The sequence below is a fragment of the Grampus griseus genome (genome assembly GCF_964374135.1).
Source record: "Grampus griseus genome assembly, chromosome: 11".
Lineage (NCBI taxonomy): Eukaryota > Metazoa > Chordata > Mammalia > Artiodactyla > Delphinidae > Grampus > Grampus griseus.
In genome coordinates this window covers 37,981,827-38,053,915 of record NC_139005.1, presented here as the reverse complement: position 1 = coordinate 38,053,915, position 72,089 = coordinate 37,981,827, and the positions used below count along the sequence as shown (strand labels likewise).

Sequence of the window (72,089 nt, the reverse complement as noted above, 5' to 3'; positions counted from 1 at the left end):
GAAAAATATTTTTTCTATTTCATTAATTTTGCATCTGTACAAGATGATGGATATTCACTGACTTATCATAATCATTTCATGATGTGTGTAAATCAAATCATCATGCTGGGGCTTCCCTGGTGGAGCAGTGGTTAAGAGTCCGCCTGCCGATGCAGGGGACACGGGTTCGTGCCCCGGTCCGGGAAGATCCCACATGCCACGGAGCGGCTGGGCCCGTGAGCCATGGCCGCTGAGCCTGAGTGTCCAGAGCCTCTGCTCTGCGATGGGAGAGGCCACAACAGTGAGAGGCCCGCATACCGAAAAAAAAAAAAAATCATCATGCTGTACACCTTAAACTTATACGGCACTGTATGTCAATTATATCTCAATAAAACTGGAAGAAAAATATATACATAGTGCCCCAAAACCCAAACCAAAAACCAAAACCATAACCACAATATAACTATCACACTAAAAAGAAAAAAAATAATATTTTAATGACATAAGATATCTAGTCAATGTTTAAGTCTCTCCAAATTTAATTTTTATAGGTATTTGATCAAATCATGATCCAAATATGATGCATTACATTGCAATTAGTTTATACAAATCTTTTAATCTATAGGTTCCATCTCTCTTTTTCTTTCTCTCTCTCTCTCTCCTTTCTCTTAACTTACATGTGAAAGAAATGGTCTTGTCTGTTGAGTTCCCCAGTCTGGATTTTGCTAATTGTGATCCCAAGGTGTCATGTGACATGTTTTTCAGATCTCCTGTTTTTTATCTCAAAGTGGTATTTGATTCAAGAATCCTGAAGAGATCTGATTCTTCCAGGAAAGAACACTTCGTAAGAAGTAATAATGTGTACTTCTTTTAGGAAGAGTCTGGACATCCCTTTTTGAGAAGGTTTCATCCATTGATGATCATGGATTAGATTATTTCCTTGAGGGTGTCAAAATGAGAATATTCTAATTCTATCCCTCATTCATTTATTAGTTGAAATTCTCCTAAAACGAGAGATGTCCCCTCATAGTTATCCTGAGGTACAGTTTATACATATAAAGGCAGGATAAATGCTTGATTCTTTCTCTTTATTTGCCATTTCAAAAAAATAGATGCACGATTCTCTAGGATTGCATCCAGAGGTTACCAGCGAAGGTGTTCATTGTGATTGTTTTATTTGTTTGATTTTTGTTTTCTGAGCGCAGACTCTGAAGCCCAGTTTTGCCGCGTGACTCTGAGCTAAGCATTTACCCGCACCTTCCTCGTTTGTCAATTGTAAACATAACGGTGTCTTCATCACAGGGTTGTTCTGAAGATTAAATGAGAATATATACAGCACTTGGAAAGATGCTTGGCACATGGTTAGCCCCAATATAAGTGTTCCTGATAACTATTAGTGTTATCATTGTTGTATTTAAATAGTCCGGAGTGGATTCCAGGCAATGGTATTTTGTTTGTTTGTGTGTTTGCTTTATTCTATGAGCACAGAGACTTGTCCTTGGTATAAAAAAATGTATCATGGCCCAGAGTATCAAGCGGCATGTGAATTTTTTTTTTTGGCATGTCAATTTAAAAAAAATTTATTTTATATTGGAGTATAGTTGATTTACAATGCTGTGTTAGTTTCAGGTGTACAGCAAAGTGATTCAGTTATACATATACACATATTCATTCTTTTGCAGATTCTTTTCTCATATAGGTTATCACAGAATATTGAGTAGAGTTCCCTGTGCTATACAGTAGGTCTTTGTTGATTATCTATTTTATATAGTAGTGTGATATGTTAATCCCAAACTCCTAATTTATCCCTCCCCCCAGCAATGTTATTTTGTAACAGGTCCCCGAGTGAAGCCAAGGTAGAGAACCACAAGACAGTGAAGTTTAAAGAAATAATGTTTACAAAGCAGGGGAGTGAAACAACTGTATTTACATATATATATATATTTTTTCAGGTTCGGGTTAGGGTTCTAAATTTGTATTTTTAAAAGACAGCCTAGGGATTGATACCCTGCTCCTTCACTCACTCACTCACCGACAGTGTGAGGTTTGACAAGCAAATTAATGTCTCCAAGCCTCAGTGTCTTCATCAGAAATAAGATTAATGGTAGTGCAGGACTCATGGAGTGGCCATGAAGATCAGTAATCGTGCACGATGCCTGGTGCACAGGAAGTATTAGCTGTGATGAGTCAAAACACTTCACCACAAACCACTGTCTGTGCCCAACTGACACTCCTCTTCCTGCCTAGATGTGTCTCTCCGTAGAACTAGTTTGTTCTGCCTTCTCATCATTTCTTTATTCAAATCAAAAAGACAAGCACTAAAATTCTGAGAAAAATATATCCCGCACAAACAGCTATACTAGAAAGGTATTAATGTTCAGGGCAATGAACAGCTATATAAACTTATACTCCAGTAGTTCATAGTAGAGCTTTTTTTTTTTAACATCTTTATTGGAGTATAATGGCTTCACAATGGTGTGTTAGTTTCTGCTTTATAACAAAATGAATCAGCTATATGTATACATATATCCCCATATCTCCTCCCTCTTGCGTCTCCCTCCCACCATCCCTATCCCACCCCTCTAGGGGGTCACAAAGCACCGAGCTGATCTCCCTGTGCTATGCGGCTGTTTCCCACTAGCTATCTCTTTTACATTTGGTAGTGTATATATGTCCATGCCTCTCTCTCACTTCGTCCCAGCTTACCTTCCCACTTCCTGTGTCCTCAAGTCCATTCTCTATGTCTGCGTATTTATTCCTGTTCTGCCCCTACCCCTAGGTTCATAGTAGAACATTTTAATTTAAATGATATTTTAAAAGAGAGAATCTTCAGATTGGCTAAACACATAAATAAAGGCCCTTTGAACAGTTCGGTACCCATGTCCAGATGGATTTTCTGTTATCTTATTTGTTCTTCCTGCCTTATCAGATCTTTCTTCCCTCTGCCTGTTGCACAGTTTTAAGTCATTTGTTTTTGTTATCTACACACTATAAATTTCAGGCATTTCATTTGAGACGCTGTGTACTTTAAAAAGAAGACCTTTTGTTTCCCCAATATCCTAATTTTTCATCCATAAAGACAACAGACAAGATAGTCTTTTAGAGACAGACGTTAAGGGATGAATTATTGATCAAACCATGAACAAGTTGGAAGATGAAATGCATTTGCTAAATCAGTTTTATTTTAATCTTTTCCAAACTTTTCATCCTCCAACCCTAGAGATGTGTCAATAATAGAGAAAAATGCCATATACACAGCTGGAACCAACTGAAATAATCAGAGGCCATAATTTTTAAGGCAGTGGTTTCCAATACTGAGATCCTCTTTTATGACTTCCCATCCCCATGGGCCCTGTGTTTTGAAAAATCGAACACACCAAACTGCATGTATCAATATTTAATTTATCTTCCCATTTTTTAATTAAACAAAATCATCTATAACTGCCAACCAGAACATCCAATCGGTATGAGACAACCTGGGTTACTACACAGAATTGCTATAATTCCAGTTAAAAGCAAGAAAATATCTGAAAGGAAACCATCTTTAACCTGAAAACAGACATTGTGTTTTCTCCCCCAGCAGGAAGAATGGAGATGAGAATCTTACACTCAGGACCCTTTAGTCTTTGGTTCCAACCTTTGATGGGCAGAAAGCCACCACTCCCGTCCCCACCAAATGTCCGCATACTATTCCCTGGAACTTGTGATACGTGTGGTTTCATGGCAAAGGAAAATTAAGGTTGCAGATGGAATTATGGTTGCTAGTCAGTTGATTTTGAGATGCGGAGATTATCCTGAATTATCCACGTGGGCCCAGTATAAACACTAGGCTCCTTAAATGTGGAAGAGAGAGGCAGAAGGGTCAGTGTCAGACTGATGTGATGTGATATGGTGTGAGAAAGATTCCATTGGCCATTGCTGGTTTTGAAGACGTTTGGGGCCAGGAGCCAAGAAATGTGAGCAGCTTCTCGCTGGAAAAGGCAAGAAACTGGATTCTCCTCTAGAGCCTCCAGAGAGGAACGCAGCCTTGCCGACACCTTAATTTTGCTCCGTGAGCACAATTTCAGGCTTCTTCCCTCCAGAATGGTAAGATAATACATTTATGTTCTCTGAAACCACCAGTTTGCGGCAACTTGTTACAGCAGCCAAGAAAACGACTACAGATCTCTTTCCTCAAGTCATTGACCTCTACTCTCCTTATGAGTCCTGTGTTCTGGGCAAAGTGACCTTGTCTGTGGTGCCTGGCATGCTCTTCCACCTCCTCTGGATCCTTGTTTATGCTTTCCCTCATGAGGGCATCATGCCACCTCGTTTCAGCAGAGTCAAATCCTGTCCCTCTTTCAGGATGCAGCTCAGATGTCTCCTCTGCCTCAACCTCCATTGTTACTGCATCTGTCAGTTGCCTGCAATCTCTCCCTCCTTTGAACTCCTGCAGTGCTGTGTCTGTCTCTCCCTGTCCTGGCATTTACTGCTTTTTCTCCTGAAAGAGTTATTCATTCACGTATTATATCTTCTCTACAAGATTTTAAGTTCCTTGATGACAGGGCTAGTGTTTGACTCATCTCTAAATCTTCCATAATGTTTAGCCCAATAGGTTTATGTCCTATGAACTTAACATATAATCACGGTCCTTTATATGTGTGTACATGTACATATATGCACGTGTGTATGTGTATATGCATGTATGTGTGTACGTACGTATGTGCATATATGTAAATGACATTATAGTATGTCATATAGAACCATATGCTCTCATAAGAATAAAGGAGAAAAGAAAACTAAGGTTTTTCACTAGCTGCCACGCAAATGTCAAGCATCCCAGGCACATCTTTAAGACTAGCCTGAGCACTCCTCCCTTCACAAGACGGCTATCGCAGCATGGAAGACTATGGTAAGTTTATCCCTTGGTGGAGGAGATGTGCAGTAAAAGTGGAGAGCTGTGCCTGAGACTCCCCTGCATTCAGGCACAGGATCTGAACAAATAGAGGAAGGTGAGGTCCATGAGCAGCAGTAAGGTCTTGGGCCAACAGCTTAATTTTTTATTTTATTTTGGATCCAGCTACCCACCAGAAAAGAATGCAAAACGCTTTTTTTTTTTTAATGCAGATGTTAATCAATATCTTTCTCGAAAGAAAGAAACTAAGAATGAAGCTAAACAAGCCACAGCGTCAAAGAGTTGATGGCACACTTGGCTTTTGCGTCTGTGAAACAGGGCCATTCTTTGTTTTTTGCGGTACGCGGGCCTCTCACTGCTGTGGGCTCTCCTGTTGCGGAGCACAGGCTCCGGACGCGCAGGCTCAGCGGCCATGGCTCACGGGCCCAGCCGCTCCGCGGCATGTAGGATCCTCCCGTACCGGGGCACGAACCCGTGTCCCCTGCGTCAGCAGGCGGACTCTCAACCACTGCGCCACCAGGGAAGCCCAGGGCCATTCTTCAAAAAAAAAAAAAATTAATGTTTTGTCTCTAAGACAAGCAGGTAGCTTTGTGGCACCATAATTTCCAGTTCTGTGAAAACAGAAAATTGTTGTTGTTCATATTTTGCATATTAAAGCAATTACTTTAGGTATTTTTTAGCTTTTGTCCTTCTAAAAGAAACATTAGACCCAAGACCCATTACACATCCGTCCAAAGACTATTCTACTCTTGGTATATTTTTAGTTCTTTCCTCTTAGAGTCAGGAAACGATAGATCACAAATGCATTTTTAATTGTCTGTACTTATTATTACTATATGCCAGACATTATGCTAAGTGTTTATAGATATTCTGCCATTTAAAACTAACAATCCTCCCCAATGTTCCTAGCAGCACTTTTTTCAATTGCCAAGATATGGAAGCAACCTAACAGTCCATCAACAGATGGATGGATAAAGAAGATGCGCTATATATACACAATGGAATACTACTCAGTCATAAAAAAGAACAAAATTTTGCCATTTGCAGCAACATGGAGGGACTTGGAGGGCATTATGCTAAGTGAAATAAGTCAGACAGAGAAAGAAGAATACTGTATGATATCACTTGTATGTGGAATCTAAAAAATACAACAGACTAGTGAATATAACAAAAAAAGAAGCAGACTCACAGACATAGAGAACTAACTAGTGGTTACCAGTGGGGAAGAGGGAGTGGGAGGTACAAGCAATTGGCTGTAAGAGAGGGTACAAGGATGTATCGTACAATATGGGGAATATAGCCAATATTTTGTAATAACTGTAAATGGAGTGTAACCTTTAAAAATTAAATAAAAATTTTAAAAATTAAGAAAAAAAACAAAACTAACAATCCTGTGAGGTGGGTATTATTATTTTTATTTTAAAGTTTAGGTAGCTGAGCCATAAAGAGTTTAGGTTCTTATTCAAGCTCTCATCACCAGTAAGGGGCACAAGACGCCATTTACCGCAAGGTGTTTGCATCCTTAATCCCATGTTCTTGACCTCAGTGCCATCCAGAACTTCCCTGTGGGCTACTTATCAGGCAGAGGAAGGAGGTACATCCCTCCTGTACACAGATGTCAGCTTCTAACCTTAGATATTAGAATTGAAAGAAACTCCAGGGCAGGACTTTCCAACTTTTTTGACAACAACCCGTAATAAGAATCACATTTAACATCTAATCACAGAACACACATACACATCCCATAATATCATTTCTACTCTATGTGTGCTCTGATATATTTTATTCTACTCTATTTCATTTTTAAAAATTCTGGTCGGGAACCACTAGATTGTTATCAGAATTCACTAATAGGCTATTATCTTTATTTTGAAAATCATGACACTAATACACAGCTAGTCTATCTGACACAATTACTTTTGGAAGAGAGGTCTACCATCTTAAGTAAGTTATTTCTGAGTCTCCAGTTTCCTCATCTGCAAAATGAGGAGGCTGGACCAGATTTGTGATTCTTAATCTTGACTGTAAATTAGAAATATTTAAGAGCTTTGAAATACACTTTTATCCAGGTTTTTGCCCCAGAATCTCTGATTTAGTTTTCTTGGGGTAGGGCCTGTGCCCTGGCTTTTGTTGTTGTCTTATTTTTTTGTTTGTTTTTGTTTTTTCATTCCCCAGATTACACTAACAAGCCACCAGGGATAGGAATTACTGGATTAAATGATTACTAAATTTTCTTCCAGCGAAAAATTCTAGGTTATTTTGACTGGTGAGTGGGTTGTATTTTTAAAAATTATTTTAAAATTTTATTTTTGTAAGAAGAAAAGGTCATTAACCCTAAGCCATATCCCTTACAAGAGTGCTTTTCACATTCTAGTTACAGAGGGATTGGGTTTGTTTAAAATCCTGATCCCTGGGCCCAGCCCCAGCAGTTCTGACCACGTGCATCAGGGTAGCGCCACAAACATTGTGCATTTTTCACAAACACCTTAGTGATTCTGATGCAAGTGATCTCAAAAACACTGCTCTGCTTCGTTGTCTCACCAACTGCTTATAGTTTCCTCAGTCCAGTACTTAGCACCGGGCCTGTGGCCAGTGCTCTGAAATGTTTGCTAAGTGGCTGCCCCACTAACCTGCCTGGCCGCTCCGCTGCCCTCCACCAGCTGCACGGCTCCATGCCCATTTTCCTCTGTTCTTTGATCCCTTTTCTATCTTAGCCCAAATAAATAACCCCATTCTCCTATTTATCCTACTCCAACCATACTTAACGTCTTTCAATATTAAAAACACACTCGGGAACTATACTCGATATTTTGTAATAACCTATTAGGGAAAAGAATCTGAAAAAAAGTATATATATATATATATATATATATATATATATATATATGTAACTGAATCACTTTGCTGTACACCAGAAACTAACACAACATTGTAAATCCACTATACTTCAGTTAAAAATAAATAACTAAATAAGTAAAAAGAAAAATACACCAAACTAGGTTACTCATACCCTGAAGGTGATTATACAGTGGTAGCTAGAACAGTAGGATGAACTTGGAACAAATCTTTAATTTTATCTAACAAATATTTTCATAGTGCTAAGTATGTGCCAGTCGCAGCTGTAAGGCTTTATAAACATTAACTTGGTTGATGTCCCTCCATAATCATCCTATGAGGTAGGATGCTACCTATGAGGTAGGATGCTACCATCCTAATTTTACAAATTAGGACCCTAAATTCCACTGTATTCTTGTAGCACTGATACTACCCAGTTTTGAAGAGCATTATTTTTTAAATTAAACTGTACAGAGTTGAACATAGAATTTCAATATTTAATTTTTAAATTTTTATTGAAGTATAGTTGATTTACAATGTTATGTTAGTTTCAGGTGTACAGCAAAGTGATTCAGTTATATATATATATTGATATTAACCCTGAGCAATATAATATATATTAACCCTGAATATATATATATATGTGTGTGTGTGTGTGTGTGTGTGTATACACATATATACATATTTTAATTTTCACACAAGGGTAACTTTATTAAAGCAAAGAACTGAACATAATTCTAATGGACATTTTTCAAAGGACTCCACCTCCATCCTATCTTCTCCTAGCTTTTATCTTCATTGAGAAATTGTTCAAGGTTAAGTTCACTTGTTTCTAGTGCTGCTGTTTTGGCTTACCTTGGTAATCTTATCTGCATTTCTGGTCTGGCTCTGGAACTTCACGATAACTTTCAGAGTCGACTTTGGCCTCAATGCTCTGACATCTCCTGTTCGTTCTAACTGATACATATATATTCTTCTTCAGATTCTTTTCCATGATAGGTTATTGCAAGATACTGAATATAGTTCCCTGTGCTATACAGTAGGTCCTTGTTGTTTTTTTCTATTTTATTTATAGTAGCGTGAATCTGTTAATCCCAAACTCCTAATTTATCTACCCACCCTCTTTCCCCTTTGGTAACCATAAGTTTGTTTTCTATGTCTGTGAGTCTATTTCTGTTTTGTAAATAAGTTCATTTGTATCATTTTTTTTAGATTCTATCCATTAATATTTTAATATGAGGCATGAAATAAATTTAATTTGGGGGCTACGCTGCTGCAGGGAGACCTCCTGTAGGTAAAGGTTCAGCCTCCTCCACCATTAGAGGTATTCCAGTGGAAAAGTGAGAACATGGTATTAAGGAATTACTTAGTAAAGCATTCTTAAGTTAATTCACCCAGTAGTAATTTCCTTGAATAACCTTATATAATATGATTTCTTATCTAAATTTTATCTCTAGCCATGAAAATTTAATGTATTGCCTAATAAATACTTTTATTGAGTTAACAAATATGTATTTGTCAATAAACTAATTAGAGACTAGTATATCATTTGCAGATTGACATAGACACATAAATACCCTCACTCTGATGTGTAATCATTTATTTATTGGTCAATTAAGGGAGATATAATACCAAAACGAAGATCACTTGATATGCAAAGGAGTTTTTCCATTTTATTGTCCATTTATTAACTAACCCACTGGGTAGATTTTATAGAGTCTAAGCTAATCCCCAGACTTTGATTCCTTCCCATCTGCAAAATCAGGACAATTTGTCCACTGTTTGCAAGTTCATCTCCATCTGGTCTATATCTTTGGTATCGTTCTAGCTCCGAGCTTATTTCCCAGTGTTAATATTGGGGCTCTTTATGCTCTTTATGGGGTTGTTTCAAATACCTGGCTTCTGTCTAGAATCACATTTCAGATGATCAGTGTTATGCCTTTCTCCCTGTGTCTGGGTCTGTGTCAGTAGAGACCTAGATGATTGATGGGGGGCGGAATGGATAAGGGGGTCTGAGAATAGAGTCCACCTGTATCCATTACCATATCTCATGGTGACCAGGCTTTTCTGTAGGAAGTGTATCTCAGAGTAAGCAAACAACTCCCGTAGATGAAGAAAATCTCTTCTTTACAAAAGAATGCCAAGCTAAGAAACGTGCAAACAGTGGTAAAATCAGAAAATCACCATTTTTCCACCCCTAACGAAATCTCTGTTTCGAGCAAGAATCATCAATGTGTGTTAAAACCATTAAGTGAAAGATTGATGAGGAACCGGAATACTGACTTGGTACCAATGTACCACCCACAAGACACTTGCTGGTTGCAAGTAGGAAAACATAACTTTGAAGTTTAGGAGTTTGACTGTCACCCTTTACTTGGTGATCAATCTCAGCACAGAATGCTGGGAACCAGCTTATATGCCCTCTCCTGTGGTACAGTTGAAGCTCACTGCCTTGTCTGTGACGTGTTCTACCAAAAACATTTAACTTGCCTCTAAACCCAACCTTTGGATCTATCATTCACTTTATAGGAGACACAGGGGATAAAGTAAAAGTGAAATGACATTATGAAGAAATCATTAGACAAGCTCAGAAAGTGGAACATTCTGCAGGACAAATGTTTTCAATGAGTCAATGCCGTGAAAAAAAGAAGGGAGTGCTTTGGGTTCTCTTCTAGATGAAAAGAAATCCAGAGACATAATAAGCAATGCAATGTGATTCTTTAGTGGATCCCACACTGAATAGGCGTCAAAAACATTTTGGGGACTGAACATCTGTCTTATTTCGGCTGCTGTATCAAGTCCAGTAGTTCGCCCCTGTCTGCAGGTGGTGTGTTCCAAGACCCCCAGTAGATACCCAAAATTTTGGATATTACTGAACCCTATAGATACTATGATTTTCCCTACACATACATACCTATGATGGAGTTTAATTTATAAATTAGGTACAGTAAGAGAATATCCAAATTGCCAGCATAGTTACTTTTGTGCTTTGGGTCATTATTAAGTAAAATAAAAGATACTTGAACACAAGCACTGTGACAGAGTAACAGTTGATCTGATAATCCAGACCTCTACTAAGTGACCAATGGGTGGGATCCACTGGACAAGTGGACGATTCACATCCTGGGTCGGGTGGAGTGGGGGTAGGTGGGTGAGAGACTTCATTACATTACTCAGAGTGGTGCACAATTTAAAATTTATGACTTGTTTATTTCTGGAATTTTCCATGTAATATTTTTGGACCACAGGTAACTGAAACTATGGAAAGTGAAACTGTGGATAAGGGAGTCTACTGTACTGTGGACTGAGTGGCTTCTGAACAATAGAAATTTATTTCTCACAGTGCTGGATCCTGGATGTCTGAGATCAGGGTGTCAGCATGGCTGGATTCTGGCGAGGCCCCTCTTTTTCCAACTTCTTGTTGTGTCCTCACACAGGGAGGAGCAGAGAGAGGAAGCAAGCTCTCTTGTGAAACTTACAAGTGTACTAATCCCACTCATGAGGGATCCATCCTCATGCCCTCATCAAATCCTAATTATCTCCCCAAAGTCTCTCCTCCTAATACCATCCTATAGTGGGATAGGGTTTCAACATATGATCTGGGGTGGTGGGGGACACAAACATTCAGTCCATAGGCAGAGGGTGCTGTGTTGAATGACTATCTCTGCTCAGTTTCAGAATATTGTTTATTCTCCACTTCCCATTACCATGCTCCACTGGGATGTGTCTTAGGATGTTCTGTGACCCTGTGCTGGGCATCAAATACCTGGGGTGGGATACCTCCACTCCACGCCATACTCTGCAGGCTGGAGGAGACCCACCTCAATGCTTGTTGTCAAGGAAGACTGTCCTGATGCCTCCCCCATCTTGGGGGAAGAAGAGGGCAACCATTCCTTGTACATTTCATCCCACTTTGATTAACTAGCTAATCTCGGACTTGTCCCAGGTTTATCTGATCAAATTTAGCCCATATTTGGGCACAGATTATTATAATGCTCCATTTAAAAAGGGCTTCGTATATAAAGTGTCACCAACAAACCTTTTCTCTTCACTTAGCCCAACTATTTTATCTGGCCTTCTCTAGCATAATATTTCCCCAAACATGCTTTTAAAAGATGCTACATATGAAAGTGGTCTGTGGTTAAATAAATCTTGGAAATACTAGGTTAGATACATTGAATCAAGTTTATTTCATACAGAACTTCTCAGAGCCTCTAATGCGTTAAAAGCCATTGTGAGTTTCCACATGGGGTGACTGTAGAGTGAACCCTTTTGTAAGCATCCTTGCCCACAGAATGCATGAGGAGTAAAGATTATGGCTTAAAGGGACATGTTTTAGAACATGTTTCTTTAAAGATTAATGGGTAAAGTCTCATGAAGAATTATATCTATAAATTAAGCATGCAGTGATAAAGTCTTTTCTTAAAGTTGTGACAATGAGAATACTGTTTCTAGTTTATAGCAACAGACATACGGTAGCTGAAAACAATGGTAAATCCTTTCTCTGACATGATCTACGTTTTCAAAACAACTTACCTTTGCGGAATTCGTGAAACTGAAAGCTCCAGAGATGGAGCTGCTGCTACATACAACTCCAGAATTTAAAATGAAAATTGTCCCTGGCTGTTATGCAATGCAGATGCGGGGGAGGGGTTGGGAGTGGGAAGCTGGAGGGGGGCGCATGTGAACCAGCAAGAGCTCTGTGGCTGACCAGGGATGGGGCTGATTCTGATCCTGTGGGAGGATGTAAGTTTCCATTTGTTTTCAAATGTTGGGCCTTGCTTTGCTTGTACTAACAACAACAACAAAAAAGTTACAGCTTTAAAGTTTTGGCTTTTGGTATAACATAGTATATCTTATTATAGAACCTTGTGAGAAATACGCTGCACAGATGTTAATTTAATCATTAATTTTCCTTTTTTTTTTTTTTCCCCAGAAAACTGCAGACAAGAGTCAAATATAAAAAAGCTGTCATTTCTTGAGGCTGGAAAGAATAGGCCAAATGAACCCTGAATTCTGAGTCTTAACAATAGAGCAATAATTTCTCTCATAAAGGTTGAATAATTTTGGCTCTTTTTTACCAGACAATAGCTTGATTGCATTGCTAGGTTTCTTGACTTAAGGAACAAGAAGACAATAGCAAAAAAAATGGGCACAGAAGAAAGCTCTAGGCTGGAAGATAAGGTCAGGGTATGTAGGAAATTAACAGGAAGGCCATTGAAGATGCCCTCAGGCTCTAACTCCCAGTGGGGGTGAGGTCCAGGGGGCCTTAGCTTCCCAGAATGACTGAGGTAAAGTTATAGGAGAGTTCTGTAGACAGTTTGGAAAGAAAAGTAAACAAATACAGCTCAATTCTGATGTAAATTGCATCTTACTTAAGGATAGAATGTGAAGTAATTGTATTCTTGAACATTTAACTAAAGTAAACATGCTTGAACACCTTCTTTGCCAGGCACCCTGCTAATAGGCATTGGGAATTCAACGGCAAGCAAGACTCCTGGAGAAGCTAACAAACAAGCAGCCATTGACGCCACTGAGAGGGGAGCAACACAAAGGAGATAAAGAGTGTGTTACGATGATCCTAACAGCACTCTTAGATGGTCATGGAAGGCCACTTAGGAGATGACTTGGAAAGTGTGGGGGGAAGGATGAAGAGTCAGAGATCCAAAGAACTAGGGAGTAGAGGATGTTGAACATTCCAGGCAAAGGGAAGAGCAAGTGCATAGACCCAAGTTATACAACAGTTTGACATCTTGTAAAAATAGAAAGGAGTCCTGTGGGGTTGAACATGTAAAGAACAACGAAGAGAGTTCCAAAAGATAACACTGCAGGGACAAGCAGAAGCCTGATCATGTGGGACAGCATAAGACATAGTAAGGATTTTACTCTGGGCTAATGGATTTGGACTTTGGAGCTCCAGAGCTCTAAGAGAATAAATACGTGTTGTTTTAAGCCACCATGTTTGTAGTATTTGTTACAGCAGCCATAGGAAATGAATACACGTGGGAAGAAGATTATCTGAGTTTACCCGTACTCCGAAACAGCTAAGAGAAAGGACTGTTAAGGGATCAGTGCCACTTAATCCATAACCTAGTGGATTCATCATCGAGTCAGTGTCCGGTGCTCAGCACTGTATGTCTAAGAACTCATTCTCCTTGGTTCATTACGCATGATCAGATTAAGGAGGATGAATACACACTAACTTAACTCACAAGAGAGAGATATAAACCACAAGACATCAATTAATTGGCTTATTCATGGAAGTAGAAATACTAAATGGGTCAACTTAACTTAGATCCGCAGCTAAATGTTGCTTGATCTTGCTTGGGAATTGTAAAGCCAGAATGATGGCAACGGGCTCATCCTGATGCCTAATGTTACCAAATCTCATAGCCTGCTGCACTCATCTCCATGGGATGAGAACATTTACACTGGTCAGGCGGGTCCCTCTCCTGATTATGTTGGGACATTCTGGCAAATTTTGACTTGTAGGCACTACCTTTCTAGAGTCCTCAAAGATCATCATGACCCTATTTTGGTAAGATTCCCTCCAATGGACCACAAAGATTAAATGTCAGTTTACCTCATCTCATGTAGTCTCACCAGGAACACATACTCCACCTCATCATTCACTCCCCGATTCATTCAAGAAATATCATTCAGTACTTACTAAGTTCCAGACATTGTGCTAGGGTTTCAGACCCAAAGATAAGTAAGATAAAGGCCCTATTTTCTTACGGTGTTTTAGTGGATTAAAAGTTTCCGCCTATTTCTTCTGTAAATAGCTGATCTCATCCATGTCTTGTGATTTCATGGATTCCATTTTTGCAGAATAACATTTCCTGACCCTCATTGCCAAAGTTAGGGATGGTCCAATTGAGGACCTGTAAAACAGTCAAATCAATTCAATGAAAAACCCTGTTATCTGGACAATTTTAGTCATGCCTTATTTTGACTGTTTTATCTAGGCATTAACATTTCACCAGTCTAGTGTGACAAAGGGCCTAACATTTAAACAATCTCAATGATGTTAACATTCTTACGAAACAGAGAAGAGATGGTGGGGTCCACCTGTCCAATTTACAAGGAAGGGATTTGTGCACTGGGTGGTCCCTTCCAACTCCTAGTTTTACCCTATGATGATTCACATTGTCATTGAGTGCAACTTAATTTTCTCAAGCCCCAAACTCAAGACTATTAAAGAAATCATAAGGTCATAAGCATGCCATTCACTCTAGTTTACATAACCAATAAGCCTCTGGTTATGGAGCTATAAGGGTTTTTCATCATCACTTCCATAGAAAGACCATGTTTGGTAAACTTCCCTTCTTGGTTTGCTGCAGTATAAATCAAGTTTGAAAGTTAATATAAACTGATACTAGTATAAACTGTGAAAGACTAGTGGAGGAGTGATTTTTCTGTGTGACCTAGAACAAGTCACTCACCTCTTGACCTCAGATTCCCTGTTTGTAAATGTTAGTTAAATTTTATGTTTTTAGTTTTCTCAGTTCTGAAATTCCATGATTCTTCGAGAATCTCTGGAAAATATCACCACAAAAAGTTAAAGTTCTTTTATTTATTTGTAAGGAATCAGATCCATTTTATGGAAACCCTTTAGAGAAATTCCATTTTGAGTAGTTTATCAAGGGGCCGTAACTCTACAGCAGATACTGTCCCTGCTCTTATGAAGCTAAGTGTTCAATGGAAGGGAGAGGCACCATTAAATACAGACTCACAAAACCCACAACGACTTTTATGAAACAACTTGTTAATTTCAATTTTATATTTACAAAAAGACAAAGAGAATAGGCAGTGGGGAGGCAGGAATGATGCCTGGTTCCCCCTCGCAGAGTGCAGAGTGCAGTGAGAAGCGACAGCCAGCAAGAATAGGTCAGACTGCCCTTCCCTGCCATTATTGATAACAGCAATGGACCAAAGGCTTCAGTTAACAAGGTCAGTCTGTCTGGGGAGAGTCGGACGATCTGTCCAGTCCATGTGCATGAGGAGGAAGGCACCCAAGTCAGTCTATTGAGGCCTTGGCTCTCTATAGGCTGGGGCCCTTCTCTTGGAATTTCTGGGCCGCCCTCTCCAGGGCAAGTAGGGGCCACGGGGACAATACCGGGGAAAACCCCTATGGACCACAGGGGCCCGCTGCTGATAACAGGGTTGGGGGAAGGGGGGCCTAGGCGGCTGGGGACTAAACATAAAGTCACCATCGAAGGCAAATTCTGTCTGGGTAGATGGGAGAATATCTGAATGGAAATGGTTCAAGGAGAACTGATCCGATTGGAAAGGACGGTCTGAAGAAAAATCGGCATCTTGGGGACAGACAAGGAACGGGGGTGTCACCTGCTGAAGGGGGATGGGACGGGGTTTTGGGGGCAGAAGTGGGAACTGGGGTGGGCGGGGAGATGGCGTGGGGAGCAGGGGGCAGCACCCAGGCGGAGGCAAGGGTCGGTGCGGAGGAGGGAAGGCCGGTTGATCTCTGCAGGCCGGACGCTGCCTCTCAAGTCTCCGGCCAGGTCCTCCCCTCGCGGGGCCATCCTTGATGCACTTGCCCACTGGGTCACGCTGGGGCAGCTCCACCCCCCAGGCGTCGGCCACGTGGGCCAGCAGAAGCTGGGAGAGATGCCGGTGCGCTCGCTCGTTCCAGTGCACCCCGTCGGGCTGCAGGTACTTCCCTGTGTGGCGGCGGAAGTGGAAGTGCAAGTCCAGCACATCGAAGCCGTGCTTTTGGGCCTCGACAGAGCTGTAGAAGTTGGCCTCAATCACGTTGGTTTTCAGTGTGGAGGCCGCGGGTCGGAGCTCGGGCGGGAGGAAGCCGCTATTGATGTTGTTGCCCACGGGCATGGCCGTGTTCCAAACCAGGAGGCACGACTCGGGCAGCACCTGGCGCAGGCGCCCAAACAGGCTCTCCAGGTTCTGCAGGTAGTTCGGCCAGGAGTCCTCCCCGTACCTGGTGAGGTCCCAGAGGCAGGAGTTCATGATGACCAGGTCCGGGTCGTGCTCACCCGAATGCAGCTCCTCCAGGATGGCTTCCAGGTAGTCGGAGTACACGCGCGTCAGGAAGTAGAAGCGCACCAGGTGCTGGCCGGAGCAGAACTGGCGCACCTCGCGGTAGTGGGTGCCGTTATGCATGCGGCCCTGCTTGCCCCCCTGCACCAGCTCGTCCTGCTCGAAGCTGTACTCTCCCTTGGCCTTGAGCTGGCTGAGTGTGAGCAGACAGTCCTTCTGCAGCAGGAGCACCAGGTCCTTGTACACGGCCCTCTGGACCGAGTCTCCCAGGATGACCACGAACTTGTTGTGAAGTAGCTGCCGTACTTCGGAGGCGAGCAGGTGGACCATGACGCCCGGGACGCGCCGCCTAGCTCCTTTCTTTCACTCGGTGGCTCTGCAGATGGCTAGGACAGAAGGAGAGAGCATATGGGAAGGGTCCACCTCGGGCAGGACGGTTTGGGAGGGCCCGGGGACGGGGATGGAACTTTAGCCTGGGGCACCTGCAGGGGCGGGGCTCCGCTACCGTCAGCCCGGAAGGAAGGGAGCCTGGAGCCAGAAGCCCTGGTTGGCCTGCACGCAGTTTCTGCCTGAGACGTAACTCTGAACACCCAGGAAACCCAGGTTCTACCTGGCCGGGGGGTGGGGGTGGGGGTGGGGGTGGGGGCCCTGCCCTCCCGGGCTGGAGGTACAACCACCACAAGATACCCCACCACCGGCCTGGAGGCCGCCCAGAAGTCTGACAACTGGAGAATGGTTAGGCAAATTTTGCAGCTGTTAAATACTGAGGATTATATCAAGCAAGAACATGGAGAGTGTGATATATACTGTTAAGTTGAGGAAGTTACCATATGTGTGCCCCATTTCCCTGAAATGGTATAAAATAGATATGCATAGATCACACTGAAAGAAAATAGGCAAAAAACAGTTTTTAATAGGACAGTAGGATTATGGGTGACTTGCCTCCCCCTCCCCTTTTTGTAAATATACTTTATATAGTCTTAAATCAATTTTAATAACTTAAAAGGAATTTAATGAAATGCAACAGGCTGCGGAAAGGAAGAGCACATATGCCAGGTATTATTAAAAACAGATTTCTTTTACAAGCGAGCAACTGTTTCTTATTGATGGGACTTGTAAGAAATAAATAAAATTGGAAATAATTCACGTGTGTTTCAGCTGTAATATTCTTAGTGTTTCATTTGAAGATCAGAATATGCCAACCCCAAATATGCTTTGGCATAAGAAATATTTTAGCTAAAGGCCACTGAGAATCAATAGATACAGGAAGAGTTCTCCGCCCTCCCACTATGAACCTAAAAGCAGGGCATAAATTTCCTTTTGAGGAAGGTGCCCCTTCCCCCAGCAAGGAGAGAAGAGCCAAGGAAGAAGACAGTGAATTGTCAACCCCGAGATGAGTCTGCATAAACAAACCTTACTAAAAGAGCCCTTATTTTCCATTAGTACCCCCATAAATCCCTTCCCCACAATTTATCATCCCTTGAAACTCATACCCTTTGTTCTTTGTTAAAATGGTATGGAAGCCCGGGCTTCCCTGCTGGCGCAGTGGTTGAGAGTCTGCCTGCCGATGCAGGGGACACCGGTTCATGCCCCGGTCCGGGAAGATCCCACATGCCGCGGAGCGGCTGGGCCCGTGAGCCATGGCCGCTGAGCCTGCGCGTCCTGAGCCTGTGCTCCACAACGGGAGAGGCCACAGCAGTGAGAGGCCCGCGTAACAAAAAAACACACAAAAAAAATCCCAATAGTGTATAAGCCCAAGTTTCACCGCTTCTTTGAGTTTCATTCCTTTTCTGTGAACTTTTATGCACATAAATATTAACAAAAATTGTGTGCCTTTTCTCCTGTTAATCTATCTTTTGTTAGTTTTATTCACAGGGCCCCAGACACTGAACCTAAAAGTGTAGAGGAAAAGATTTTTCTTCCCCAGTTACACTGAATAAAACGTCAGAAGTTGTGAAACTTGTCTTCAGAACTTCAGATCGAGTTTATTTCAAGCTGCCATTTACAGCCATATCCACTAATGAATAAAAGGTGGAAACACACTAAAATACTACTGGCAAATCTCACATGGGGAGGAACATGACATCCACTTCACACACTTACACAGAAGCTGTTAAAATCTGCTGTGGCTTGCTATTCGCAGGCTCTCATGCATTAGTAAACATTTTAATAGGTGTAAATTACACATCTGGTTTTTTAAAGCTATACTATTTGTGGTTTTAAATGGGTATGAGTACAAAAATAAAAACATGAAGATGGATGGAGTACAAAAGTGCTCCACTAAGAGAACAGTTTAAAATATTGGCTTACATGAATCTTCATTTAAATGTTTTTGCTATCAGATAAAAAGCTTCAAACTAGGCTTTTGCTCATTGTGGTACAACAAAATAAAACATAATTAAGCAAACTCCAGATCCCCTTGGGGCTCAGGCATGTTCACTAGTTTATATTCATTTATTCATCCAACTTACACTAAGCACTGACTAAATGCTCCACATGGAGCATATAAAAATGAATAAAACCTGGTCTCGCCCTTCAGGAGCAGATCACGTATATTCATTGGTAACTGTAATAAAAAGTTGAAAGTGCTAAGTGCCATGAAAACAGAATGAGCAGGTGCGGTGGACTTTCAGGGGTCTTTGTGAACAGGATTACTCTACCCTAGACCCAAGTCTCCAAAGTGCAAAGTGAAGGGGAAAACCTTTCCCAGTGTTTTCAGGGCTCCCATGCCACCCCAGCTATATGTGCCCTCTCTGGGCTGGACTCTTGTCATATTCTGTTCTAGTCCCCTAGAGCAGCAGTCCCCAACCTTTTTTGGCACCAGGGACCGGTTTCATGGACACAATTTTTCCATGGACGGGGCGAGGCTGGGGATATGGCACAGGCGGTAATGCGAGCAATGGGAAGCGACGGGGGGAGCAGCAGATGAAGCTTCGCTCACTCACCTGTCACTCATCTCCTGCTGTGTGGTCTGGTTCCTAACAGGCCTCGGACCTGTACCAGTCCACAGCCTGGGGGTTGTGGACCCCTGCCCTAGAGTAGAGGACATCATCCCCTTCCACTGGAGTTCCCTCCCCTAGGCTGGCAGATGGGATAACCCAGCGCTCTCTCCTTCAGTGGTACTGTGTTTACACGGCCCAGTGCATTCCTTCTCTGAGTATGAAGTCTCTAGAGCTGAACTCACAATGTGAGTCAAATCCGCTACTTAAAAGCTGTGGAAAACGGAGGCTCTTAAATATACTGGTGAAGAGCATTGCTTTTAGAGCCACACTATCTGGGTTTGAATCTCAGCTCTTCTTTTTGCTAGTTCTTTATCCCTGGGCAACTTATTTAGCCTTTCTCTGCCTTAATTTTCCTCATCTGTAAAATGGGACTTTTAGCACCCACTTCAGAGATTTGATCTGAAGATTAAATATAAAGTGGTTAGAACAATGTCCTGACAAATAGCATGAATGACTATTTCTAATAGTCATAATTATAATTATATACACAATATATAATATTATATTATTATATAATATAATATTGTATTATATATTATTATATATATAATTATAAATATTATAATCAATAATAATTCATTGAGCAAGTTTCAGAACACCCGGTTAATCATCTGTAAAAGGGGGTTACAATATTTGTGCCGTTTGTCTAGCAGGGTTCTGTGAAGATAAAATGAGAAGAAGCAAGTGAAAGATTTTGAATAAAGCAAAATTAACATTTATTGGACAGCTACCAGATGCCAAGTGCTTTGTAAATATTATCTGATTTGTGAGAAGGTTCTTATTCTTTCCATGTTATAGGGAAGGATCTTCATGTGATGGAGCTAAGATTTAAAACTACTGATGGCAAAGCCTGTCCCTGTAGGAGGCACCCCTTAGAGCAGAACCCCTGCAGGTGAGTCTGAATCCAAAAGTTTGGCTCATGTCAGGGAAATATTTGAGGGCAAGATGGGAGAAGAGTGTTTCAGTGTGCCTTTAAGCACAGGCAGGTAATCCTTTACTCTGCCTGCTAGGGAGAGGGGTCCATGCGTACTTAGGGGGTTGGGGGGTCAAGTGAGGATATAGATATATCTCATCCCATACCTTGATCTCAAGCTAGAGACATACAAAAATTAAAAGACCTGGATTTTAGAATAACCAAAACAAATTTCTACAGATTTCAGAGTCTCACAGTGTTTGAGAAATTCTGGCTGCCCTATATCCTGACCAGTGAACCTAATCCACCCAGATGGTGTTCCAAGGGCTTGGAGCCAAAACTGGGCAAAAATGCCCGCCTAAGAATTTCTTATTGTTCTTCTGCAATGCAACATGCAGATTGGACTGTAGGCAAGAAGGGAGAGGGAAATGACTGGAAAGAAGCATTCCAGTTAGAAGCTGAAACTGAAAGGAAATTCATGAAACTCTTGATAAACTTCCTGTCACAACAGAATTAACAAATCAGACATCCTCAGGACTATAACTGTGGGAAAAAAAATCATTTAAAAACTAAGATGCCAAGCATTAAAAACAAAACCTAATAAAAACAAAGTGATTTTTTTCAGAGGTGTGAGTGAAGAATAATTTGGAGAGCTGAATCTTCTCTGGTCTGGAAAAAAAAAAAAAGTTGGTAAGTTCCATTTTCAAAGCTTTTATTTATAAAAATGAAACAAAAAAGGGATTTGAAAACAGTCAGATCAGTGATCTTTTTGGCTTAAGAGTTTTTCTTTGCTTCAAATTTGCAAAACTTATTAGTTTTGGTAGCTATTTTATAGATCAACTGACGCATTCATTCATTCATTAAGGAATTCATTGAGAACTAGATATTGTGCTAGGTGCAAGGAGTAGGTATAAAAAGGCAGTCTCTTCTCTCAAGAGGAGGGGTAAGAAAATGGACACATACAAATATCAAAGGAGCTAACAGCTAGAACTGATGTATGTAAATGACATATCAAAGCCAGTAGGAAGAGTCCAAGGGGAGGGAGGAGACAGGCGGATGATCCAAGGCAATCTGTGATTCCAGCCTCAAATTAAAATCGATTTTTAAAAGAGTTTTATGATGATTCCTTAAATTATAAGTAGTTCCATGTTTTTCTGTTTTCAAAGTAAAATTTGGCTAAAGCTCTGACAGAAATATACATTAATATTGGCTACTACTATAATAAATTACGTTTAGGCATCTTGCTTAGATTTCCATTTGGGGCTAATTGCTTTTTTAATAGCTTCATAAACCGTCACTTGTAAATCACTGACTATTGCTTTCTAACTATCACAAACCAAACACATAGCACTGTTCTTCATTAATCAATGTGTTGTAGAAATTAGGTTCGTTTTTTTCTTTTCCTAATATCTTTAGTCAAAGGAAGAGTGGCAAAGATATAGAGGCCAGTTACTGTGGAGACCCTGCAAAGAAGTCTTAAATCACAGAGGTAATCACTAACAATTAGGACGTTGTTCTGATTAGTTGTAGGAAGTACTTCTAACTAGTTTAGAAGTTTCTTGCATATGACTAACCGTCTTAATGTAACACTGTATTAGGAATATAAATACTTTATTTCCTTCTAACTGCATTTTTGGTGATCAGATCTATGTTTGAACTATCCAAGATCCCCTTAAACGTTAATGGATTAGATGTTACAAATAAGAAAATGATTTTTCGTGAACTCACCTATACAGCTTACCAGTTCTCGGTGTTTGTTTAGTATTCTACGTGGAATTTAAACTGGTCAAAAATTAAATTGCGTATCATGTAAAGTTTCCAAAGAAAAGAGAAAAGCAAAAGATTCAAACTTCTCTTTAGGAAAGCAAACTTCTCTTTTCCGCAGATGGGGATTCTCAAGAGATTGATCTTTCGATTTGGGGCAAGTCAGTTAACATTCTACTCCTCTGTAAACACAAAAATGGGAAATAGTGCAGGCCTATTATTTTTAAAAGTGGTTTTAGGAGAAATTTTTAAAGATGCACGAAAGTACTGTGAGATACCGTGATACATAAAGCAATAGAAAGATGATTTCCAAATATTAGCCATTGGAAAGACCGATTTTAATCCCACACCCCTCACCTCTAATACAGGCCTCAGCTCTGCAGCCCATTCATTCAGTAAAAATTTAGAAAACACCGTGTATACCTGGGGCTGTGACAGGTGTCATTCTGCAAGTTTGGCTCCCATCCCGCAACAACTCTCATGGTTTCTCTACCCCATCCCAACACATATGTCATATGGCCTATATATCTCACTTGGTTATTCAGTTAGTTCTTATACACCACAGCTAAAATCTCAGAAACATGTGGCATAAATGGAAAATTGAATTTAGATTAATGATCTTCGAACATTTAGATTAATGTAACCACAAGTTTTCCTTGTGGAGGCAGGAATCACTGTGGACATAATTCCCTTTGTATCCGTACCATCCTCACCAGGCCACAATCTTAATTTGGGATTCTTTTGTAACAAAGTATCAGCAGAAGAATTTCACACATTTGAAGAATTTGAAAATTACCAAGTTTAAAAATCCTTAAGGCAGCATATTTTCCCCATAGTAATAGTCCAATATAAAAATTTCTTATGGATTATACAAAGAAACGCAGGGGACATCCTTTATGAAAGAAGTGGGGGTTCATAATACCTGATATGCAGGTAACTTCTATAAAAACAAAGATAAACTATGGAGCCTTTATCCAAAGAGCCCCATTAAAAAAAAACCAACCAAACAAACAAACAAAAACCTTGTGTTTTACCAAAGGACCTCCTAAAGTAAAAAAATCAAAGCAATTCGTATAAACAAAATATGATTTCAATCACGTACAGCCTATGACGAACTTCCACATTCTGGTCTCGAACCATTATTTAAACTACACTTGTGGGAATTCCCTGGCCGTCCAGTGGTTAGGACTCCAAGCTCTCACTGCCAAGGGCAGGGTTCGGTCCCTGCTCGGGGAACTACAAAATCCCAAAAGCCACGTGGTGAGGCCAAACACAACAAAAAAACCCTACATTTGCTAACTCCCTACCTGTTACTCCTCTAACAGGAATGAAAGATACTGGAAGGCAGTGACCTGGCTTTCACTTCGAGGAGACGACATAGTCAGATGTGGCGTCTGGCCTTGAACAGCCGTGCGCTCTTGCCTGCCCACTGCCCCGAGCCACGGTTTTTTTCTGGTGTCAAACAGGGGTAATATCCCCCATGTCACTCAATAATAGTGAAGATGAAAAGAGATCAAGGTCAGCGTCCATCAGAGGTCTAGGCCAGTGCCGACGTGCATTAGGCACCTTTAAACCCCCCGCACAGCAACCCCTCCCTGTGGGAAGAATGCTGAGCCGGCAGAAGGCAGCTCGCTCTGGTTGCCTCCCTCAAACCCACAGCTCCCCGTTCCTCCCTCCCAAAGGGGCAGAGCTGTACCTCCTCAGGTGTAAAGGTGATCCCTCAGCTCAGGTGGCTGGTCCTCCTACATCCTCAGGCACTTTGCTCCAGGAGGTCCCCCGGAGAGGGGAGAATGATGCTTTCTGTGTTTCCTTCAATCTCCTGGGGCTGACTCCTTTCTTTAAACCTTAAACACATTCTAGTTTCTTGCTTTAAAAAAGAAAGGAAACGTCTTTGACTCCACCTCCAAGACAGTCCTATCTTTTGCTTCCCCTTCAAGGCCACTTCTTGCAAAGTTGTTTGAACTGGCTGCGTCTGGGTCCTCACCTCCCACTCACTCCTTCTTTTACTTGATTTTGACTTCCAACTGCACCAAAGCGAAACGTTTGTCAGTAAATCCCCAGCGATTTCCTTGTTGCTCCTTTCAGCGACTACTTCTCGGTCGTTATCACATCTGTAGCATTCCTAGCTCCTTGGGGCTGGGGCACCAATGGTGACTCCCTTCCACGACTCTGCCGGAGACTCTGACACCCTGGTCTCCTGTCTCACCTCCCCCGGTATCCTGTGTGAGTTTCTCTTCCTCTGGCCATCCCCAGATGTCGGTCTTTCTCAAGGCCCACTCATTGGCTCCTTTCTTCTTTTCTTCAACATTCTTTCCTTTGGATTCATCCACGCTCTTGGCGTCCATCCGTAAGGTGAACACACACTCCTAATTGCCCCAGCTTTTCTGGTTTACGTCTGCTTTCCCAGCGTAATCGTTAATAGCGACCCTCCCCCTAAATGTCCCATTTGGGAAGGAAACAAATGATACAGTCCCCATGTCAATTACTATTTGTATGCAGATGACTCCGAATTGAGGCCATAAAGCACAGAGGCTGAGGGGGTGGGCCCTCGAGTCAGCCCTCTGGGTTTATATCCTGCTCCACCACTTACTAGCCTCTGAGACCCTGGGTAGAGTAACACTTCAGAATTTTGACCTGTAAAACAGGAATACTACTATAGATTTCTTAAGAAGTGAGGGTTAAATGAACACATGTAAAGTCCTTAACATGAGGTCTACCATATTTTTAAGTGCTCAGTAAATTTAGCTAGCCCAAACTTGTCTCCTGAGTGCCTGACATCTTCTGGTGAGTAGAATAAGGTGAGTTCAGGTGAGTTCCAAGTGGGGGGGGGGGGCAAGGAGTGACTTAGTCTGCGTGACTTGGTGACTTAGACTTACCACTTCTAAATTCTCTGGATGCCATTATCCTCCCATCAAACTGTGGCTGAATTCCTAACATAATTCTCTTGTGACCTTTGAACAATCTTCCTAAAGGTAAATATCGATCATCCGTGAGAATGATGGCATATTTTGCTGTGCATTTTCAGAGAACTGCTCTATAATTTACGCTTGCAACACTGGCTGGGGATAACTAGGTGGAAACAAACTGCTTCTAAAACGCTTGGGTCAAGTCATTTTTATTTTTCATGACTGTGGCCGTTGTCACTGTTCGTAAAACATCAAAATCCTTCAGGGACAGCCTGGATATAGGCCGGTTCAACTATTTCTTGGCAATAAAAAAATAAGATGTAATTTTTGAAAATACGCTTTAGGGAGGAGAACGTTGCAATATATTTTAGGAGGCTGAGGGCAGTAATCAATTTCACCTCTGTTTTAGATTTTACGGTTAAATTTTCTACTTCCCATACATTTCTCTTAATCCTTAAGGAAGTGTCTTATTTTGATTGAAATACTCTCTAAAATGGGAGAGTTTTTATCGTATACGTGTTTTCTCATATTTCTCAATTTCATATCTTCACTTTCATCTGATACGCTAGCATAACTACAACATTTTGCATTTATAAACTTTGTTTTTTAACCTAGGGTATGATCATTCCTTCTGTGCATCTCTCCAAAGCCTGTGGATGAATTATAGAGCTTGCGTATACCCAGAGGGCTTTTTCTTACCTCTTCATGTTTGCTCCATGACTCAGCATTGAGCGTTCCCTAACCCCTTCTCCTTTTGAAATTCTGTTCCTTCTTTAAGACCCAGTTTAGAGTACAATTCTGTCTGAGAGCCTTTCCTAGTTTCCCAGACAGAAAAATCTCCCCTTCCTCTGACAGTTGCCTCTATTTAGCACTTGGTTCTGTTTTGTTCTATAATTACCTGTCCATGTGTATTTCTACCCCAGTACATCCCAGTCCTGGGTGGCAGAAATAGGTCTCACCCATCTTTGTACCCCTCATGGACCAATGGTTATTATCCATTGAGCATTTACCCTGTGCAAGGCCTATTCTATTCTCATGACCTAGTGAAGTAGAAACTATTATTATCTCCATTTTATGGGTGAGTAAAGTGAGGCTTGGAGAAGTTATGTCAATCATCCAGGGTTGTACAGCTAGTAAGAAGAGGCAGCACCTGTCCCTTATGGACGGTGAATCTACTGATGGATTAGATTAGCTTAAGATTTTGTTTTGCTTCCTTAGGAGGACATATGGCTCCAGAGCCCAGGCTTTTAACCTCAGCTATACAGATTTATTGAAATCAAGAGGAAAAAATAATCTTACCTAGGAAAAAAATTTGCATGTAATTTTCCTTTTTATTCTCTGTCGTAAAACAAAACAAAGCAATGCCGTGTGCACAGCTTTCAATTCTTCCATGTGAAAACAAGGCGGTTATGAAATCAACCTAGTTGTTTCCGTCACCGATAGTCAGCTCTTCTTCTGAGTGGGTCAGTGGGAAAGTCAGTGCTGCCCTAAAGCTACATCAATGTTTCAAACTTTTCTATTCTTACGTTGCCTACTCTAGATTCTAACTACTCTAGGTTCAATGGCTGAGTAAAAGTTTCCATGACTGAAAAGAGTGTGGGTGGTGGTGCTAATAATGACTAAACTGCTTTCAACTGATTAACAGGTTGGATCCTGAAAATTCTGTCTTCGGGAATGGCCACAAAAGCCCATTTAACCAGCCATGCGAACCCTAGGCTGAGTCAGCAGGCGGAGGGTTTCTGCCACTGCCAGTGCTGACTTTATCTCTGTGTGTTCAACCTTGAAATGGAAGAAACGGCCCCTATGTTTCTCTAGGGAGATTGCCCAGAAGAGCTTTTAAAATGAATATTATTTTATTATTGCTGTGGGTAGTATTATTAATATTACATAGTATTGAGATACTAGGTGCGATAGTGTTTCAATGGCGAACAAAGCTCTTGAATGGAAAAATAGGATTCTCAGAGCCAGTCTCTGTCTGCCCTGCTGCCTAGTACCTCTCTTTGGTAGGGGGATCTGGAAGCCCTGGGTTCTCACTGCTTTCCGTGTACATTTCCCCAGTTTCTTTTTTTTTTTAATTTTTATGTTTTTATGGGCCATGAAAAGGTTTTGTTCTTACTTTCAGAAAGCGTTTTTTTAAATTTTGTTTTTTACTGGGGTATAGTTGTTTTACAATGTTGTGTAACTTTCTACTGCATAGCGAAGTGGAGTTCCCTGTGCTATACAGCAGGTTCTTATTAGTTATCTATTTTATACGTATTAGTGTATGTATGTCAAAGATTTCCCCAGTTTCAAGCCCAAGGCTGGGAACAGGAGGAGGGCTGAAGCGCAGGAGGGGAGGGGGCTGAGGAAATGAGAATCTAGGCTGGAGAACTGAAGGCACCGGCTCGCTTCTGACACCAGAGCTTTCCCAAGTCGTGCTTTCCTCCCTTGAGACCTGAGCTGGGACCGAAGAGTTTCTTCCTGCCACATGCTCAGGAGAGCTCTCAGCTTCTCCCTTATCCCTCAGTAACAAAACTAAGCTAACAGCGCTGCCTACCTCAGGGTTAATTGTGGAAGTGAAAGGAAATGCTCTGTAAACTCCACGATGTTAATTGTTGTTACTCAGAGTCAGCTCAGCAATTTGGGGGATGGGATTTAGCAGCGAAGGGAGCTTTCCAATGAAATCTAGTCTTTAGCTTATTATTTGCTAAGTTAACTTGTTACTTAGTCACGTTATTTAGTACTCACTCCGACAGTATGTTCAGTATTTATTCCTCTTAAGACCCGTATGAAATTGGTGCTTTATTCTCTCCATTTTACACGTTCGAAAATTACAAGATTGAGTCATCGCCCAAGGTCATCCATTTTATAAAAGGTGGATCTGGGAGTCATAACTGATGCCAAGCCGTTGTGGTCAACCACAACATACAAGATGACACAGACAATAGACGTGTCACCGCCTTTCTCCAGTTCACAGCTGGCTGTTTCCTTGCACTGTACGCTTTTAGAGACTTAGTAGCTTATCAGTCACAAATCCTTATTACAAAATAATATTACAATAATAATGGTTGTCTCTCTAGGGCTCTTCAGTTAAGTGGGGGTACGGTGGACTGGGCTAGGATGGTGACTTCTTCCTATACAAAGTGCCCAAGAAATGAGGATCCTGAAAAAGGCTGGTCAGAAATGCAAAATTAATGCTTAAAATAAAATGGAAAAACTGGAAAGTACTTACTCATTAAAGTAACTGGTGATTAAAAAATGTGCCTCTCAGTTGATTCTAGTTCTTTTCCTAGACAGACTCCTTTCTCAGCTGGAGGTTGACGTGTCAGGTTGGAGAGCCCAGAGCCTGGGCTGCAAGGCAGATAAGTTCACCTCTGGGTGCTGCTCCGTTTGTGAGCCAGCGTCTGGGGAGAAGAGGCCATTTCTGGAGGCATCTGGGGCAAATGACACGAGACAGCATTTACTTTCTTGCATTACGAAGTGGAAGACTAATGACCGAAGCTTTAAGAACTGGGCAAATACGAAAACACAAAGTGGTAAGTAAATCAAAATACAGCATCTTCCTGGAATTTGGCTCTGAGCTAGTTTTCATTTCACATTTCTCAGTAATTTGGGTGTAATGTGTATTGACTCTTGCTTGGTTTCGTTCTAACAATTCAGACCTTGGGCTCTTGTTACCCTTACTTGTGTGGTTTGTTCACAGCTGGGAAAGCTATTAGAGGGGGGGAAGGAAGGAGAGACAGCGAGGGGCCGGGAGGAAGTGAGGAGAGAGACACAGGAAATGATGAGAGGAAGATTGCTCCCTTTTCTAATTAATTTTTTAAGGTCATAATCTTGCACTTTTGTGTGGGGCATTGCAGTTTACAAACCACTTTCAGATCGCTTCCCTTGCTCCTCCCACGCACTGTGGGCGGAAGAATAGACCATTACACAGCTGCAGAAGGCAAGGGGCCTCAGCCACAGGCCTCAGGTAAACACAGAAAGTGGCAGAGCCAGGACGCCTTCTCTCCCGCTGCATTTGAAACCAGCAGGTGACGGAGGGGGAAAAGGGAAGTGGTCCTCTGATTGATTAGATAAGCTCAGAGCTTTGTTTTGTTTTGGAAGGACCTGATTTGGAAGCGAGGAAGATCATATCACATCCCCTACAGATACCAAGACAAAAGGGACGGAGGAAATAAATCATAAAAAAAGAGAAAATGAAGTTTTAAAAGTTCTCCCCAAATGGCGAACCCTCTAGAGGTGTGTCAAACATTTTAGGATAGAATGTGTCTCCACTACATTAAATGGTATAAAATACCTAATGAACAAGAGTAACAGATTCCAAAATGGTCCTGAAATACATGCCCTTCATGCCTACATGGCTTTTGTGTTTAATGCTATGTTTTAGGTAAACTGGCCGATAAAGCAACGCAGTGGTCTTTTTTTGAAAAATACCAGCTTACTTCACTGACTGCTCAATGTATGGCTTAAAAATTAATCCTACACATTACCCATTGTTTTGATCCTCTTATCTATAGCCACAAATCAAATTATTTCACAGTTTTTCCATGAGTTTTAATACAATCAGTATTGTGTCTCAAGGCAGGGCTGCATCTAGAACCCAGCTGATAACTTTAGTATTTTAAAATTCAGAGTAATCTATGACATAATTTGAAAACTTGCCATTATTTGATTCTTGCAATTCTATAAATGAGTTGCAGATCTTTCCAGTTCTCTAAATTCCAGCTAGTGTGTACTTTGTGAGAATAAAAGAACAATTTAGAGGATGACTAAAATTCACATAATTATCCTAAGACCAGAGAATAGAGGAGCTGTAATAATGCAAATGATAATCTTGCCTGTACTCTTTAAATTTAAAATGAATATTTTTGAGACCAAGCAACAGATTTTCCAACGATTTTCTTACTTCCAAGAACTTATTATGATACATGGAGACAGTTATGATTGCTATCCTGGCCCCATTTCATGTTCCGTAGCTCAGTGAGCTGCCTTTCTCATCCACCAAACCTGGCTTTTTCCTAAAAAATAATGAGAACTACCCATGTATAATGTTTTACACTTAGAATGTGCTATCTCGCAACAGATCCCAGTACATAAAGTAAGCCAAGCTCTAATTATTATCTTCACTTTGTAGATGGTGAAACTGAGGCCCTGGGAGAGCTTAAGTGACTTAAATCCCCTCGGTGATCAGCATAGGATGGAGTGTTTCCGTCTGCAGGGAGTCATCGTCGCTGCCCTCTGGGGGCTTGGGGAGTTGGGGGGCGGGGAAGGCCACACAGGGCACACTGCCCTCATTGTGATTCTTACATTTTTCTTATTTCTAGAAGCTATTTAATGCACATGGCACAAAACTTCAGAAGGTACAACTGGTATATGAGAGAGAAGTAAGTCCCCCTCCCTTTCTTGTTCCCTAATCCCTCAGTTTTCTTTCTAGAAACAATACTGTCATCAGCTTCTTGTCTATTCTACCAGAAATATTCTATACAGATATTCTATATCTCTCTGAAATATTTTATTCTCTTTCTTCTTTCTGAAAGAGTCAACTTCCCTTTGCACTGAAGGCAGTTGTTAGGAAAGAAAATGAGCATCACTTAGAACCAATGTTAAACTGCAGAAACTGATCTTTGGTAAACTGATCACCCAGAATGTTCCAAACACTCAAATGTTTTCAAAAAACTCAAGACTCACAACAGCCTGTAAAAGGAGGTGGGCTGCTGTCCCCGTGGCGTGCTATCCCATCTGGGGACCACTCAGAAACCCTGATCTTTTTTTTTTTTTTTTTTTTTTGCGGTATGCGAGCCTCTCACTGTTGTGGCCTCTCCCGTTGCGGAGCACAGGCTCCGGACCCGCAGGCTCAGCGGCCAAGGCTCTCGGGCCCAGCTGCTCCGCGGCATGTGGGATCCTCCCGGACCGGGGCACGAACCCGTGTCCGCTGCATCAGCAGGCGGACTCTCAACCACTGCGCCACCAGGGAAGCCCCCAGAAACCCTGATCTTGATTTGTGATTTGGTGACTGCATGTCTGTTGACGGTGAGGATTGGAGCCAGAGCTATAATGCTGTGAAATAAAGTGAACTGTCAGATCACTGGCTTTGGGGCCAAACAGACTTGGGTTTGAAACCTGATTCTGTCACTTGTAGCTGCATGTCTTTGGTAGTCAATTAACTCCTCTGTGACTCTGATTTTCTCATCTGCGAAACAGGGATAGAAATAAGCACTACAGAGATGCAAAGATTAAACGAGAAAAAGAGACAAGAACCAGGTACACGGTGGTGTATAATAAAATATATCTATATCATTAACCATGGCTCATTTATTCTTTCACTCATTCATTCAAAATAATCGTGGTAGGCAGTATTAGAGGTGCTAGGGATATCGCTGTGAATAACATGGAAAAAAAAAACAAACACCTTGCCCTTATATAGTTGACATTTGGGCTGAGGGGAAGCAGACAATTAAAAAGTAAGTAGAATAATATGTTATATAAAAGAAAAGAGGAACATGATTGCTGCATGGGGAGGATGTAGGGACTGTGGGTTGGAATTTTAAATGGTGTGGCGACAGGGTTCATAACACTGTACCCTAGAATACAGCACCTCAACATACTAAATATTCTAAGCTGAAAGAATGTGAGAAAGCAGCAGGTACTGGAAGGACTCTCTGATGCCCCCTGAAGCAGGTCCTAAGACCCTGTGTGGGAGGGGCCCTCGCTATACTCATAAGAAAGGAGCATCCTTATCTCTGAAGACAAAGGGACTCTGAGAGGAATTCCAACAAACTGGCCTTGTTAAGTTCCCTCTGTTCTCCGCCCTTAGCTCTTACCCTTTGTCCTATCAACCTTCATCAAACCCAGTGTGAAAACACTCAGGCTGAACCTTCTTTAGGTCTTCATTTCCTTTGGAAGGCTACTTTCTAGCTTTTCTCCTGTTAATCTGTCTTTTGTTACAGAGACCCAGCTGAGAACCAGAAGACAGAAGGGACCAGCAGTATCCAGAGAGAGGTAAGGGGGCAAACCACGTGGAAATCTGTGGGGAGAAAGCTCCAAGCAGAGAGAACAAGTAGGCGAGCGTGACTAGACTAAGTGAACAAGGGAGGGGGACACGGGAGACACACTCAGGGAAGAAGGGAGGCAGATCAAGGTCATCGAAAGGACTTGGGCTTTTATTTTGGGAGCTGTTGTGCAGGGTTTGAGCAGAAAATCAACACCACTTTAGTCTAGACTGTCCGGGGTAAGAGGGGAAGGAGGGGGACCAATTAGGAGGTTACTGAGTAAGGCAGGAGTTGAGCCTTAAGCCGGAATGACATTAGCCAAGGAATGAGAAAGGGTCAGATTCTGGATATATTTTGAAAGTAGAGGTGGTAGGATTTGCCTGTGGAGATTAGATGGGGTGTGAGAAAAGGAGGGAAGACAACGGCTAGCTCCATGGCTCTTGGCCTGAGCAACAGGAGGGATGAAGTTACTGGATGAAGTTACTGAGATGGAGAAACTTTGGGAGAAACAGGTTTGGGGGTGGAGGGTTTGTTCTGTTTGAGATTCCTTTTATGGAGCTGAGGGAGAGGACCAGGCTGGAGATAGCAGTTTGGTTTGGGTTTGGATGCTGTTGCCAATGGAGACGGTGAAGCTAGAGAAGAAAAGCTGTCTGAGAATTGAGCCCTGGGGCGCTCCACACCTGGGAGGTCAGGAAGAGGAGAAGGAACCTGGAAAGGGACTGAGAAGGAAGAGTCTGTGAAGCAGGAAGAAGAATGTGTGAGGTCCCAGGAGCCAAGAGAAAAACACGTGTGTCGAGGGAGGACTCCAAGGAGGGATGGTCTGAGTCAGAGATAGCTGATAAGTCAAGTGGGATGTTTGGCCATTGGCAGGACATTGGGAACCTAGACAGAGTGGTGGGGAAAACTGCAGGTTAGAGTGGTTAAGAGACAATGGGAGGAGAATTGGAGGCAGTGCCCCCCCCCTCGAGAGGAGTTTTACTCTAAAGGGAAGCCAAGAGAGAGAAGTCAGCTGCAGGGGAAGTGGTGATAAGAGAGTTTTTGTTTCGTTTAAGATGGGGAACAATGGTAGCGTGTTTGGATGCTTACAGGAATGATTCAGTAAACAGGGAAAAACAGATGCTGCAGGAGGAATGGGGAGAATTCTGGAGCCATGCCCTTGAGTTGGCGAAAGGGATGGGCTCTAGTGCCCAGGTGGAGGGCTTGGCCTTGGGTGGGAGCGTGGACAGTTCAACCAGAGAAACGCCAGGGAAGACGCACGATGTGGAGGTGACAGCTGGCTGGGGTTTTCCTGATTGCTCTTTTCTCAGTGAAATAGGCAGCAAGGTCCAGGTCACCAGTTGAGAGTGAACCTGGGGAAGGTGGGATTAGAGGTTTGAGGATGGAGAAGAAGGTATGAAATAGGTGTCTGGGGGATCAGGAGGCTGCCATTACTCAACAGTACGGAGGCCCACCTAAGGCTGGGAGCCCTTATTTCGACTGAGGATGCCCAGCAGGGGTGGTTGGTTTTCTCTAGTCTGTTTTCAGCCATGTGGGTGCAGGTGCAGAGTGGGCAAGAATGGTATTTAGTCGGATTGCGGGTTTGCCTTTCAGTTTCTATTTACGTTAATGTGCCATTAGAATTTTATAATTTATTTTAAACCATGATTTATTTAAAAGCAAACTCACAGAAGTGAAATATAATTTAGTGAAAAAGTATTCTGAATATAAGGGCAGAAATGATGGTTCCTTTAATATTAACAACTTTTTAATAGTTCCAGCCACAGATTAATTTAGACTTATCTTTCTATGAGCCATTATCATTATAGCCACATTTTCTATTTTAAGGAACACTTATTTTTCTTATCTTCTTGGAACTGAGTGTTTCAAGCAGGCCAGAAATCAGCCCACTAAATATTTACTTATAAATGCACTTATTTCAGCCAGCTGGTGTGTGTTTGTGTTCAAATCAATGCCTGGTTACCCTAAAAAGAGGACCAAATTTGGCAAATCACAAAAAATATGTGTTTTCTTTGCTTGTATGCCTTGAAACAGTACGTATTTTTGATCATTTCTCTTCAAAGCATTTGCATTTAGCACTTTCAAGCACATATGAATAATTTGTTTCTTTGGGGGCACAAAGTCTTCTATGAGAATATATTAAGAATTTTGAGGGCTTCCCTGGTGGCACAATGCTTAAGAATCCACCTGCCAATGCAGGGGACACGGGTTCAAGCCCTGGTCTGAGAAGATCCCACATGCCGCAGAGCAGCGAAGCCCGTGCGCCACAACTACTGAGCCCGCGCTCCACAACTACTGAAACCTGTGCGCCTAGAGGCCGTGCTCCGCAACAAGAGAGGCCACCGCAATGAGAATCCTGCACACCACAACGAAGAGTAGCCCCTGCTCGCCGCAGCTAGAGAAAGCCCGTGCACAGCAAAAAAGACCCAATGCAGCCAAAAGTAAATTAAAAAATACATAAATAAAAAGAAAAAAATTTTTTAAAAAAAGAACTTTGAGACTGGATCAAAACTTCTCATGAGCTGAATTTAGTAACTGGACTCAATTCTGCACTAATTCGGTATATGCAAACTTCTGTGTTGTAGAGGAACAAGGCTAGAGTTGCTAGAGTTTGGGAGGTTACAGGCTGGCAAGAGCCCAGGTCGTGGTTTCACCAGGATGGATGGAATGAGAGGAACGGAATTTATTTATTTGTTTATTTATAGTGTTTAAATTTATTAATTTAACAAATTAAAAATTTGTTAAAATTTTTTTAACATCTTTATTGGCGTATAATTGCTTTACAATGGTGTGTTAGTTTCTGCTTTATAACAAAGTGAATCAGCTATATGTATACATATATCCGCATATCTCCTCCCTCTTGCGTCTCCCTCCCACCCTCCCTATCCCACCCCTCTAGGTGGTCACAAAGCACCGAGCTGATCTCCCTGTGCTATGCGGCTGCTTCCCACTAGCTATCTATTTGACATTTAGTAGTGTATATATGTCCGTGCCACTCTCTCACTTCGTCCCAGCTTACCCTTCCCCCTCCCCGTGTCCTCAAGTCCATTCTCTACGTCTGCATCTTTATTCCTGTCCTGCCCCTAGGTTCATCAGAACTACTTTTTTTTCTTTTCTTTTTTTTTAGATTCCATATATATGTGTTAGCATACGGTATTTGTTTTTCTCTTTCTGACTTACTTCACTCTGTATGACTGACCCTAGGTCCATCCACTTCACTACAAATAACTCAATTTCGGAGGAACGGAATTTATAGAGACCTCATTCTGTCAGGATTGCTTTAATTTTTCTGCAAACTTTCTTAGAATTTTTATGTTTCATGTGACTTCCCTATTCTGCTCCAGTGTAGCTTCATGGTTCCGAGCACGGCCTTTGCAGGCAGAAGAAATGAGTTCAGAGTCCGAAGTTTGTAATGCACAAGCTGAGTGACTTTGGGAAAGTTACTTAAGTTCTCTGGTCCAATTCCACTTGTGGAGATTGAACAGGCCAAATGCTAAGCAGAGTGCTTGGCACTTGGTCAATGTTCAATTTATTCTAGGAGTTGGTATACATACATCCATGCTTTAGTAATATAAAATAATTACTAAATTATCTTAGTAATTTAGCAGTATAAAAATAGACTTTCAATGGCTAACTACTGAGCTTGAACCAAGAACCAGGCATCCTAAATCTTGGTCCCATAGTCCCAGAGCCACGGTTCATGAATTGCAGGAAAATCAGGAAAAATAAAAGCTTGTGAACCTTTTTCACAAAGAGTAATTTAATACCCTAGGAGAATAGGGCCCTGAATTATTTAGCAATGTCCCTCACCTCTAAATAATATTACATTTTATTAGAAGACTCCAGACTACTGGCTTAGTTTTCTGATTCCAGTCTCTCTCTCTCTCTCTCTTATTACCATCTTAACCATTTGCAAGCGTGCAGTTCAGCACTGTTAAGTATATTTGCACTGTTGTGAAACAGACCATTTCATCTTACAAATCTGAAAAACTCTATCCATTAAACAATAACTCTCCTTTTGCTGGTCTCCACACCCCCTGGGAACCACCATTCTACTTTTCTGTTCCTGTGAATTTGGCTGCTATAGACACCTCACAGAAGTGGAATCACAAGTATTTGTCTTTTTGTGTCTGGCTCATTTCACTTAATATAATGTCCCCAAGGTTCATCCATGTTGTTGTAGGTGACAGTATTTCCTTCTTTTTTCAGGCTGAATAACATCGAACATCCAGTTCTCTAAAATTCACCTGCTCACCATATCTGTAAGAACACAGCTTTGTCCAACCCCAGGCCAGTGCTCGAAGACACTCTTTTTGAGATGTTTTATGTTAAGGGTCAGTTGACTTAGTTATTTATTAGTGACAACAAATATCCTATACAAAATCCATGTTGGCATAAACTATGCAAGCAAAGAGGTTCCACCCTAGACCTGCAAAACGCTGGGAGCGTCATTTTTCTCTCACCAAGAAAAGCTGGCAAAGAATCTCCCTTTACCTTTTACATTCATGATCTGTGTTTGAAAATCTTCTCTTTAAAATGCCTTTTACTTTTCAACTTGTCATATTGGAGGGGGCTATTCACAACACTGTCAGTTTTTAAAAATATGGGTATTTTGGGAATGTAAGCTGATGCAGCCACTACGGAAAACAGTATGGAGGTTCCTTAAAAAACTAAAAATAGAGCTACCATATGATCCAGCAATCCCACTCCTGGGCATATATCTGGACAAAACTATAATTCAAAAAGATACAAGAACCCGAATGTTCATAGTAGCACTATTCACAATAGCCAAGACATGGAAACAACCTAAATGTCCATCGACAGATGAATGGATAAAGAAGATGTCGTACATGTGTACAATGGAATATTACTCAGCCATAAAAAAGAATGAAATAATGCCATTTGCAGCAACGTGGATGGACCTAGAGATTATCATACTAAGTGAAATAAGTCAGACAAAGACAAATATCATATATCATTTATATGTGGAATCTAAAATATGACACAAATGAACTTATCTATTAAATAGAAACAGATTCACAGACATAGAGAGCAGACTTGTGGTTGCAGGGGGGAGGGAGGGGGGGGAGGGATGGATTGGGAGTTTGGGGTTAGCAGATGCAACTATTATATATAAAATGGAAAAACAGGGCTTCCCTGGTGGCGCAGTGGTTGAGAGTCCGCCTGCCGATGCAGGGGACACGGGTTCGTGCCCCGGTCCAGGAAGATCCCACATGCCGCGGGGCGGCTAGGCCCGTGAGCCATGGCCGCTGAGCCTGCGCTTCCGGAGCCTGTGCTCCGCAACGGGAGAGGCCGCAACAGTGAGAGGCCCGCGTACCGCAAAAAAAAAAAAAAAAAGTTCCCAGTCAGGGAGAAACACAGAAGCAGATGATTGTAATTCAATATTGGAAGTGAAGTTACAGCCTTATGTTAGGGCATCACTTCTATCACTGAAAAAGGATTTGAAAAATCTTACTGAAGATATGAATATGATTGAAAATAGCATTGTGAAAAGTGGCTTCTTGTCAGACCCTCTTCAGAAGGACATTTGCTTTATAAAGATAATGATTGCCCCAAATGGCATCATTTGTTTTATAAATCAAATGTGTGTCACTATTCCATTCTACCAGTACAATAGTAGGCTTTTAAATATTTTTCCAAATTATTATTTACAAAAATAATGTTACTGGCTATTTCTTATTGCCTTCCTTTCTTTCTCCTTTAGGACATTCCTTTCCTTAACACATTTTGTTGTTGAATCTCTGAAATACATTTAAAAAAATGAAGATGGAGAACTACAAATTACTTCCACTTCTCTGAATCTAGTGTTCACCAGTTTAATTAACCTATGACTGTAAATCTTTGAATCATATGTTGATATTCTGTTTTCTTAGTCATGATTTCTAAGTGTTGCATAATTCTTGATCAGTCACCTGATATACTGGTATCAGAACAAAAAACTTTGTGTTTATGTTCCATATATGCATTTATTCTTGGAGATGCATGCTAGTTAAATCACGGAGTAGTTTTAAAATACATGACAAAAATTCCTAAGAAGAAAGAAATGTCTCTTTGTTGCTGGTTGAATAAACTCTGCAACTGTGCAAAGATCCAATTTAAAACCAGTTCTAAACTAATGAGCCTATTCCGCAAGCTTGTTCTTCTTCTCAGTAAGTGAAGCCAACATTTACTTAATTGCCACACGACAGAAATTACAAGGTCATCTGTGATTCCTCCCTTGCCTTCCTCCACCTGGAGTAGAGTAGATTCTACCTGCTGAACCACTGCTGGATAAGTCCCCTTCTCTCCCTACAGTCTTGACCTCAGCTCAGATCTGCAGTCCTGCTGTGGCTTCTTAATTTATCTTCCCATGTATATGGTTTTCTTCCTCCACCCCATTCTCTGACCTGCAGTCTTTGTTCTTCCTAAGACGCAGATCATACAATTTCACTTCCCTTTCATAGGCTAAATTTAACCTGCTAAATTGTGTCAAAAATTTTCTGAAAATATCAAACCTTCTGCCTTTTCTTAATCAGGCATGTTAGCCAAATACATAGCATTACCTCAGTGAGGCCTGCAGATCCCAAAGTGACAAGGCATCTGGGTTCCTTTAGATCACAAGAATACATAATAACAAACACTTATCGAGTATACTATTCTGAGCACTTTAAGTGTTTTAACTCTTTTGACAAAGTCAACAATAATAATTATTGCCACCATTTATTGGGAGTCTAATATCCATCCAGATATTAGCTGTCCATTAGTTGTTACCTTTTAAACCGCCATGCCGGGTTAGTGTTCCTGTCTCCAGGAGGAAGATGAAATGAGGGAAGGGATTTCTTAGGTCAGGGCTTGCCCCAGGCCAGTCAGCTAGGAAGTAGCAAGGTCCAGAGCCAGCCAACTCCCCCTGTCCCTGCTCTCTGCCCACCCTCAGTACTGGGCGCCTCACCACTTACAGGCCTATAGTGGTGTCACATCAAGAAAGGTGATGGAAATCCACAAACAATAAATGCTGGAGAGGGTGTGGAGAAAACGGAACCCTCTTGCACTGTTGGTGGGAATGTAAATTGATACAACCACTATGGAGAACAGTATGGAGGTTCCTTAAAAAACTAAGAATAGAGCTACCATATGATCCTGCAATCCCATTCCTGGGCATATATCCAGAGAAAAACAAGGTCTGAAAGGATACATGCACCCTAGTGTTCATTGCAGCACTGTTTACAATAGCCAGGACATGGAAGCAACCTAAATGTACATCTACAGAGGAATGGATAAAGAAGATGTGGCACATATATGCAATAGAATACTACTCAGCCATTAAAAAGAACAAAATAATGCCATTTGGGGCAAGATGGATGGACCTAGAGATTGTCATACTGAATGAAGTAAGTCAGAGAGAGAAAGAGAAATATTATGTGATATTGCTTACTTTCAGAATCTAAAAAGAAATGATATAAATGAACTTATTTACAAAACAGAAACAGACTCACAGACTTAACAAACTTATGGTTATGGGGGGGGAAGGGTTGGGGGAAGGGATAGTTAGGGAGTCTGGGATTGACATGTATACGCTGCTATATTTAAGATGGATAACCAACAAGGACCTTCTGTACAGCACAGGGAACTCTGCTCAATATTATGTAACAACCTAAATGGGAAAAGAATTTGAAAAAGAATAGATGCACGTATACGTATAACTGAATCACTTTGCTGTACACCTAGAATTATCACAATATTGTTAATCAACTATACTCCAATATAAAATAAAAAGTTAAAAAAAAAAAGAAAGGTGATGGAAATGGAAATTAAAATATTGTGGCCAAGTCAGGCAGACTGTTTTGACTTACGACTTCTGGGGGACAAAGCCTGGCACTAAGCTGACTTCCCCAAGTCCATTACCTAAAGTGTTACTGTTTGGGTTTCGGGGTTGTGTCTGGTGACGGCAGGCTCAGAAGTCCTGGACATATGGTGGAGTCACAGAATGTTAGCCCCCAGGCTGAAGGAGAAACTGTCTCTTGCAGAGCGTGATTAACCACAGACAAATTTTAGGAGGAAGTAGCCTAAGAAAAATCTGCAAACTTTGCCTGTCGTCTGCTGAGGCTGTCAAACAAAACTAGATGAGAAGCTTCTTATTTCTTTAAGTGGGAAAGTCCTAAATCGAAAAAGCCCCCAAATGTTTTGTCTGAATAAGTTCTCTCAGTGGATGTCTTAAGAACAGGGATGTATCGTTGATGGCCAGGGGCCAGGACCCAGCTCACCAGCCTGAAGTAAGTCCTTTACCTTGTGGCCGAAGTCTGCTGATGAGGGATGCATAGTCACAGGGTCATGCAAGGACGATCTCCTTATTGTCCTGACCCATCAGGGCTTAGTCCAGGAGGAAGGAAGAGAGGTCGGGGGCATGCCACACTGTCACCCGTGCTCAGAGGAGAAGGCCGTTGGGAGTTCCTCTTGGCCACCTGCCGATCGGCTGGGTCACTCTCGTCCTATCAGGAGAGAGACGGTACTTACGTCGGAGGGCTTGGGTGTGAGCAGAAGCCTCCGCCAGCTGGAGGGCATGGCCCTGTGGCCTCAGCCTGCTCGGGGAGACGGCTCAGGGCTTCCTCTTTCCTGGAGCTAATTACAGAGTCTCAACTCTTATCTGTGCTCCCAGATGAGCCCAGCTGCTGGCTGGCTCTCCCCACTTCATCTCAACCAATCCCACACACTTTTTCAAGCCAACACTGAGATTTCCTAATCATTTCTTTTACATGTGGGGACAAAGATTTAATCTAATTTAGTCCTCAGTCTGTCACTTTGGGGCTAAAGTCCCTTTTCTTGGTGGCTGTACCACGGGATGCCTCTTAGGACCTGAAAAGAATTTTTTTCCCTGAAGGTCCTCAGCCGGAGACCGCCAGGGTCACCTTGGGCTACACCTTCTCCTAATGAGCTTTTGGAGAAAAGATCTGTCGGCTTTGCTGACACCCCATTCAATGCCCCTGCCGGTCTGAGCAGTGAGACATTTTATCTGGATGCCAATGAAGCTGGCTGCAGTTCTCCTGGACGAGTCTATCAAAGTCCCTGTCCATTCAGACAGCCATCTATGTATGGAGGGGGACACTGGCTAAGCAGTCTATTCCCCAGAGGTGTGCTGAGATTTGGGGGTGCAGAGTGGAAGGCGGATGATTACACGCAGATCTCTTTCTTCACTTTCCTTTCCAACATAACAGGTCCTTTAAAAACCTAGGAGTTTTTAAATAATTAATTAATATAAAGAGAGAGTGCAGACAATGGAAATGCAGTTTTGCCGTGTCTCCAGTAGGCTGAAGGAATTACCAAGGAGAGAGGACTCAGAGTAAAACATACCAGTCCTGAGGCCAACTATTGATCATACTATGGTTCACATTTACTGAGCCCTGTTTGTGTTCCTCTTCCTGTCTCTGCTCCCTCCTCCCCTCCCTCCCTTTCCTTCATTTTTATAAGAAAAAACTATGGACTCAATGGATTGCTGGTTATAACAATCTACACGTCACCTCAATTATAAGGAGACGAAATGATCAGGGAAGTAACTGAACTAGGGTATTCAGATTCTTCTACACCAAGAACCACTGAATGTATAGCATTAATGCTAAACTAGGAGGAAATATGATGGCTCAACTGTGGGAATCAGCGTATTTTTGGACAATGAGGCATGTAAATGAGGAGGAGAATTAGAGCCACCAGAACCTTTACTTTTAGATGTCTGACCTGCCTGTCCTGGTCTGTAGGCAGTGGGGGATTAAGGAAACCAGCAAGCACTGGGATTAATCCAGAACCTAAGACACACTCCAGGAACACCCAGATGCCTGAGAACAAGACCAGGAGTTGCAAGCTCCCGTGGCTGTAGGTATTAGACATGAGATGGAAGAGGGTACAGGAACAGGGTCTGTTCATTGTATGGACAATCATTTTGCATATTAAACATGTAGGAATAGTCTTTGTTAACCCTAAGACTTGTAGAGCTGGCCCTCCGTTTCCATAGGTTCCGTCTGCATCTGTGGATTCAGCCACCTGGGAATTGAAAATATTAAAAAAAAAAAAAAATTCCTGGAAGTCCCAAAAAGTAAAACTTGAACTTGCCACGTGTTGGCAACTCTTTACATTGCATTTGCATTGTATTAGGTATTGTAAATAACCTAGCCTATTTAGAGTATACAAGAGGATGTGCATAGGTTATATGCAAATATATGCCATTTTATATGAGGGACTTGAGCATCCATGGGCCTTGGTATCTTCTGGGGGTCCTGGAACCAATCGCCTGTGCATACCAAGGGATGACTATACTATACTTTTTTTTTTTTTAAATTCTTAAACCTCTCATATCTCGTGTTTTGCCACTTCTGATAAATATTATATATGGGAACAGAGAAATACCTCTCTACCATAAGGATAAAACAGAAGTGAAAGTATAGTGGTAAACAAAAACTTAATACTCAGCCTCAGTGTCGGAGACATTAGGGAGTAGTGGGGATTGTGGCAAACTGGAGAACACATGTACCATTTAAGTGGGCAGGAGCCACTCTGCTCTAGCAGATTGCTTCATTAGAGAATCTGGCTCCAGTATCCAGTTTTTTTTACTTCTATCTAGACAGTGAGGGAGTCAAGTTAGAGCAAACATCTGGGAATGGGGAACCACATAGAATCCTATCAAATGGGAGCAGTGGCTAGAAGAGAGGGAAGCAGTGAGGATTGCAGGAGCTACAGAAGGGCCAGAGAGAGACAGAATTCTGAAAACATTCTTGCCTTGGGAACAATTTCCCCTCTAGTTGTAGTACAAACCAGTGACAGTTTCCCAGGCAACATCCAGGCTGGCATAGCCTGAAAACTCATGTACTTCTGCAGTGCAGCATAATTTCTTGATAGGCAAATTTTGGCACCAGTTCTCAGAGTATAACCAACCCAAGAATGGAAGGTGAGATGGTGCTATTGGGTAGCAACTCCCTGTCATGGCAAATTTTAACCCTTCTGTGAAGTACAGAGTTCTTAATGAATTCTCATTTCTTTGTCTCTGTAGTTCATTGAAGTCAAGTTCTCAAAGCCTGACTGCCACATAAGAATCTTCTAGACATTGTTTTTATTTTATCTGTGGTTGGTGCTTAAAACAAATATAGATAATCGGATATTTGTAACACCAATATGCTGATAGTGCAGTTGATCTAAATGGATTTTAATATTTCTTCACAGTTGGGCACAGCTCAGTTAGAGGCTCAGTTTTACTCAAAGATGAACTTAAAAATATCTGCTTTTTTTGTTAAGGAATAATAATGGTAATAAAATACTGTTTGGGCAGTATGAATAACCATACTGTCTAGGACTTCAAAAAGCCTTCCAAATAACTTCAAACAAATCTCTACTTTGTTTTTAAGAACACTGGGGAAATAGAATTTAAATGAGCAACTGTGCCTTTTAATCCACATCTCATGGGCCCTTTACTGTTTAACTGTCCTGATTATTTTTTCCACATACTCTCTAATAAGCCAAATTGAGATGGATTAGAGTTAGTAGTCTGACACAACAGGGGAAAGCTATAGTCACACTGTATCCAGATATCAGCAAGGCATTTGGCAATGCCTATCATTATAACATTAGAAATAAGATGGAGAAGTACGTATGAACTAGATGACAGCACGTTTTAGTGCATTCATAGTTAGTTATCTACATTCAACATATCATTCAACATTGACTTAGCAAATATTTACTGGAAATCTACTATGGACTAGGTACTGCTCTAGGTTCTATAAGGATAGGAGCAAATATGAATTTTTGTTTTTGTAGAGAACACTGAGAAAAAAAACAGGTTTTAAAAAAGGTATACACACACACCTACATTATATGTATAAATACATATGTAATTTTAAAAATGGACAACTCAGGCCTTGAGTGGAAAATAGATTTCATCCTCACTAACAGTGGATATTGCAATACAAAAACAATTTTGAAATGTCATGGGTGAAACATGTTGTATCATTATATAAAATGATATATAAAATATATATGAATAGACTATTAAGTATGGAGTTCTCATACACGTTCCTCCCACCCCCAAAGATTCCCCTATTATTAAATTTTGCATTAGTGTGGTACATTTGTTATAACTGATGAACCAATATTGATATATTATTTTAACTAAAGTCCTTACTTTACATTAAGGTTCACTCTGTGTTGTATATTCTATGAGTTTAGACAAGTGTTTATTTGTATCCATTATGTTTCATGGTGTCATGTATTATCATGCTTCACCATATAATGTATCCACCATTACAGTATCATACAGAATAGTTTCACTGTCCTATAAATTCTCTGTACTGTACTTACTCATCTTCCCCTCCCCCAGAAGCCTTAGCAACCGCTACTGTTTTTATTATTTCTATAATTTGCCTTTTCCAGAATGCCATATAGCTGTAATCATTCAGTATATAGTCTTTTCTAGTTGGCTTCTTCCATTTAGCAAATGCATTTAAGGTTCATCCATGTCATTTCATGGCTTGATAACTCATTTTATTTTATCACTGAATACTATTCCATTTCATAAATGTACCACAGTTTGTTTATCCATTCACCTACTAAAGGACATCTTGGTTGTTTCCAAGTTCAGGAAAGTGTGATAGAACTGTTATAAACATTGAAATGCAGGATTTCCTGTGGCCATAATTTTCAACTCATTTGGGTAAATACCAAGAAGCACAATTAATGGATTGTACAATAAGTCTAAGTTTAGCTTTGTAAGAAACTGTCTTCTGAAATGGCTGGACCATGTTGCATTCCCACCAGCAACGAATGAAAGTTCCTGTAGCCCCACATCCTGTTCAGCACTTGGTATTGTCATTGTTTTGGATTTTGGCCGTTCTAATAGGTGTCTCATTTTTTGTTTTAGTTTGTCATTCCCTAATGGCATATGGTGTTGAGCATCTTTTCATATACTTACTTGCCATCTATAGCTTCTTTGTTAAGGTGTTAGATCTTTTGCCCATTTTTAAAGTTAGGTTGTTTGTTTTCTTATCGTTGAGTTTTGAGAATTCTTTCTACATTTTAGATATAAGTTCTTAATCAGATACGTGTTTTGTAAATATTTTCTCCTAGTCTATGGCTTGTCTTTTCATTCATTTAACAGTGTCTTTTGTAGAGCAGAAGTTTTTAATTTTAATGAAGTTCCACTTAATTTTTCTTTCATGGATTGCACTTTTGATGTTGAATCTAAAAACTCATTGCCAAACACAAGATCACCTAGACTTTCTCCTTCTATATTTTCTTAGAATTTTAGTTTTGCATTTTACATTTAGGTCTGTGATCCATTTTGAGTTAATTTTTGTGAAAGATGTAAGGTCTGTGTCAATTCCTTCTTTCCTTTTCTTTTTGCCTGTGGATGTCCAGTTTTTCCAGTGCCATTTGTTGAAAAGATTATCCTTTCTCCACTGAATTGCCTTTGCTCCTTTGTCAAAGATGAGTTGATTAGATTTGTGTAGGTCTATTTCTGAGCTATTTATTTTGTGCCATTGATATATTTGTCTATTCTTTTGCTAATTCCACATCACTGTACCTTTAGAGTAAGAATTAAAATCAGATAGTGGCAGTTCTCCAAATTTGTTCTTCTTCTTCAATATTGTGTTGGCTATTCTGGGTCTTTTGCTTCTCCATAAAAATTTCGTTTTTAAAAAATTTATTTTAATTATTTTTGGCTGCGTTGGGTCTTTGTGGCTGCGTGTGGGCTTCCTCTAGTTTTGGTGAGCGAGGGCTACTCTTTGTTGCGGGGCGTGGGCTTCTCACTGCGGTGGCTTCTCTTGTTATGGAGCACAGGGTCTAGGTGCACGGGCTTCAGTGGTTGTGGTGCATGGGCTCAGTAGTCATGGCTCGCAGGCTCTAGAGAGCAGGCTCAGTATTTGTTATGCACCGGCTTAGTTGCTCCGTGGCATGTGGGATCTTCCCAGACCAGGGATCGAACCCATGTCCCCTGCATTGGCAGGTGGATTCTTAACCACTGTGCCACCAGGGAAGGCCCTCCATGTTATCTTTAGAATCAATTTGTCAATAGCCACAAAATAACTTGCTGGTATTTTTATTAGAATTGAGTTAAATCTATAGATCCAATTGGAAAGAACTGATACCTTGAAAATATTGACTCTTGTTATCCATGGAATACATCTCTATTGATTTAGATCTTCTTTTGTTTCTTTCATCGGAATTTTGTAATTTTCATCAGCTAGATCTTATATCTATTTTTCCTTAAGTATTTCTTTTTCTTTCCTTTGTAAATGGCGTTAATGTAGATAGTGTTGTGTTTTAAATTTCAAATTCCAATTGTTCGTTGCTGGTATATAAGAAAGCAATTACTTTGGTATCATTCATCTGTATCTTACAACCTGTCTACAATCATGTATCAGTTTCAGGAGATTTTTTGTTCTTGCTTTGGGATTTTCTACACAAACAGTCATGTTATTTGTGAGCAAAGGCAGTCTTATTTCTTTCTTCCCAAACTGTATACATTTTACTTCTTCTTTTAATCTTATTTCAATAGTTAGGACTTCCAGTGCAGTGCTGGAAAGGAGAGGTGAGAGGGGGCATCATTGCTTTGTTCCTAATCTTAGGCAGAAAGCATCTAGTTTCTATTAAGTATGAAGTTAGATGTAGGTATTTTGTAGGCATTCTTTATCAGGTTGAGGAAGTTACCCTCTGTTCCTACTCTGCTAAGGTTTCTTTTGTTTGTTTGAATTATGAATGGGTATTGGATTTTTCAAATGCTTTTTCTACATTTATGGATATAATCATATGATCACGTTTAGCCTGTTGATGTGATGAATTACATTAATTGATTCTCAAATGTTGAATCAGTCTCATGTACCTGGAATAAATCCTACTTCATCATGGTGTATAATTCTTTTTATACATTGTTGGACTTGATTTGCTAATTTTTTTTTTTTTTTTTTTTTTTTTTTTTTGCAGTACACGGGCCTCTCACTGCTATGGCCTCTCCCGCTGCGGAGCACAGGCTCCGGACGCGCAGGCTCAGCGGCCATGGCTCACAGGCGCAGCTGCTCTGCGGCATGTGGGATCTTCCCGGACCAGGGCACGAACCCACATCCCCTGCATTGGCAGGCGGATTCTCAACCACTGAGCCACCAGGGAAGCCCTGATTTGCTAATATTTTGTTGAGGATTTTCACATCCATGTTTATGAGAGACATTGGCTTGTTTTCCTTTCTTTAATGTTTTTGTTTGGTTTTGCTGTTAGGGTAATGCTGGACTCATAGAATGAGTTAGGAATTATTCCCTCAGCTTCTATTTCTGGAAGAGATTGTAGAGAATTGGTATCATTCCTTCCTTAAACGTATGGTAGAATTCACCAGTGAATCTATCTGGTACTTTCTGTTTTGGAATATTATTAATTACTAATTCAATTTCCATAATAGATATAGGCTTTTCAGGCTTTTCTGTTTCTCCTAGGTATGAGTTTTTGTAGATTGTGTCTTTCAAAGAAATGGTCCATTTCATCCAAGTTATCATATCTGTGGGCACAGAGTTGTTGATAACACTCCTTTATTATTCTTTTAATATCTGTGGGATCAGTAGTAATAACCCTTCTTTCATTTCTGATATTAGCAATTTATCTTCTCTTTTTTGTATACATTATATTTTAATGTGCAATTTTTATTATAAGTGAAAGCAGATATGTTTTCATATAGCCTTTTTTTTTTTTTTCTGCACCATAAAGCATGAGGGATCTTAGAGTCCAGACCAGGGATTGAACCCATGTCCCCTGCAGTGGAAGCACAGAGTCTTCACCACTGGATCACTGGGAAGTGCCCATAGAGTCCCCAGTTTTATTTCTTTTATAAACCACAGAATTTATGTACTTTGCCTGTTTTTCGATTTTATCTAAGGCTTATGATAGATGAAGTGTTTACCTTTTACTCTGTCACACATGCTGCAAATGTTTTTATTCCAACTTATTCCTTTCCTCTTAATTTTGTGTTCATATTTTTCATACATAAGCTTTAGATAAAGTCTTTCAGTATTTTAAATATTGCTTCTTCCTTTGCTATCATGCTAAATAATACCTAACATTCACTAAGTGTTTACTGTGCATCGGGCATTATATAAAGTATATAATACTTTATATACTTTATAGAGTATAGATATATAATTATATATAATATATATAACATAGTTATCTACAGTATATAGATAACTGTATATTATCTAGGTTAAACCTCCAAGAACCGTTGTGGTAGGTATTATTATCTCCATCTTAAGGATGAGGAAACTGAGGCACAAGACGGTGAGTCTCTAGTTGCAGGTGAGCACAGAGCCAGGATTTGAAGCTAGGTACTCTAATACCAGACACTCAGTCCCTAAGCTTTACTGCCTCCCAGAGAAGTGCTGCCACTTGAAGATGATATGATTTATCAATATTTTTAATGGTCTACATATTTTTTAAAAAGGACACTCATAAACACTCTACTTTTAAAGTGTCAAGATTTTCAAATTTTATAACATAGAGCTATATGTCATAGCCCTTGCAAATTTAAAAGCATTCATTTATTTTGGAATTGGAATTGACGCATTATGTACTTCGATCTTATGGAAAAGTGGACTGATAGAATATTCGAAGATGTGGGAGAAATTATGAGACAAGGAAAACTAAGCCATTTTTAAGAAAAGGCAATTATTAACTATAGGGAAAAAGCAAATGGTAAAGAGAAACCTCATGATTACAGTGCACACAACATTAAGTTGTGAATGTTATTTGCATGGACATAATAAAGTGAAAAATGAATGTTTAACTACACAAAACTAGTGAACGAAAGGTGAGGAAGTGGAAAATGCAGAAAGTCGAACAGACAACTCTAGTTTCGGGGAGTCGCTATTTCTAAATGAATGTAGAGCAATCAAAGGAAGAAGAAGGATTGGTAGAGCAAAAAAGGAATAGCCTTGCAAGCATCAATTATTAGATGGAGTTGAGGGTAAACATAATAAATATGGAGAGAGATTGTTTCATTCTCTCATGATCTCCATTTCCTCCCTCGAGACATAGCTCCAACTTTTAGAAATATTCCTAAGACTATTAAAAAAAGATTAAAACAAGCTCGTTTTCCTCTCATTCAAGAACACGTCTTCACTTAACAAGTTAAATACATAATGCTAACAAATAATTCACAATACTCCAATGAAGACAATAACTTTAAATGGAATTACAAAACAGAATAAATGGACAGTGTTATTTTTCAAGAGAACAATTTCGTTTACTATCAAATTTTGCCACCTTGTACCTTTCTCTGCTTCATTAAAACCCTGGCCATATAGCGCGGCTTTCCCATCCAAGGGACATCCGATCTTTAAATAGCATGTGGAACTCCTACCAGAGTGACCTTTCTTTTTGGCAGGTCATCTGACAATATTAGCTAGAGTACTTTGTTCCCAGAAGAGCAGGAGACCTTAATATTCGGAGAAGCTTTATTGTTGAAACAGTCTGAGCCGACTGCCAAAAATGACTGACTTCCTTTGCTCTGAAGAAGTTTCTCTTGTGCTCACAATAAGTAGATATCAAAGGGACATTTATGGGTCTAAACTAGTTCCGGTGCTTGTAAAGAGGGCCACCCCGAGACGAGGCAGGCAGTTGGGAGACAGATCTGTTTCAGGGGCATGAGAGGAAGTTTTCTGAAGGATGCTGGCAGCAAAGGGCGGGCAGCCAGTACTGCAGGGAGGTCTTAACACAACATGACCAAGTGTCCCTACAGGTGACAGGGCATAGCAATAGCATAGCAGGAGTATATGATATTCAATGCCAAGGTAGGAAGGCAGGAAACCAGAAATGCAGCTTAGTGAAGGTAAGAGCAAGGCAAGGCCCCAGCCCCAGAGAGAAAGAGCAAATGAAATGGGTTAAAAACAACTCAGGGGCTTCTCTGGTGGTGCAGTGGTTGAGAGTTCGCCTGCCGGTGCAGGGGACACGGGTTTGTGCCCCGGTCCGGGAGGATCCCACATGCCGCGGAGCGGCTGGGCCCGTGAGCCATGGCCGCTGAGCCTGTGCGTCCGGAGCCTGTGCTCCGCAACGGGAGAGGCCACAGCAGTGAGAAGCGCGTGTACTGAAAACAACAACAACAACAACAACTCAGGAAAACAAGTGCAATTATCACAATTGGGTCCCAAATGGCAGACTCTGAAATAAACTCATAAATGCAATCAGCAAACGAGGTTAGAACCTTGGAAACTATCCAGTTGCTTCATATGATTTATAGGATTGGAGAAGTGTGTTGATCCTCATACCAAAGTTTATGTCACAAGGTGTAAACACAATTCTAACTTCCCAGCGAACCATGATTTAAGCTACACAGGGCTGAGGGTGCGGAAGTATGCCTTTGTCTCTAAGGGAGATAATAAGAAATGCTTGCAATTTACGAAAGTCACCGATAATTTTTAATCTTTTTGTTTTGGAGGTCAGCCAAAATTCCAAATCTTTTACACTAACCATTGCAGTAATCCAGGTGAGTGAAGGTGGTGGTGATGGAGGGGACAGGGACAAGGTGATAGACTGAACAGTGACTGGAGGGGAGTGGGGGATGGGAGAGAATCACGAGCCGAGAAGTATTGTACAGAATGCTTCCTTGGTGCTAGAAGATAAACTGAGGCATATTAAAACTTTTTAGTTTCTTTGAGCAAAAATCAATTGGAATGGAGCAGCGCCAGATCAGAAGTTGTTAGGAGCCCTCCACCAACAGGAACTCTGGGAGGGACTTTATAGAAAGAAGGTGGAAGCAAAGCAAGGAATTATGGGTTGGCTATAGCTTAAAGCCTCGTTGGCTGTTTGTGACTGGTTGTCCTTAGGTTTGCATTTCGATTTGGGTTTGCTCACGTAGGCTGCCACGGCATTAATGCCACCTGTCTTTTTTTAAAAATAAATTTATTTATTTATTATTTTTGGCTGGGTTGGGTCTTCTTTGTTGTGCACGGGCATTCTCTAGTTGTGGTGAGCAGGGGCTACTCTTTGTCGCGGTGCACGGGCTTCTCATTGCAGTGGCTTCTCTTGTTGTGGAGCACGGGCTCTAGGCGCGTGGGCTTCAGTAGTTGTGGCACGCAGGCTCAGTAGTTGTGGCTCACGGGCTTAGCTGCTCTGCGGCATGTGGGATCTCCCCAGACCGGGGCTCGAACCGTGTCGCCTGCATTGGCAGGCGGATTCTTAACCACTGCGCCACTAGGGAAGCCCGGTGCCACCCGTCTTAATGGTCTCCTTGTTGAGTTAACTTAACACTGGTTTCTGGATTGGCTCGGACAACTGAGTGTACCGGGATGCCAGCACAGAGTAGGCACAATCTGATGGCTGGAGTCAAAACCTGACTCCAGTTTCTATGCTCTGTGTGAACTTGAGCCAATTACTTAACCTCTCTCAGCCTTTATCTGTAAAAACAAGAAAAATTCTACCCACAAAGTTGTTGTGAGGGCTAAATGAGAGTTCATACCACTAACTTGACACATATACTGATAGTCTATTAATTGCCAAACCCTGAATTCAAAGTCCAGTATGCTGGGAGAGATGTGCAAAAACAAACAACACACTACAAAGGGGCAAGTGATAAGCACAAAGATATCAGCCTCCCTAAAGTGTTCGAGGAGCCCAGAATCAGGTGTTCTGCTTGCAGATGTGGGGAGAGGGGAATGGGTATTTGAGCCAGGCTTGAATGAGTACGTTTCCACTAAAATGCATCTCCCCTGTGAACTTGGACAAATTAATCTCCGAGAGCCTCTGTTTCCTCAGTTAGGGATAATAATAGTAATCATCCCAAGGAGTGATTGTGAGGGTTAAGTGAAATAATCCCTGAAAAATGCCCAGTACAGTGCCTGGTACATAGCAAGTACTCCATCAACGTTGGCTACTTTTTTTTTTTACATCTTTATTGAAGTATAATTGTTTTACAATGGTGTGTTATTTTCTGCTGTATAACAAAGTGAATCAGTTATACATATACATACGTTCCCATATCTCTTCCCTCTTGCGTCTCCCTCCCTCCCACCCACCCTATCCCACCCCTCTAGGTGGTCACAAAGCACTGAGCTGATCTCCCTGTGCTATGCAGCTGCTTCCCACTAGCTATCTATTTTATGTTTTGTGGTGTATATATGTCCATGCCACTCTCTCACTTTGTCACAGCTTACCCTTCCCCTTCCCCATATCCTCAGGTCCATTCTCTAGCAGGTCTGTGTCTTTATTCCTGTCTTACCCCTAGGTTCTTCATGACATTTTTTTTTCTTAAATTCCATATATGTGTATTAGCATATGGTATTTGTCTTTCTCTTTCTGACTTACTTCACTCTGTATGACAGACTCTAGATCATCCACCTCATTATACATAGCTCAATTTCGTTTCTTTTTTATGGCTGAGTAATATTCCATTGTATATATGTGCCACATCTTTATCCATTCATCCAATGATGGACACTTAAGTTGTTTCCATCTCTGGGCTATTGTAAATAGAGCTGCAATGAATATTTTGGTACATGACTCTTTTTGAATCATGGTTTTCTCAGGGTATATGCCCAGTAGTGGGATTGCTGGGTCATACGGTAGTTCTATTTGTAGTTTTTTAAGGAACCTCCATACTGTTCTCCATAGTGGCTGTACCAATTCACATTCCCACCAGCAGTGCAAGAGTGTTCCCTTTTCTCCACACCCTCTCCAGCATTTATTGTTTGTAGATTTTTTTATGATGGCCATTCTGACTAGTGTGAGATAATATCTCATTGTAGTTTTGATTTGCATTTCTCTAATGATGAATGATGTTGAGCATTCTTTCATGTGTTTGTTGGCAATCTGTATATATTCTTTGGAGAAATGTCTATTTAGGTCTTCTGCCCATTTTTGGATTGGGTTGTTTGTTTTTTGGATATTGAGCTGCATGAGCTGCTTGTAAATTTTGGAGACTAATCCCTTGTCGGTTGTTTCATTTGCAAATATTTTCTCCCATTCTGAGGGTTGTCTTTTGGTCTTGTTTATGGTTTCCTTTGCTGTGCAAAAGCTTTGCAGTTTCTAGGTCCCATTTGTTTATTTTTGTTTTTATTTCCATTTCTCTAGGAGGTGGGTCAAAAAGGATCTTGCTGTGATTTATGTCATAGAGTGTTCTGCCTGTATTTTTGTCTAAGATTTTGATAGTTTCTGGCCTTACATTTAGGTCTTTAATCCATTTTGAGCTTATTTTTGTGTATGGTGTTAGGGAGTGATCTAATCTCATACTTTTACATGTACCTGTCCAGTTTTCCCAGCACCACTTATTGAAGAGGCTGTCCTTTCTCCACTGTACATTCCTGCCTCCTTTATCAAAGATAAGGTGACCATATGTGCGTGGGTTTATCTCTGGGCTTTCTAGCCTCTTCCATTGATCTATATTTCTGTTTTTGTGCCAGTACCATACTGTCTTGATTACTGTAGCTTTGTAGTATAGTCTGAAGTCAGGGAGCCTGATTCCTCCAGCTCCGTTTTTCATTCTCAAGATTGCTTTGGCTATTCAGGGTCTTTTGTGTTTCCATACAAATTGTGAAATTTTTTGTTCTAGTTCTGTGAAAAATGCCAGTGGTAGTTTGATAGGGATTGCATTGAATCTGTAGATTGCTTTGGGTAGTAGAGTCATTTTCACAATATTGATTCTTCCAATCCAAGAACATGGTATATCTCTCCATCTATTTGTATCATCTTTAATTTCTTTCATCAGTGTCTTATAATTTTCTGCATACAGGTCTTTTGTCTCCTTAGGTAGGTTTATTCCTAGATATTTTATTCTTTTTGTTGCAATGGTAAATGGGAGTTTTTCCTTGATTTCACTTTCAGATTTTTTTGTCATTAGTGAATAGGAATGCCAGAGATTTCTGTGCATTAATTTTGTATCCTGCTACTTTACCAGATTCATTGATTAGCTCTAGTAGTTTTCTGGTAGCATCTTTAGGATTCTCTATGTATAGTATCATGTCATCTGCAAACAGTGACAGCTTTACTTCTTCTTTTCCGATTTGGATTCCTTTTATTTCCTTTTCTTCTCTGATTGCTGTGGCTAAAACTTCCAAAACTATGTTGAATAAGAGTGGTGAGAGTGGGCAACCTTGTCGTCTTTCTGCTCTTAGTGGAAATGGTTTCAGTTTTTCACCATTGAGGACAATGTTGGCTGTGGGTTTGTCGTATATGGCCTTTATTATGTTGAGGAAAGTTCCCTCTATGCCTACTTTCTGCAGGGTTTTTATCATAAATGGGTGTTGAATTTTGTTGAAAGCTTTCTCTGCATCTATTGAGATGACCATATGGTTTTTTTTCCTTCAATTTGTTAATATGGTGTATCACATTGATTGATTTGCGTATATTGAAGAATCCTTGCATTCCCGGAATAAACCCCACTTGATCATGGTGTATGATCCTTTTAATGTGCTGTTGGATTCTGTTTGCTAGTATTTTGTTGAGGATTTTTGCATCTATGTTCATCAGTGATATTGGCCTGTAGTTTTCTTTCTTTGTGACATCTTTGTCTGGTTTTGGTATCAGGGTGATGGTGGCCTTGTAGAATGAGTTTGGAAGTGCTCCTCCCTCTGCTATATTTTGGAAGATTTTGAGAAGGATAGGTGTTAGCTCTTCTCTAAATGTTTGATAGAATTCGCCTGTGAAGCCATCTGGTCCTGGGCTTTTGTTTGTTGGAAGATTTTTAATCACAGTTTCAATTTCAGTGCTTTTGACTGGTCTGTTCATATTTTCTATTTCTTCCTGATTCAGTCTTGGCAGGTTGTGCATTTCTAAGAATTTGTCCGTTTCTTCCAGGTTGTCCATTTTATTGGCATAGAGTTGCTTGTAGTAATCTCTAATGATCTTTTGTATTTCTGCAGTGTTGGTTGTTACTTCTCCTTTTTCATTTCTAATTCTATTGATTTGAGTCTTCTCCCTTTTTTTCTTGATGAGTCTGGATCATGGTTTATCAATTTTGTTTATCTTCTCAAAGAACCAGCTTTTAGTTTTATTGATCTTTGCTATAGTTTCCTTCATTTCTTTTTCATTTATTTCTGATCTGATCTTTATGATTTCTTTCCTTCTGCTAACTTTGGGGTTCTTTTTGTTCTTCTTTCTCTAATTGCTTTAGGTGCAAGGTTAGGTTGTTTATTCAAGATGTTTCCTGTTTCTTAAGGTAGGATTGTATTGCTATAAACTTCCCTCTTAGAACTGCTTTTGCTGCATCCCATAGGTTTTGGGTCGTCACGTCTCCACTGTCATTTGTTTCTAGGTATTTTTTGATTTCCTCTTCGATTTCTTCAAAAGTGATCACTTCAAAGTGATCGTTTCGTTATTAAGTAGTGTATTGTTTAGCCTCCATGTGTTTGTATTTTTTACAGATCTTTTCCTGTAATTGATACCTAGTCTCATAGCATTGTGGTCGGAAAAGATACTTAATACAATTTCAATTTTCTTAAATTTACCGAGGCTTGATTTGTGACCCAAGGTATGATCTATCCTGGAGAATGTTCCATGATCACTTGAGAAAAATGTGTATTCTGTTGTTTTTGGATGGAATGTCCTATAAAAATCAATTAAGTCCATCTTGTTTAATGTATCATCTAAAGCTTGTGTTTTCTTATTTATTTTCATTTTGGATGATCTGTCCATTGGTGAAAGTGGGGTGTTAAAGTCCCCTGCTATGACTGTGTTACTGTCAATTTCCCCTTTTATGGCTGTTAGTACTTGCCTTATGCATTGAGGTGCTCCTATGTTAGGTGCATAAATATTTGCAATTGTTATATCTTCTTCTTGGATCGATCCCTTGATCATTATGTAGTGTCCTTCTTTGTCTCTTCTAATAGTCTTTATATTAAAGTCTATTTTGTCTGATATGAGAATTGCTACTCCAGCTTTCTTTTGATTTCCATTTGCATGGAATATCTTTTTCTATCCCCTCACTTTCAGTCTGTATGTGTCTGTAGGTCTGAAGTGGGTCTCTTGTAGACAGCATATATATGGGTCTTGTTTTTGTATCCATTCAGCCAGTCTGTGTCTTTTGGTGGGAGCATTTAATCCATTTACATTTAAGGTAGTTATCGATATGTATGTTCCTATTCCCATTTTCTTAATTGTTTTGGGTTTGTTATTGTAGGTCTTTTCCTTCTCTTGTGTTTCTTGCCTAGAGAAGATCCTTTAGCATTTTTTGTACAGCAGGTTTGGTGGTGCTGAACTCTTTCAGCTTTTGCTTGTCTGTAAAGGTTTTAATTTCTCCATCAAATCTGAATGAGATCCTTGCAATGTTGTTGTTGTAATGTTGTTTGCAGGTTTTTTTCCTTCATCACTTTAAATATGTCCTGCTAGTCCCTTTAAATATGTCCTGCTAGTCCCTTCTGGCTTGCAGAGTTCCTGCTGAAAGTACAGCTGTTAACCTTATGGGGAGTCCCTTGTGTGTTTTTTGTTGTTTTTCCCTTGCTGCTTTTAATATGTTTTCTTTGTATTTAATTTTTGACAGTTTGATTAATATGTGTCTTTGCATGTTTCTCCTTGGATTTATCCTGTATGGGACTCTCTGTGCTTCCTGGACTTGATTAACTATTTCCTTTCCCATATTAGGGAAGTTTTCAACTGTAATCTCTTCAAATATTTTCTCAGTCCCTTTCTTTTTCTCTTCTTCTTCTGGAACCCCTATATTTCGAATGTTGTTGGGTTTAATGTTGTCCCAGAGGTCTCTGAGACTGTCCTCAATTATTTTCATTCTTTTCTCTTTATTCTGCTCTGCAGTAGTTATTTCCACTATTTATCTTCCAGGTCACTTATCCGTTCTTCTGCCTCAGTGATTCTGCTATTGATTCCTTCTAGAGTATTTTTAATTTCATTTATTGTGTTGTTCATCATTGCTTGTTTCATCTTTAGTTCTTCTAGGTCCTTGCTAAATGTTTCTTGCATTGTCTCTATTCTATTTCCAAGAGTTTGGATCATCTTTACTATCATTATTCTGAATTATTTTTCAGGTAGACTGCCTATTTCCTCTTCATTTGTTAGGTCTGGTAGGTTTTTATCTTGCTCCTTCATCTGCTGTGTGTTTTTCTGTCTTCTCATTTTGCTTATCTTACTGTATTTGGGGTCTCCTTTTTGCAGGCTGCAAGTTCGTAGTTCCCATTTTTTGGTGTCTCTCCCCAGTGGCTAAGTTTGGTTCAGTGGGTTGTGTAGGCTTCCTGGTGGAGGGAACTAGTGCCTGTGTTCTGGTGGATGAGGCTGGATCTTGTCTTTCTGGTAGGCAGGTCCACATCTGGTGGTGTGTTTTGGGGTGTCTGTGGACTTATTATGATTTTAGGCAGCCTCTCTGCTAATGGGTGGGGTTGTGTTCCTGTCTTGCTAGTTGTTTGGCATAGGGTGTCCAGCACTGTAGCTTGCTGGTCGTTGAGTGAAGCTGGGTGCTGGCGTTGAGATGGAGATCTCTGGGAGATTTTCGCCATTTGAGATTATGTGGAGCTGGGAGGTCTCTTGTGGACCAGTGTCCTGAAGTTGGCTCTCCCACCTCTGAGGCACAGCACTGACTCCTGGCTGCAGCACCAAGAGCCTTTCATCCACACGGCTCAGAATAAAAGGGAGAAAAAGTAGAAAGAAAGAAAGAGGATAAAGGAAAATGAAATAAAGTAAGGTAAAATAAAATAAAGTTATTAAAATAAATAATAATTATTAAGAAAAAAAAATTTTTTAAGTAAAAAACAGACGGACAGACAGAGCCCTAGGACAAATGGTGAAAGCAAAGCTATACAGACAAAATCTCACACAGAAGCATACACATACACACTCACAAAAAGAGGAAAAGGGGAAAAAATAATAAATCGTGCTCTCAAAGTCCACCTCCTCAATTTGGGATGATTTGTTGTCTATTCAGGAATTCCACAGGTGCAGGGTACATCAAGTTGATTGTGGAGATTTAATCCGCTGCTCCTGAGGCTTCTGGGAGGGATTTCCCTTTCTCTTCTTTGTTTGCACGGCTCCCGGGGTTCAGCTTTGGATTTGGCCCCGCCTCTGCGTGTAGGTCTCCGGAGGGCGTCTGTTCTTCGCTCAGACAGGACAGGGTTAAAAGAGCCGCTGATTCGGGGGCTCTGGCTCACTCAGGCCACGGGGAGGGAGGGGTATGGATGCGGGTCGAGCCTGCGGCGGCAGAGGCCGGCGTGACTTTGCACCAGCCTGAGGCGCGCTGTGCGTTCTCCCGGGGAAGTTGTCCCTGGATCATGGGACCCTGGCAGTGGCGGGCTGCACAGGCTCCTGGGAAGCGGGGTGTGGATAGTGACCTGTGTTCGTACACAGGCTTCTTGGTGGCGGCAGCAGCAGCCTTAGCGTCTCCTGCCCGTCTCTGGGGTCCGTGCTGTTAGCCGCGGCTCGCGCCCGTCTGTGAGCTCCCTTAAGCAGCGCTCTTAATCCCCTCTCCTTGCGCACCCTGAAACAGTGTTCTCTTGCCTCTTCGGCAGGTCCAGACTTTCCCCCAGACTCCCTGCCGGCTAGCCGTGGCGCACTAACCCCCTGCATGCTGTGTTCACGCCGCCAGCCCCAGTCCTCTCCCTGCGCTCCGACCGAAGCCTGAGCCTCAGCTCCCAGCCCCAGCCTGCCTCGGTGGGTGAGCAGACAAGCCTCTGGGGCTGGTGAGTGCCGGTTGGCACCGGTCCTCTGTGCGGGAATCTCTCTGCTTTGCCCTCTGCACCCCTGTTGCTGTTCTCCTCCGCGGCCCCGAAGCTCCCCTCGTCTGCTACCCGCAGTCTCCACCCGTGAAGGGGCTTCTAGTGTGTGGAAACCTTTCCTCCTTCACGGCTCCCTCCCACTGGTGCGGGTCCCGTCCCTATTCTTTTGTCTCTGTTTATTCTTTTTTCTTTTGCCCTACCCAGGTACGTGGGGAGTTTCTTGCCTTTTGGGAGGTCTGAGGTCTTCTGCCAGCGTTCAGTAGGTGTTCTGTAGGAGTTGTTCCACGTGTAGATGTATTTCTGATATATCAGTGGGGAGGAAGGTGATCTCCGCGTCTTACTCTTCCGCCATCTTCCCCCCTCTCTGACGTTGGCTATTTTTATTAACATTATTACTATGGAGAACTCTGGTACTAAAGAGCTCTGATGAACTCAATGACATATCAAGGTCACAGCTAGTTAATAGCAGAGACTAGACTAGGATCCAGGCCACAGTTTTATGCTCAAAATAAAAGTAAAGGTCTGGACTCATCCATCCTACTTTTCCTACTGGAGATTCTAAAGAGAGTGTTGGATCTTTTTGTGTAACATGGAAACTTAGCAACTTTTCCCAAATGAAGTTCTGAATGAAATCATTTAACATTTGAATGAGCTCATATGTAAAAGGATTAACCACTTTGACAGGTACTAAGTCTGCAGTACATATAAATTTACTTTGTCTTACTGGACATCTTGGTTTTGCTTTTGTTTTTTTTCCAGGTTACATATTTCTCTTATTTCAACCCTCTAACCCCATTCTCTGAAGCCTATCTGATTTTCATATCAAAGGAAAATGAAAGCAAAATGGATAGGTTCTACTTGTAATCAACATCCGTTTACTGTCTATTGTGGTTCAGAAGCTCTTCGCTAGCCCTATGGAAGGAGACAAAGAATAGAAAAGATAGCCTCCATCTTTGAGACAGGTGCCGTTTTGTTTAAATAAACCAGATCTATATGCAAAGAGAAAACAATAATTCTGTGATAATGTATAGATATTCCATGGTCATATGGGGTAGGTTGGATATGTTCACACAGAGGAGACAAAGTCAGTTGGTGTATTGGGCGGGAGCTAATGAGGATGTATGGGGAGAAAAGAATCATCTCTTTGACCAGTGCTATGTTGGGTGTTCTGTATAGTATCTGGATAATTCTGAGCTCAAAAAATGGTAAAGACTGACAAAGAGAAAGGCAGGCAGTGATTTTCATTAAGATCACCTGGTACTAAACAAACAAACAAAGGAACCTGCACCCAGCCCCCACCCTCAGAGATTCTGTTTCCGTTTCCGGGGCAGGGAGCCCGGGTCTCCACACTTTATGAAAGCTCCCAGGTGATTCTAAAGTGCAACAAAGGCTGAGAACCTCCACGTTGGGGCAAAGACCAGATGAAAAATATTGGCAAGTCTGTGTAGAGAACTAATGCATATGAAAGGGTTTTCTAAATAACACACTACTGTGTGAATAAAGACTTACCATTGTTTTTCTATGTGTAGTTTGTACCTAGAGATCCCCTGAAATGACGTTGAACTAGTGCACTTCGAGTGCGGTGCTTATGCACTTCAAGCAGGATTCTGAGCACATTGTATTGAAGCGGGCGTGTGGGTTTGTGGGGAGGAGGGTGAGGGTGACTAAGAGAAATGCCAGGCAGGGCTGGAGGAACAGACCCATGAGTTCTCTTCTGTGGATTCCAGGTCTGAAGCAGCAGAAAGTTACGCCCAGGGCTTGCCAAACAGCTCAGGAACCTTCTGTTTGGAGATTTCAAGGATGCCTATTTTGTCGTAGGGCTAGTTGAAGTGAAAATGCCAAGCTGGAGAGGAACAAAAGATGGGATTCAAGAGTTTGACTCATAGTTCATGCTCATTAATTGTTTGCTGAAATGAGGACAAAATGTGGGATGATGATGTAGCGCTAAATAGAAGAGATGGCCTAGCAAATTAGATCATGGTGTTTGGATTTGATGCTAATGGCACCGGAAAGCCATGATGTAACCTTGAGTAGTGTTTAAGGACCTGTAAACTACTGAAAATTGAAGAAATAAATGTGTGTCCAAGGTTATTCATCCCTTAAGAGGACTTTAAAGAAGAGTATTTTCATCATGAGAATAATGGTCGCTATGATGGTTTATTTAAGCAAGATTGTGGACTCTTCTTTTCTGAACAGGGTTGCACCTTCCGGTAGGGCTGGTTGTTCATGTCACACGAGTGAATAATAGCGTTGGTCCTGAAATCAGTCTGTCCTGTGCTCACTAAGCCGTGCATCCGAGTGTGGACTGCATCAGCCCGGATGAAGGGATGCCTTTTCCCACCTCACACAAAGGCACCCCATGGAGTATTGGCAGCCCATCTCTGAAAGTCTGAAGACACAGTGCATGCTCTTCTGCTTAGGTAGTCTCTTAAGGTCACTTCCAGACTTGGGTAGGAAACCAATGATGTGAGCAATAAAGTGGAAGAAAGAAGAGAAGATTAAAATGATCAAATATAAGAAGAAATGTAAAAGAACAGCAGAGTGAGGTCCCAAGATAAGTGGAGTCTCCCCCCATGTCTTTCTGATATTGTGAGTAAACACGGAGAAAAAGTTCAGTGACCTAATAAACGGCAGAAACGAAAACGAGGCAAAATGCAACACAGAGGCATTTTGCAATAAGAAGCAACATGAATCTGGCATCTAAATCCAGCAATTGTATAACCGGGGCTAGAAAAAGTCCATTTTACCAGCAGCAAGTCTATTTTTAGAGAGAAAATATAAAATGAGTATGTTTCCAGTGGTCCTCTGCACTTCTTTTCACTTTCATCCAAAATCCCTTCCTCCTCAGCCCATTCCAACACCTCAGTGGAACTGGATGGCTACTGCTAATGTTTTACGTTTCAATTTGGATGATGAGTTTCCATATTACGTTCATATCGGCAAGGCTCTGCCACTCTCACCTCTAACTGCTAACTTTTCTAGTACACAGTCAGAAAAGGAAGTCCTTAACTCTCACAAGCAGTTTCGTCTTGAAACTACCTAAGAAATGTCTCAAGCCCCTTTCAATTTCTAAGGAACGCAGAATTTGCACATTAGAAACAGAGCTCACAACACCTAAGCAAAGAATTTCATAGAAATAAATCAGATTAGTTCAAAGGATATTTCTCTTTAGGCTCACAGTATATCCCACACTTTTCAATAGACCAAGAAGACCTGTGGTCAACACTCTGGATTCCTATCCCTATAAGGCTTTTGCATGGAACATCACTGATTCCTATGGGTTCCAGCTGAGGAATTTATAACATGATCTGTTTCCCTTGGGATTAGCCTTTGAAAATTTATTTATTCATCCAACATTTAATAGATCCCCCACTGTGTTAGATGCTGGGAACACAAAGATCACTAAGGCATGGCTACTGCTTCTGAAGTCCTTATTTAGTAAGAGAAGACAGACATTTAATTTAATAAATGCCACAAAATACTCCGGTGTTATGACATGTATGTCTGGGGAAGAGAGGGGACACAAAGAACAAGGAGGTGCTCCAAGGCAGAGCAAACTGTGGGAATAAATAAAGCAGCCGTGTGTCAAAGAGTGTGGGATAGTCAGGAAGATGCAGGTAGATCCAGTTGACCAATCGAAATCCTATCCTTGGAGCAGGTGGAATAAAGGATAGGTCCAGCAGGTAGGATAAAGGATAGGTCCAGGTAGAAGAGGTGGCCGACGGGGCCAGTGGGAGTGTAACCCATAAAGCCACAGTCTTTACAAGACTTGGCCTCCATAGGATGGTCTATAGTTCCCAGATATGCCTTCAATGAAGCCAACTTAATGTTTAAGAGCAATTCCAGAACGTGTAGAGTTGGGGGTTGCCTGGGAGACGGAATGCTCAGACAGCTACTTCCCTATTGCCTCTGGTTCTCAGAGCTGAATTCCTAGCATCTTTAGTCTCTGCCTTAACTGTGAAAAAATAGATTTTAAAACATGGATTTTTCAACATTTTACTGTTTAGTGCTGGGTTTAACTGTTTAAACCTGTCACTGAATGAAGATGAAAAATTTGTTTCACTATACGATACTGCCTACAGTTAAAATGACATCTCTGTTTCTCTCTTTCTCCTTTATTCTCTCTCTTTTTGAAACTGGCTTAATAATTCCCTTGGAGTAGGGATAGGGGATTTTCATTAGTACCAGATCATTTCACCTGCCTTTTCTCCCTGAGATTTCCAGTTTCCTGACATGCGCTTTTCTTTAAAATTTCTACCCCTCACTTGGTTTTCCATGAGCTTCCATGGTCTCTTCCTGTGAACACTGCCCCTCACTTTTCTAACTGCTTACCTGGAACCATATAACTGGATCCCTTACCTAAATTTTTCTTCCTTCCATCCTCCCTTTCTTTTTTATTGAAATACAGTTGATATACAGTATTATGTTAGTTTCAGGGCACGACATAGTGATTTGACATTTAAATACATTGTGAGATGATCACCACAGTAAGTCTAGTAAACATCTGTCCCCACAAAAATCTATTATAGTACCATTGACGACATTCTCTATGCCGTACGATATATCCCCGTGACATTTATTTTACAACTGAAAGTTTGTACCTCTTAATTCTTTTCACCTATTTAGCTCCCCATCCTCAACCTCCCCTCTGGCGAAACCACCTCCCCTCTGTTTTCTTATGAGTCTCTTTTCATTTTGTTTTGTTTTTTAGATTCCACATATAAGTGAGATCACATGGTGTTGGTCTTTCTCTGAGTTATTTCACTTACCACAATACCCTCTAGATTCATCCATGTTGTTGCAAATGGCAAAATTTTATTCTTTTTTATAGCTAAGATTCCAGTGTGTGTGTGTGTGTGTGTGTGTGTGTGTCACATCTTCTTCTTCTTCTTTTTTTTTTTTTTTTTTTTGCGGTACGCGGGCCTCTCACTGTTGTGGCCTCTCCCATTGCGGAGCACAGGCTCCAGACGCACAGGCTCAATGGCCACGGCTCACGGGCCCAGTCACAATGAACATAGGGGTGCATGTATCTTTTTGAATTAGGGTTTTGTTTTCTTCAGAGAATATGCAGAAGTGGAAATGGATAGTTGGATCATAGGGTAGTTGTATTTTTAATTTTTTGAGGAATCTCCATACTATTTTCCATAGTGGCTGCACGAACTTACAATCCCACCAACAGTGAGAGTTCCCTTTTCTCCACATCTTCACCAATACTTGTTATTTGTTGTCTTTTTGATGATAGCTATTCTGACAGGTATGAGGTGATATCTCATTGTGATTTTGATTTGCATTTCCCTCATGATTAGTGATGTTGACTATCTTTTCATGTGCCTGTTGTCCATCTATATGCCTTCTTTGGAAAAATGTTTATCCTCTGCCCATTTAAAAATTATATTTCTTGTTTATTTATTGTTGAGTTGTATGAGTTCTTTCTATATTCTGGATATTAACTCCTTTTCAGATATGGGTGCATATCTTTTTTCAAGTGTTATATGTTCTTGTTGGATTGATCCCTTTGTCATTATGTAATACCCTTCTTTCGCTCTTGTTACAGTCTTTGTTTTAAAGTCTATTCTGTCTGATATAAGTATTGCTACCCCAGGTTTATTTTCATTTTTATTTACATGGAATATCTTTCTGCATCTCCTCACTTTCTGTCTGTGTGTCTTCAGATCTGAAGTGAGTCTCTTACAGGCAGCATATATATGGGTCTCATTTTTTTCTAATTTTTTTAGCTATTCTATGTCTTTTGATTGGAGCATTTATTCCAGTTACATTTAAAGTAATTATTGATAGATATGTACTTATTGCCATTTTATTAATTGGTTTTTGGCTGTTTTTGTAGTTCTTCTTTGTTCCTTTATTCTTTTCTAGTTCTCTTTCCTTATGATTTGATAACTATCTTTAGTGTTACATTTGGATTCTGTTCTCTTTATTGTTTTGTTTATCTTTGTAGGTTTTTGATTTGTGGTTACCATGAGGTTCATGTATAAGAACCTAGATAGATAGATAGTTAGATAGATAGATGATAGATATATAGATAGATGATAGATAGCTAATAGATAGATGATAGATAGATAGATAATAGATATATAGATAGATGACAGATAACTAACAGATAGATGATAGATAGATAGATATATACATAGATAGATGATAGATACATAGATAGATGATAGATAGGTAGACGATAAATAGATACATAACCTACTTTAAATTGATGATCTCTTAAGTTGAACACATTCTAACAGCTCTACATTTTTAGTCCTTCCCACCATGCCTTGTTTCTGACATCATATTTTACATCTTTTTATTTTTCTGTACCCCTTAACTTATTGTAGATATCGATGATTTTACTACTTTTGTCTTTTAACCTTCCTATTAGCTTTGTAAGTCATTGATCCACTATCTTTACTATATGTTTGCCTTTACCAATGAGGTTTTTCCTTTCATAATTTTCTTACTTCTAATTGTGTCCTTTTCTTTTGTGCCTAGAGAAGTTCCTTTAACACTTTTTATAAGGCTGGTTTAGTGGTGCTGAACTCTTTTAGCTTTTGCTTGTTGATAAAACTCTTTACCTCTCCTTCAATTTTGAAGGATAACCTTGCTGGGTAGAGTACTATTGGTTTAGGCTCTTTCCTCTCATCACTTTGAATGTATTGTGCCACTCTCTTCTGGCCTGCAATGTTTCTGCTGAAAAGACAGCCAATGGTCTTACAGGAGTTCCCTTGTTTGAAACTTGTTGCTTTCTCTTGCTGCTTTTAAAAGTCTCTCTTACCTTTAATATGACATTTTAATTACAAAGTGTCTTGGTGTGGTCCTCTTTGGGCTCATCTTGTTTGGGACTCTTTCTTCCTGGACCTCATTGTCTGTTTCTTTCCCCAGATTAGGGAAGTTTTCAGCTATTATGTCTTCAAATAAATTCTCTGCCTTTTTATGTTTCTCTTCTCCTTCTGGGACCCCCATAATGCAAATGTTAGTATGCCTGATGTTGTCCCAGAGGACCCTTCAAGTGCCCTTATTTTTAAAATTTCTTTTATTTCTTTTCATCTTGGTTGATTTCCACTACTCTGTCTTCCAGATCCCTGATCCATTCTTCTGTATAATCTAATCTACTTTGATTCCCTGTAGTTTTTTTGTTTTGTTTTAGTTATTGTATTCTTCAGCTCTGATTTGTTCTTTTTTATATTTTCTAACTCTTCTTTGAAGTTTTTACTGTGTTCATCCATTCTTCTCCTGAAAATGGTGAGCATCTTTATGATCATTACCCTTAATATACTGGGTAGATTTCTTGTCTCCATTTCACCTAGTTCTTTTTCTGAGGTTTTTGTCTTATTCCTTTGTTTGAAACATATTCCTCTGTCTTCCCATTTTGCCTAGTCTCTTATTTTATTTCTGTGTATTTTGTAGGTCCATTTCATCCCTTGATCTTGAAGAAGGGACCTTATGTAGGAGAGGTCCTATTGGGCCCAGCAGCACACTCCCCTTGTCCAATGGATCTAGATGCTCCATGGGTATCCCCTTTGTGGGCTGCGTGTGCCCTTCTGTTGTGGTGGCGCTGATTGCTGGCCTGCCTGGCTGTGTGGCCTGGCTACACTCAGCTACTGTGGGTTGCTAGTGGATGGGCTGGGTCCCTAGGTGGCTTACTGTGTGGCTTGACAGTGTGTGGCTGCTGCAAGCCTGCTGGTGAGCAGGGCAAGTCCTTAGCGCTAGTAGGCTAGAGGGAGGATTCCAAGATGGTCCTTGCCAGCACTGGTGTCAGCACGGAAGAACAAGAGGTCAAAAACGGCTGCTGCCAGAGTCTCAGTCTCCAGGAGGAGTCCCAGTTGCCACCTGCCTCTCCAAGATGTTCGCCAAGATCAGCAAGGTCTGATCCAGGTGTCTTTCAAACTACTACCTCTGTGCTGGGACTCAGAGCATGTAAGATTTTGCATACACTATCTAAGAGTGAAGTTTCCTATAGCCCTGTAGTTCTTCCAAAGTAAGCTCAGTTTGTTTTCAAAGCCTGACTTTCTGGGGGGCTTATCTTCCAAGTGCCGGATTCCTGGGCTGAGATGCCCAATGTGGCACTTGGGTCTCTTGGTCCTTGGGGAGGACTTCTACAGTCATGATTTTCCTCCTATTTGTGGGTCAATGACCTGGGGGCATGGATCCTGACTAGATCATGTCTCTGCCCCTCCTACTCATCTTGTTGTGGCTCCTTCTTTATATGTTTAGCTGTGGAAAATCTTTTCTGCTAGTCTTCAAGTTGTTCTCATAGACAGTTGCTCTGTAAGAGGTTGTAATTTTGGTTTGCTCTTGGGAGGATGTGAGTTCAGGGTCTTCCTACTCCACCATCTTGACTCCCCCCTCCTTTACCTAAATTTCTGAGGGCTTCTGTAGAATGTGAATGTGCCCCATTAATTAGGGCAGCACTGCTAACATGCCAGCTACAGAGTAACAAAACAGTCCATCTTCATATTTGCTGCCCATTGCCTCTCCTAGGCCATTTCCCCTTCTTCCAGTGTGTTTAGATGGTGGGTAGAGATCCCTTGGTCACAGGGAGAATTGTCCCTACCCCAGGCCCAAAGATGAATTAGGTCCAAACCAGTCATGGAAATCCCCTTCTCCTTGGCCATTGATTGTTCTAAGTTTAGACATCTGACCCACATCTGGCCAATGGAATGTAAAAGGAGATCTGGAGACCACCTATGATAAGATTTTGTGATGATGTTTGTGATAAGTTTCCTAGAGCTACTATAACAAAATGCCACAAACTGGGCAGCTTAAAACAACATATACGTACTCCCGCACAGTTCTGGAGGTTATCAGTCTGAAATCAAGGCTCTAAGGAAGAATTCTTCCTTGTCTTTTTCTCATCTCTGATGGTTGCCGTTCCTTGGTTTGTAGCTTCCTCTGCCTCCGTCTTCAAGTGAGCATCTTCTTTCCATGTATTCTTTGCATTTCCTCTCTGAGTCTGTCTCTGTTTTCTCTTCTTACAAGGTCACCAGTTATTGGATTGGGACCACCCTAATTCAGTATGACCTCTCTTAATTAATTACATTTTCAAAGGCCCTATTTCCAAATATGGTCATATCCACAGGGTTAGGACTTCATCACACTTTTTGGTGGACACAATTGAAACCACAAGGCCTTTTGCCCTTTTCACTTTACCTTCTTGGAAGTACAGCAGCCATCTGATGACTATAAGGTTATAGGCATGAAAAGACTCTACAATTTGAAGATGGGTGGAAAGGAAAGCTAAGGGAACAGTAGGTACCTAATAGCATCACAGCACAGTTGAACCACTGCCAGCAACCGTTTACTTCTAGACCGCTTGATTTGTCAGAAAGTGACCCTGAGCTATTAAGTCACTGCCAGGTTTTCTGTCACTTGTAGTAAAAATATCCTAATGGATACACCAAAATCTCCCTAGTTCATAACAGAATTAGAAAAATAAGTAAGGTAGTAAAATTTTCATTGAGCAAGATTCATTAAATTTAAAGGATATTTTAAAATTCTGAAGTTATATCATTCTCACCTTTTTGTTATTAAAATATGCTTTCTTTTATGAAATGATGGTGATTATAGAAGGTCATTTGTTTTTTAGCATCTTTACTTGGAGAAGGACGGGAGGAAGGAAGGAAAGAATGAATGAGTGAATGAATGAAGGACAGAGGAAAAATTTTGGAAAGTTAGTTTTTCTCTAATTTTCAAAAATTTTTTCTTTTACCTTGTGAAATCCAAAAGTCTGTGATGATAAAAATGCTGCTGAATTTGCCTTGAAACCTAGAATTAGTGATATGCTGCAGCTTCGGGCACCAGCTCATGAGAGGAGGGGGTTAAATTTCCAGGAAGTGGCTTGACATCACCTTGGTAACTTGAAATCTGACATGGTGGGAGTATTTACATCACGGACAACTGCAGATACTATAAATCCAATCCCTTCTCCCCCAGCTGGTTGTTTTCCAGCACAACACTGCCCCATACCTGCCTCTTGCAGGTGCAGGGTGTCAGCATGCAAGGGACAACTCATACCGAATAAAACAAACATGAGATTGAGATGGACCTAATTTAGTAATTTTAAATTTTACAATGTAAAATATTCTGTCTCATTGCTTGTTGAGTTATCTGACAGTCCATTTCCCTCATGAAAATATTAGCTTTGCCTCAGCAGGAACCACATCTGTTCTATTCACACAGTATCCTCACTGCTTGCCACAGCATGTAGTGGGCTCTGGGGTCCTCATTTTCCTAGGAGTCATTATCAGAGATTCCAGCCATCAGGATGCTTAGGGAAGCAAAAGTTATTGTAACATAAGAATATTTACCAGTGAGGGATCTGTAGACAAACGAATCCCTGTCCTCAAGGGGTGTACATTCTAAGATGGCTAAGGGGAAAATGCAAGTAACAAAAGTACCATGTAATTTCAAGTAGTGAAAATCACAAGAGTGTGAGTTTTAAACAATCTACTGTAGTATGTTCAGTTAAACACTGGTTCAATGGGAGGTTTATAGGTGTTGAAAAAACTTAAATGGTTCTGTAGGCAATACATTTGGGGAATGTTGGTTAAACCAAGTTAAATTGGTGTCTTTATTGCTAAACTGCTCAGAGCCTTTAATATGATACTGTGAACCTTTAATCTGTGGTAGTGAATCTTTACTTTGACCATGGAATCCACTTTTGAGTGCATCACCTATAATTAGCTTTCCACAGAGCATATTTTAGGAAACACGAGCACATTGTCATCTTAGATTTCTTGAAAGGTTTATGTCGATTTCCTTGAGGGGCTTTTCTATGAGGCATTAAAGCAAAATATATTTAGGAATTCCACCCCCAGACAAACCAGAGAAGTTTTTATAGGTATATTCTGCCCACCTTTTTACAGACACGGAATCACCAAGATATGAACACTTACCTATTACAATTTTAGAGTACAGCGGTTACAGGTAAGCCACATTTCCCTAATTGGGAAAAAGTTCACTCTCCTCTCTAATTGGATAATTAACACTCCCGATATATCAGATATGTTATTTAATCAAAATGTTAATTTTCTTTATGTCAACTGTTTTTCAAATGGTATAATGAGTAAAAACCATCTTTTCAATCATGACGAGAAAGAAGGAGACCTCAAAGCCATTTTAACTTAGCATTTGGTTTTCCAAGGCAGACCTGAACTCCCTCCATCCCAATAAGACATTCCATTTCCATTTACAATCTCTGGAGTGATAAGTGTCAAAGTCTCATTTGTTTATATGGCCTCATTTTTTTCACATCCTTTCAGACAACTGAATGTTTCTGCTCGTAAGGCAGTGTGGTGCACTGATGAAGAGCTGAGGCTCTGGAGGCAGCTTGTGTTCAAGTTCCAGCTCTTCCATTACTAGCTGTGTGGCTGTGTGCAAGTTACTTAAGCCTCAGTTTTCCTCAGCTGTGCAATGGGAATAATAGCAATAACATCTGCCTCCTGAGTTACTGAAAGGCTTAAAAAAGACAATATGTATAAAGCACTCAAGGTAGTATTACTGTAGCTATAGCTCTCTTAACAAGCGCTTAGAATTATTGTTATAGTGACTCACTACAATGCACCTTTGAATTCCAAGCCCTCTCTTTCTTACTCAGCTAAGTCAAAGAAATTCATTTCCTCTAACAGCTTCCTCACTAGGAGGCTCTCCCAAGCTTTCAGTCATTTCAGCTGCCCTTTTCGGAACGAGCTTCAAGTTTCACTGGCTCTCTTTAGTTTTAGGATTTCTAACGGAGCTCAGTGCTCTGAAAAATGGCTGCATAGAGAAACAGAACCATTTGTGACTTCAAAATTACATCAAACTGTTCTCTGAAAAGGTGTGTGAAGCCTTCAGCCTTTCTGTTGTCAGTGGGAGTGGACTATTTTTAGCATCCAGTTCTGCACGGATCTTCTTGGATTCAGTTCTGATTTTGAAGGGGGGAAATTACAGGATGTTTCTTGTGACAGGACTAAAATCACAGAAGGGTTGGAATGATTGGTAATGATGGTCTGTCTTCTGTTTAGCACTGACAAAAAGTTGAGTTCTTTTACTATTTTTTTTTCAGGAGAGGGGATAAATTAAGCTGAGGAGGTTAAAAAAGTTCTAGGTTTAAAAGAATTTAGAGATTCAACATTCTTTCTACTCTATATGGTTTTTCTATGTCATTGTACTCAATCAAGAGAATACAGTGGAAAATACCTTCACTAGCCAGAACTCAACTCCCTGAAACCATGATTTAAATAGATTAGAAATATAAACTTCCTGAGAAAACATCAAATAACATAAAGCTAGCTGACCTCAGTGATTAATCAAAAATCAACTACAAGGGTATGTCCGTGTATAAGTTAAGTCAACCCAACCTCCTATTCCTTATACATGTAACATTGTATTAAAATTTAATCTCCATGGAAGAAGAGATTCTTGTCTGTTTTGTTCTCTGTTATGCCCGCAGCCTCTAGAAGAACACTTGGCACATAGTAGGCTTTCAGTTGATATTTATCAAACGGATTGATGAATGAATGAAAACAGTATGTTTGGTACTGTATGTTTGGAAACAGTATGTTTGGAATGATGGGAAGTGATAGTTCAGAGTTATGAAGCAGAGGCATTGTAAGGTCTGTAATAATCAACATAATATCAGTAATGTTGGAATGGAATTGGCCCTCTTCAAGCAGAGCAGTTGACTTGTAAAGTATTAGGAAAGATACTGATGAAGTACTGACTTCTTAAAAGAAATGATTGATTAACCAGAAATATTATTTCATCTGAACGGTCTACCGATTCCAATTAATTGAGGCTTCAAGTTGAAGAGTAAAGGTGCAGACCTTGCCCTCAGTAACAAAACTTCATGAAAATCCATCCTTCAGGGCTTCCCTGGTGGCGCAGTGGTTGAGAGTCCGCCTGCTGATGCGGGGGACGCGGGTTCGTGCCCCGGTCCGGCAAGATGCCGCGGAGTGGCTGGGTCCGTGAGCCATGGCCGCTGAGCCTGCGCGTCCGGAGCCTGTGCTCCGCAACGGGAGAGGCCACAACAGGGAGAGGCCCGCGTACCGAAAAAAAAAAAAAATCCATCCTTCAGCTAAGCATTCCCAGATGTTCTGATGAGTTTGATGGTCTCTTGTTTTATCTTTGAGAAGCGGCCACCCCAATTTAACTCCATATTAATTTTCTGGCACTTAACTGT

General features: G+C 40.9%; 1 protein-coding gene and 1 long non-coding RNA gene across 2 annotated transcripts; one reads left to right on the top strand and one right to left on the bottom strand.

Moving 5' to 3' along the window:
* Nucleotides 1-15,464: 15,464 nt before the first annotated feature.
* Nucleotides 15,465-17,100, bottom strand: PCED1B (PC-esterase domain containing 1B). Its single transcript, XM_082666335.1, has one exon. The coding sequence runs from the start codon at nucleotides 17,051-17,053 to the stop codon at nucleotides 15,734-15,736; it is 1,320 nt and encodes a 439-aa protein (XP_082522461.1). The 5' UTR covers nucleotides 17,054-17,100; the 3' UTR covers nucleotides 15,465-15,733.
* An 11,586-nt stretch (nucleotides 17,101-28,686) lies between these two features.
* Nucleotides 28,687-34,724, top strand: LOC309829832. The gene is made up of 4 exons (XR_014297435.1): nucleotides 28,687-28,823; nucleotides 30,422-30,671; nucleotides 32,235-32,286; nucleotides 34,473-34,724. It is a non-coding gene; the product is annotated as an uncharacterized lncRNA (long non-coding RNA).
* The last annotated feature ends 37,365 nt before the right edge of the window (nucleotides 34,725-72,089 follow it).

Coding starts and splice junctions, on each gene's coding strand:
- PCED1B (XM_082666335.1), bottom strand. CDS start 17,053: ATGGTCCACCTGCTCGCCTCCGAAGTACGGCAGCTACTTCACAACAAG.